At 44.3% G+C, this 72,089-nt stretch overlaps 1 protein-coding gene and 2 pseudogenes across 1 annotated transcript; all 3 read right to left on the bottom strand.

The window, feature by feature from the left end:
- Window positions 1-27,492: 27,492 nt before the first annotated feature.
- Window positions 27,493-27,593, bottom strand: LOC120098007 (small nucleolar RNA SNORA17; annotated as a pseudogene).
- Window positions 27,594-31,051: 3,458 nt separating this feature from the next.
- G3bp1-ps3 (G3BP stress granule assembly factor 1, pseudogene 3) lies at window positions 31,052-58,436 on the bottom strand (annotated as a pseudogene).
- Window positions 58,437-58,583: 147 nt separating this feature from the next.
- On the bottom strand, window positions 58,584-61,434 carry Otud1 (OTU deubiquitinase 1). The gene has a single exon (NM_001400772.1). The coding sequence runs from the start codon at window positions 61,101-61,103 to the stop codon at window positions 59,736-59,738; it is 1,368 nt and encodes a 455-aa protein (NP_001387701.1). The 5' UTR covers window positions 61,104-61,434; the 3' UTR covers window positions 58,584-59,735.
- Window positions 61,435-72,089: the final 10,655 nt, after the last annotated feature.

Here is a 72,089-nt window from a genome sequence, read left to right as displayed (position 1 = left end):
TAGCTCACAATCCAGTGTGTCTGACAGTATATTCACATACATAAAACAAATAAATAAGACATCATTCTTCAGTACACTGTTTGAATTCTTCTGCTTACCAAGACTCCAAAGAAATGGTCAAAGATTGGTATTGATCACTAGGGTGATAGGTACCTTTAGTCACACACTAACTTTAAGTCTTCCCAAGAAGATGTGTCCAAGAAGATGTGCTTGTTGCCTGGTACTGAATAGGAAAATCCAACAGCATCCTTTAATGGCCTCTACTCCTGGCAGGATGTAGGTGACAGAGCAGCCACACTCGGGTGTCAATTGTGATATGTAACATCTAAGTTATTCAGACAATGAAATGCCTTTGCCTGTGAAAATAACAGGTAACAGGGTATTAGATAACTACAGTGCCTTTACCAAGCTAAGTCATGTATAATACAACCAAGTCACTGAGATAAGAGGAGAGAGAGAGAGAGAGAGAGAGAGAGAGAGAGAGAGAGAGAGAGGAGAGAGAGATCAATGCCACGATGCACATCAAGACATAGTCATACTTTCCCTGTTCCTAAGCAAGAGAAACCTAAATTTTCCTCTCAAGATTAAAAAGACTTATTTGCTAAACACATACATGAATCCTTTACTAATTTGATTAAAGTCACCTTTTCCAGAACTCCTTACTGACCCTCTTCTTCGTGCTCTCTAGGTTGAGTTTATACCCCTCATGGCCACCTCTCTATGGCCACACTGTCATTATTTTGCAATGAATAGCATTGGCTCCCTTTGCCTCCTCCAGCAGGTGACTTCCTCCAGAGAAGGACTGGCTTCCTTTCTTCTTCCTGTTCTTTCCTCTTCCCTTCCTTTACCGGGACTTTAACCCAAGGTGTTGTGAATTCTAGGACTCCATCACTGAGCCACATTCCCAAGACTAAGGTTGTCAAAACAGAGTCTGCTGTTGTCCAACCTGACGGTCAACTCTTGATACTGATCCTCCTGTTTCAGCTTCCTGGATTATAAGCCTATGCCACCCTACCTGACAGAAACCAATGAATAAATCAGGTTTTTTTTTTACATTTATTTTTGTGTGTGCACATCCACACTTCCAGTCACATTGTGTGTCTGGAAGTCAGAGAGCAACTTGTAGAAGTTGGTTCTTTCCTTTCAACATGTGGGTCCCAGAGATCAAACTCTCAAATCCGGATCATCGGGCTTGGCAAAATTGCCTTTACTCACTGAGACATTGTGATGGCCCCAGGAACAACATCTTAATTGCCTATCTCTTTAACCCAATCACTTAGTAGACTCTAAATGTTTTTAAGTGAATTATTCATTCATTGGTGGATTCTAGAGTTATGGAAATTAGAAATTCAGTTCTAGGAAACATGGTAATGTCTCAACTCTGCTGGTCAATTGAACCATGGGAAAAGCATGGTGTTTTTAATTGCAATGGCTGTGGGCCCTGTAGACACCCCGGGCCCTGTAAGAAATGTCAGGGATTCTACAGAATGCAGTGATGGATATCTGCCCTTCTGTCTTTGTCTTGGTCTGTTTTTTTATCGCCATAACAGCATAGCCTAATGAGGTGGTTAATCTGGATTTTCTGAGCAAGTCTGTGAGGGAGTTTCTAGATTGGATTTGTTAAGGAAGACCCACCCTAAATGTGGGTGGCACCAACCCATGGGCTGAGGTCCTGGGGTGAATAGAAAAGAGAAAGGGAGCTAACACCAGCTTTCCTCATGCTCTGCTGTGTGACTGAAGACACAGCGTGAACCACTGCCTTAAGTTTAGGCTGCCACATCTTCCCTGACAATAGTGGATTACATCACCCCAAACTATGAACCAAAATAAGTGCATCTTTTCCAGTTGCTTCCTGCTACACAGTTGGTCACAGGAACAAGACAAGTAACTAAGACACCTACTCTCTGGCTAGCTTTTTGTTAACTTGACACAAGCTGGAGTCATTTAGAAAAAGGTGTCTCAATAGAGAAAATGCCTCCATAAGACTAACCTATAGGCAAGTCTGTTGGACACTCTCTTGATTAATGACTAAGGTGGGAAAGTCTGGCTCACTGGGGACAGCACCCCATTCCCTGCCTGGGGCAGACAGTTCTGGAAGGAAGGCTGAGCAAGCCATGAGGAGCAAGCCAATAAGCATCATTCTTCCATGACTCCTGCTCCACATCCTGCTTCCAGGTTCCTGCCTTGACTTCCCTCAGTCATAGAGACGACTTAAGGGTGATGAGGAAATAAACCTTTCCTGTCTACAAGTTGCTTTTGGTCATAGTGCTTTATCACAGCGATAGAAACCCTAAGGCATCTAAACTAGGTAATTTATAAAGAAGAGATTTTTTTTTTCTCTTACAGTTTTAGAATACGGGGCCAGTGATTTGCAGGAGCCTTTCACTGCACTGCAGGATGGCACACACAGGATGGCACCTGGGCTTTGTTATTAGTCAAGCCTTTCATCATCATGACCTGAATAGACAGTGTAAAAGAGGAAGTGTAGCCATATATTGTTCACAGCCTACTTTAATAAGGGCTCAACCTCCCCTCTAGCCCAACACCCACCAGAGATAGTAGAAAAGAAAGCTTATTAGGATATGAGGGAAGTGAGTCTGTTTAGAAATAGTTCTTTGGGACAATTCCAATCTCTGTTGCCTCAGTCCAGTCCACTGGCAAACACCAAACATGGATCAGCAGCTGCAGCCCAGCCCAGTAGGCAGACACCACACGGGAATCATCACCTGCAGTTTGATCCACAAGAAACTGTGAAGCTCGCCAATTGGCCCAAGTCTGGAAAAGCAGCAAGAAGCTACAGGAAGTGCATGAGCAGCTCCTCGGAGAGTTTCTCTCTAATGTCCCCACAAGGGAAGCTCAGCAATGCAATGTAAGGTGAACTAATATATGCACATCATCAGCAAAGAACATGGAGGCAGAGCAAAGAAAACCAAGACAAACTAACACTCCAGCTCCCACTGTCTGCAGGATCATATTTGTATTTTCTAAATACTGCACATGCTTTCATGCATCTGCTTCAGCCAAACATCCTTTCACCTGTGCCTGCTTCCCATGTATGTTTTAGCAAAACACCCTTTCACCTGTGTGTTCCAGCAAAACATCGTTTAACATAACTGAATTGTCAAAGAAACCAGATGTTTCCACTTCAAGGAAGAGTCTGGTTTGGATCATTGTTTCTGAACCTCCAGTCCACCTGTTGATTAGGCTATGGTACAGCAGGGAAGGTCGTGTGGCAGCCAAGCAGTAGAGAAAGAAAATGCTTGTGTTCTCTTCTTTTGCCTTCTCTCTCTTCTTATTTCCTAAGACTATAGGATTCCCCAAGTTCTCTCTCTCTCTCTCTCTCTCTCTCTCTCTCTCTCTCTCTCTCTCTCTCTCTCTCACACACACACACACACACACACACAGTCATTATCCCGCATGTTAAATTCTTTGGAAGCACACTCACAGAGACATCCAAAAGCATAGTCACTAATCTCCCAGGTGTTTATCAGTCTAATCAAGTTGACTATCAAGACTGACATCACAAACAGGGAAAAGTGTAAGGGGCTGGAGTCAGTTTGTAGCTACCTGTTCTTGTGACAGCTGGCTCACATTTGTGAGAACACGGTTTGTTAATCTACTCTTACGACCTAAGTGTCTCTCAGATTTGAATTGTGTTACTGTAACAGAATACCTGGAAGTAGGTAATTTTGGCCTATAGCTATGGAAACAGGAAAGGCATCAACTTCTACTCCATTTCTGGGGAATGCATCCCATAGCCTTAACTCAGCGCAGACAAGAAAAGAGTGAGTGGGTGTGTGCAGAAGACAGACTTCCCTTAGAACACCCACTCCCCTCTCTGATCAACCACCAGAGTGGGAGGCGTCACTCAAGAAAGGCACTATTCCACTCAAGAGAACTCAATCCATGACCTAGATGCCTCTTAGGAAGCCCCACCTCAATAAAGACACAGGTAGGAACCATGCTTCTGTGCTCTCGGGGAGACGGATGATACAGAAGTAACAGCCCCAACTCCTCACCTATGCAAACATTCACATCAAAGGTTACATTTCACCATGAGTGGTGGAGAAGACGTTCATGAATAGCAGTCTTCATTCTCCCAGAGCACGGATTTCCCCGAGGGTCCCAAGACACCTTACAAAAAGTTGGGGCCACAGAAGAGCATTGTAGGAGCTGCTTGTTTTAAGGTTAAGGTGACCTTGAAACAGGTTCCTTGTGACATATGGTGCCTCGAGAATAATTATTGCTGTATCCTCTTTATATCTAGAGTGTCTGTCTGGTGTCATTTCTGCTTCTGCAATAAAGTATCTAGACAAATGTAACTGGGTGCGGAAGGGCTTATTTTGAATCACAGCTCTATGTCAGAGTCCATCACAGCAGGGAAATTATAGTGGCAGGAACTTGAGGGAGCTGGTCACCTTGTTTCCATAAGCAGGAACGGAAGGTAATAATGAACGCACACTAGTGTTCAGCTACTTTCTCCTAAGAACCAATTAATAATGGGAAAACAGGGCCAAGAAGATGCTCCCTGAGCAAAGGCACTCGGCAGAGGCTATTCTTTTGCTTTCCCACATAAATGCTCACATGTGCACCTACACATGTGAACACACACACACACACACACACACACACACACACAAGAGCACACTAAGCCCCAAGGTGATGGTGCACACTTGTAATCTCAGCACTTCTGGGAATTTTCTTTGCATATCTTCTCTCCGCAGTTGCTGGGCAGCCAGCTCTAAACTTTAAGAAATAATGTGGCTGGGTGCCTAGAAAGTGCCACCATGATCCTGTCTACCAAGTGACCCTGCTCGAAATGTTATGCAAAGTTATTATGGGGGAATTCTCCAGGGCAAAAGAGTGCTGGACAGCCTTGCCTTAGACAGTCTCTACCTGTTCAGACTTACCCTCCTGATGCTGGAATCATACTCTTCCCAGCTCTAGGAATCTTGCTGATGAACCAGCTGAATTTTAGAAGACTCCAGAAAGCAAGTTAGAGTACCGACCGCCTCAAGCCCAGAGTAAGGAAAGGGGTCAGACTACAGGAACGGGAACTCCGGGGAGTGTTAACTGTCAGGGCAACCTCAGGGTCGCGGAGCCAATCCATTTGAAAGTGTTTTGGAGCAGAATTGCCTTTCTGAGATAGAGGGGCCTTAAAGCTGTGGGCTCTGTGGACTATTTCCTGATGCTGCAAAGCACAAGGCTCAAATACGACATCGGAACCTGCAATGGTTATACAGGACGACTTGTCGTCCACCCTTTACAAGGCATAGGACGGAATCCCTGGAGGCTCAGGAACCTGCCCGTCAAAGTGAGATCCCCAAACAATGATGGCAGCGCCCGCCAATGCTGAACACACAGCATCTCTGCCGGGCACCTGGTTTGGGTCCCGTGTGACGCTCCAAACCTGGTGCAGTGAGGCCAATGGAATGTTCCCGTCACACGCTGCCAAGCTGGAGTGGCCAAATGACAGGCACCCAAACTGAAAACAGTGACCATGGCAACGCTGCTAAATATATACCTGAAGGAGGCATTGTGACGCCTCGATTAGAGAGATTGGTTTTAAACGGTATCTGTCCCTATATTTAAAGAGGTAAATGAGGCACTTTTGCTATATGTGGATGAGGAGAGAGAGAGAGAGAGAGAGAGAGAGAGAGAGAGAGAGAGAGAGAGAACGCTCTTCCTCTTTAGTGCAGCTAGGGTCTTGACTGGCAGAAGGTGGCCCCCTTCTGAGGCTGTGCAAGTCTGAACTTGTACATTCCAGCCTGCCAAGGAAGGTGTAGCTTCTGGAAGGAAATCTGTAGATTGCTCCTCCCTTATCTGGCCTCACCCCAGGAGCAAATGTCTGGGTCGACCACCTGCCTCTTGTCAACTTTCTCTTCCCTGCACCAAGCAGCCTGACTGGGAGACGCTGAACCCCCAGCAGTCGGCTGCCACTCTTGGCTGATGTCATTGAAAACGACTCATTCTGTTTTCCCTTTTAGGTGATAATATTGCTTCACCTTTGGGCTTAGTCTGTGTCAGGCATTGTTCTAATGACTTTACAATTACATGTAAATAATATTATTCAGAGAAAGAAACAGAGACACAAAAAATTATGTAAGGTATAAAATATATGAAGAGAGAGGTTATAGTTAGGAATATTTGGGTTATGGTGTTATATATAATGGGATATGGCACTATATTTGCTACTTAAATATCAGTACAAGGTACTATATATAATTTGTATAATATACATATATACATATATACACATACACACACACAAATGTATTATTGAGAATTTTCTGACATTGGGGAGCACTTTCAGATAACTTTCAAGAAGAAGGGGATACTATCACTGAGCTATAAATTACCCACAAGTGAAACTCTTTCATGGTTAGCAACTAAACTTCACTTGCCTGTACAGGACTCTGGGAGGAGTTCGAATGTCTGTTTGTCCCCTGCTCTTCCAGTTGGCGAAGGATATCGATTGGTGTTGCAATGGTGGTGCATTTAAACATTTAACCTCAACACTCAGGAGGCAGAGACAGGCAGACATGAGGCCAGCCTGGTCTACAGGACAAGTGCCAGAGCAACCACGGATATGGAGAGAAACACTACTTCAAGAAAACAAAGCAACAACAACAACAACAAGACACGCACCTTCAAGTGCATGCTTCATACTCATCCCCAGGGAGAAGTCTGAACAGGTTGCGAGCTTTGGCTAACGATCCGTAAGTTGTCTCCCAAACCTATGTAAGTTCACAGAGGTCACTCAATGACAATAATGTCCTTTCCTACTGGGCATGGGCAGGCATCTTCCTAATACTCAGTCGCTCTTCTGCATCCGTGTATCCTGTTGTCTCCAGTGACTAAATATCAAAAGAATTGGAAAAATAATTCCTCTGTGCTGAACGTGCATGGATTGTATTTTGTTTTTAGTCTCTGATCGCTTTAACACCGTAAAGTTGCACAGCATTTGTGCCACACGGGGCACCCTATAAATAACCCTGAGATGACTAAGTCTGTGGAATGCACATAGGTTCTGTGTGCATGTGGCGTGACTCTATAAGGGGCTGATGTAGTCATGGATCGTGGTGTCTGTTAGGAGCACAGAACCAATCTCCCACAGCTCTAGAAAGAGTACTGTGTTAATTGATCCTAACCTAAGAAGAATGGAGGCCATGCTAGCGTATGTTTAATATGCTTCTCACTCTTTTCGTGCGACTGTTTCCCTGTTAAGTATTTAGGGCTTCCGTAATAATTTAACTTAAAATAATTTTATTTGCGCTACAGAAAAAAGTAACTATAGTCACTTATAAGGTATCTTCACAGTAACCCCCCCCCAAAAAAATCAAAAGATAAAATGGTGAGTTCGTAGCAGAAAAAAAAAAATTCACACTCTCCTTTCTATGAATGGGTTGACCCATGTGAATCAATGTCTTACGTTTCATTTATTTTGGATAACCTGCTAAACAGTTCCAACCCGTAATATAATAGAGTTGATTCTTAGGATATTAAATGTGCTTAGAATGAACTTTATCTCAAACGATCTTTAAAGCCTGGGTCAAAAAAAAAAAAAAAAAAGGAAAGTTGTTCAGATAATGCTTTTAACAACATCCCACGTGTCACGTGTCATGTGTCACATACACATAAGCAAAAGAGTAGTCACCAACCCAGCTGGAGACACGGCAGCTAAACCTGTTCTTATGTAAGAGACGATGCGCACCTTGCCCAGTTACATAATAAAGCACATTTGGCAGGGAGTCTAACAAGGCTGGATTGCCCTGATTGTGTGTAAGCATCCCAGCTAGTAGAGCAGGGAAACAAGCACGAGGGTCACTTGTTCCCAGATTAAAAAATTAAGGAGCAAACTGTAACAGGCATGCCTGAAATCAACAACCACAGATTACATGAGCTCCTGTTTCAGGGAAGACCTTAATCCTCAATTTTCCTCTTCTTGACTTTTTCCTTTGAATGCCAATCTCATTAAATGTGAGGCCTGGGGTTGTGACTCAATGGTAGAACTCTTGTTTGGTAAGCACAAGGTCCTGGGTTCAATCCCAGCACCATGGGGAAAATAAAAGTGAGTCCTCACGCATTGCCTTGATTTCTTATCCTTCGCAGTCTCTGAGTTTGCACTGGTAACTTGTCTTTCTTCCCATCAGCACATCGAGTTATCACTTCCTGAATCTTTCCCCTATCGTGTCTGTTTGTTTGTTTGTTTTTCAGCATACAACACGGCCGTCTGCCTTCTCTTCTCAAACTCACCCATATCCCTACAGCAGAGTCTACAAGCAAACTGCGTAGATTCTAAGCTGGGGGTCTCAGGCAACTGCAAGTTGTTACTGCCACACTTGTAGCAGATTAATTAGCCTCCTGCGTCTCAGAATCTATAAATGTGAGGTTGTCATTACAGCCTGGAGCCTGTTGGAGATTAATAAAAGACATCAATAAGAATCTTCAGGCACTAGACTTCAATCAGTTGTTCATTTCCACCATCTCTACACCTCATACATGCTTCCAAGTGAGTAGAGGTCTATAATTTGCACTTGCTTTGATCACACCTCCACCTGGGCATTCTGCTCACATTTTCTAGGGCTAAACCCTTCCTCTCATACCTTTCCTTCCCACAGCTGACTCGGGGAACATGGCATCAGCCCTTTTCCATTGTCCAGCTTCTAAAAAGCATGAAACTGAATGAGAATATGAGACCCAGGGATTTGTAATAGGAACATGCATGAAAGATCTTAGTCTATCGGCACAGCAACTTTCCAGCATTTAGGCTCTGTGCAATATGTCTCCCTCTAGACATGGAGACCAATGAACACCCCAGCCTAGAGCTAGTGCATGACCCAAGAGCCCAAGAGCCTGTTTTAAAAGGTTAGTGGAGTGGTGGGCTTTTATCCACACATAGTGAATCATAAATGAGGGGGTGGGATGCTGTCTAGATAGTTCAGGAGCCCCCTGACATTAGAGTCCCATGGGTATAAACAACTAGTATCTGGGACTTTAAGAGAACACGGATATTTAAATAGTTGTGTAAATGAGTGTTTTTAACTTCATTCAATCATCCAAAAAAAAATTCACAACATGGGTGATGGAGAGGTGACCCCATCTCCACCCCTTGCAGCCAATATTAGGCAGGAGAGCTGTCCCTGGGGTCATCAAAGCCAGAGAACTGTCCCTGACCCTCACCTGATGCAGCACTTGGGAGAGTAGGCCTGCACAGCACAGTAGAGCTGGCCCTGGATGTGGGGGCTGCAGATGAGCCAGCCCTGAGGCTCTGAGTGTAGGAGGCCTATCCCTGTCTTTTGATTCCTGCCCAGAAAAATTATATTTTGTATTTCTAAATATAAGATATTTAGAAATTATTGGAAAGAACAATCTTTCATGGTTGTGAAACAGATGCTTTTAATGAAACAGATTTCGACAGGAATCTGAAATATTGTGGGAGGTAGAACACAGGCATACCTACCACCCTCCAAAACAGAATGGGAGGCAACACCAGATAGCTTCAGAGCGATGCAAGAAAGCAGGTAAGCACAGCCTTCTGTAGCTTACAAAGCGTTATTGTCAAGATAAAAGCCAATACTTCAAGAAATTTTACCTTCTAAAAATCATCCAGGTCAACCATTATCATGCACTGAATTTTAAAGTTTGAGTGAATATGCTTGATGCTAAAGAAACGCCAATCATCTGCCATCTTCACCCAGCTACCAACTTTCAGTTACTCAATAAACACTGTTGTCTGCCCTGGCTCCTACTCTACCTCAAAGAAGATGATGAGCATCGAAGAAACACCATATGAAGCTTCTAATGTGGCAAGCTAGCCATTAGGCAAGAAAGTGCAGCTGCCGATAGAATGCTGTCCAACCAGTGGACGAGCAGGACCTGGAAGAAGTCGACTGCTGAGCTTTGCAAGGACAAGGTAGGCAAGTCCCTCATATTTCCTGCTTCATAGAAAAGTCTGTCATATATTGAAGTAGACAGCCAAAAGTGTTGCTCCATTAATGCAAAGAAACCTTGCACGGCTGTCCAGTATCCAGCATCCTCTGCCATTTCTAGCTTTGGAAGTGGTTTGCTCTGTGCTTCCTATTTACTTTGGTTATATTTATCCTCCTCAGGTCTCTGATGGGGTTGAAGACTAGATAGTTACAGTCTTACAATTAAGCTTAAGTAATTTAGGATTCAAAATAAATGTTTTAAAGTCTAAAGGATATTTATAGGTTGATAAATGCACACATGATAAAAAAAATGATTTAAGTACAGAACTTTGATCTCACAAGACGAAGTAGAATACTTTCCCCAACATTGCCAAATACAAATGGCCCAGATATTATGAATGTAATTTTTGCCTGATAGTTTTCATAATTGTTCTTGTTGTTTATAGTTTATTAACATAAGAGAAAGGGCCTTTTTCGGACTAAAAGGGGGAATGTTGGAGGATGGTTTTGTGCACTATGCATTCAGATACCTATTACTGTGCCCAGAGATGTGGTGGCAGTCTGGATGTTGGCATTATCAAGTCTCTCTTGTCTCAATGTTGTGTAAAAATTGTTTTCATCACCTCTGATTGCTTAATAAAGAGTTGATCAGTCAATAGAGAACAAGGCAGGACTTCTGGTCCCAATGAGAGGGTCTCTGGCAGGACCAGAGAGAGAGGCAATTGGCCACAAGGACTTGCCATGAGCAGGTGGCCATGAGAGAGTCGTGAGAGTAATGGGGGGAGCAGGGTGGTCAGATCAAGACTAAAATGGCAGATAATGTCATGTGGCTGAAAAGTGGCTGGGAGGTAGGCTAGGTCAGCAAAGTCATGCTAGAACAGCTCAGAACTCTGCCCAGCTATAATGCAAGAAACTCATTAACAAAGTTATTGGGGCTCCATGTTACTATTTCAGAGCAAGAATAGGAGTAGAAAAGCCTGCACTCTTACATTGAAGGGAGTGACTGGGAGAGAGGAGTATGATAAAAATTATATTATACTATACTATATTATATTATAGTATAGTATATTTATGTATGTATGCATATGTTCAAAATTCTCAAACAATAAACAAAAATATATTTTTTAAAAAGGAAACTAAAGAAATACCCGCATTTTCCCTAGAAGTATAACAGATGGACATAAAACATTCAACCGTTTAGCTCCCAATTAAACAAACACATACCAGTATTTTTTCTGTGCTCCTCAGGGGGGTTGACTCAAGTTGAACCAAAACCAAGCAAAACCAAAACAAAAAATATATATGCATGCACACACACACACACACACACACACACACACACACACACACACTGATTTCACCATGACCCTCAGACAACCAAACGGTTTATCAGGTTTCATGGTAGCTGTTAGACCTTTCCTATAATTGTATGTCAGCCAGACAAGACAGCTCTTGACAGACATAAAATTATCTAAGAGACAAGTCCCTAAAATAAACAGAAGTGTGTTGTGTCTGTGGCCAGGAAAGATGAACAAAATGAGAAGCAGTGAGGCTGCAGAACCAAACCACACGGAAGCATCATGGTGTCTACGTACCACTGCTACTTATTGACTATGATTTGTTCCATATCACAGCTATCAGAAACCAAGAGCCAAAAGATGACTTTCGGATTCCATAAAACATGAGTTTTAATTGTGTGAAGACCAGACTGAATGATCTTGGCTGGCCTTTGAGAGCAAAAGGGCAGGTATGTGCACCAAGAAAATACAGATTCTTGGTTGCTTATATCTTGCCTGTGGGACTGGACTGTGTGGAAGGCCAGTTCTACAGGACAATGAGTGCTGTGCTTCACATGCCTCACAACATTCCTGTGTTCTCTCCTTTGTAGTGTTCTCATTGGCTGGCTCTCCTCACACAACAGCAGGAGGTGTTGTTTCTAAGCAACCTCTCCCCTTATGCAGCAGGAAGTCACCAATGTTCCCACTGTCCTCTGCTTACACACTGAGGAGATGCTGGCTTCCTAGCCAACTTCTGAGCCCTCCCCACAAGTCATCAGGATGGGAGGACTGCTGCTGTTCATTCTACTTCTATTTCAGTATTCCAGTTTTGAGGTTTAAGCAAAATAAAAAAGGAACAACATAGACTACCCTGTGTCTGCCCCACCCTCTCCCACAGTCTAAATTCTTCACCAGAATGGCACCTTTGTTATCTTGTGATATAGCCTGGTCTGGTGGGGCATATCTATAATTCTAACTACTCAGGAGGACGAGACACAAGAATCTTGAGTTTAAGGCCAACTTGGGCTTCAAAGTAGGGTGGTGCTCAACTTGAACAAATATCAAGAGCATGTCTAGAAGGAGAAAAACAGGCTGGTTGGGGAGCAATGGAAGGAAAAGAGAAATAAAAGAGAGAAAAGGGTGAGAGAGAGAGGAGAGAGAGAGAGAGAGAGAGAGAGAGAGAGAGAGAGAGAGAGTCGTTATCACTTCAAGTCCACAGTTCCAATCCCCACCATGCCATGTGTCATAGAGGACATACTCGGTACCCTAATGTATCAATTTTTAATTGGAAAATCTGCTAATCATATTTAATTTTAGAAAATTGCTTTTCATGTGTCTCTAAATTACCATAAGACCAATTGTAAGGATCTTACTATGTATCCCTTGCTGGCCTGAAACTCACTATATAAGCCAAACTGACCGCAAACTCACAGAGATCTATCTGCCTCTGACTCCTGAGTGCTGGGTAGGTATGCACTACCACCATAAAGCTATAATATTTAATTTTTTAAAGACTACCCGGGTTACTACAAAAATATATTTCTTAGTATGTTACCAAATGAAAAAGTATTTTTAAACAATATGAAATGAAAACATCTTTGATGTCTCTCTAGCCCATTATTCTTTATAAGAAAGAGAATGACATATTTGGGTTACACAGCCTGAATTAAAGCTCAGTTGCTAGCAAATGGCTTCTAATAAAAAACTGACCACAGGCTGAAGAGAATGAAAGAAATGAAGTCACAGACATCCCGAGGCCGCAGGACAGACTGCCACCTCTGCACACCTCGGGACACAGGGATATAGGAACAGACAGCTGCCGGTTCCCACAGTTCTGGTCTGTGCCCAGAACGGAACTGATCCCGCCAAACAGCTCCCTGCACCCAAATCCCATCGGGGAGAGAGCTGGACCCTCAGAAGTGTGGATACTCCTGAGAAGTCAGAGGAGACTACACTCTGCCCACAGTCCAGACCCAAGAGGGAATCGCATAGTGCCAACTGTGCCCGCTGGGTGCAAGGGCCTACATGAGCAATCAGGGGCAGGACCTTTTGATTCCTGCCCACACCTAGAACTGGAAGACAATCTTCAGGAGTGCCTACACAGCTCAGAGCAGAGCACCTGTTCTCAAGAAAGGCTGAAAGAAAACAGGAAAACAGTTCTACAGGAGTGCTGACACAGAGGCCTACAGCAGGGTCAAGTCACTCTCAGAAACAGCAAGACAAACAAACACCAGAGACAACCCAATGGCTAGAGGCAAGCGCAGGAACCTAAGCAACAGAAACCAAGACGACTTGGCATCATCAGAGCACAGTATTCCCACCAGAGAAAATACTGAACATCCAAACACACCAGAAAAGCAAGATTTAGATTTGAAATCACATTTTTTGATAATGATGGAGGATTTTAAGAAAGACATAAAGAACTCCCTTAGAGAAATGAAGGAAAGCACAAGTAAACAAGTAGAAGCCCTTAGAGAGGAAACATCAAAATCATTGAAAGAATTAAGGGAAAACACAACCAAAAAGATGAAGAAATTGAAAGGAAATAGAAACAATTAAGAAAGCACAAAGGGAGACAACCCTGGATATAGAAAACCAAAGGAAGAGACAAGGAGCCATAGACTCAAGCATCACCAACAGAATACAAGAGATAGAAGAGAGAATCTCAGGGGCAGAAGATACCATAGAAAACATCGACACAACTGTCAAAGATAATGTAAAATGCAAAAAGCTCCTAGCCGAAAACATACAGGAAATCCAGGACACAATGAGAAGATCAAACCTAAGGATAATAGCTTTAGCAGAAAGTGAAGAATTCCAACTTAAGGGGCCAGTAAATATCTTCAACAAAATTATAGAAGAAAACTTCTCTAACCTAAAGAAAGAGATGCCCATAAACATACAAGAAGCCTACAGAACTCCAAATAGATTGGATCAGAAGACAAATTACTCTTGTCACATAATAATTAAAATACCAAATGCACAAAACAAAGAAAGTATATTAAAAGCAGTAAGGGAAAAAGGTCAAGTGACATATAAAGGCAGATCTCTCAGAATTACACCAGACTTCTCACCAGAGACTATGAAAGTCAGAAGATCCTAGACAGATGTCATACAGACCCTAAGAGAACACAAATGCCAGTCCAAGTTACTGTATCCAGCAAAACTTTCAATTAATGTAGATAGAGAAACCAAGATATTCCATGACAAAACCAAATTTATGCAATATCTTCCTATAAATCCAGCCCTACAAAGGATAATAGATGGAAAACTCCAACACAAGGAGAGAAACTACACTGTACAAAAAGCAAGAATATAATTTCCTTGCAATGAAACCAAAAGAGAGACAAACAAACATAATTCCACCTCTAACAACGAAAATAAAAGGAAGCAACAATAACTATTCCTTAATACCTCTCAACATCAACGGACTCAATTCCCCAATAAAAAGACATAGATTAACAGACTAGATACGTAAAGAGGACCCAGCATTTTGCTGCATGCAGGAAACACACATCAGAGACAAAAACAGACACTACCTCAGAGTAAATGGCTTGAAAACAACTTTCCAAGCAAATGGCCTGTAAAAACAAGCTGGAGTTGCCATTCTAATATCAAATAAAATTGACTTTCAACCAAGAGACATTAAAAAAGATAAGGAAGGACACTTCAAATTCATCAAAGGAAAAAATACACCAAGATGAACTCTCAATCCTAAATATCTATGCTCCAAATGCAAGGGCACCTGCATTCATAAAAGAAACCTTACTAAAGCACACATTGCACCTCACACAATAATAGTAGGAGATTTCAACACCCCACTCTCATCACTGGACAGATCATGGAAACAGAAATTAAGCAGAGATGTAGAGAAACTAACAGAAGTTATGAACCAAATGGATTTAACAGATATTTATAGAACATTTCATCCTAAAACAAAAAGATATACCTTCTTCTTAGTACCTCATGGAACTTTCTCCAAAATTGACCATATAATTGGTCACAACACAGGCCTCAACAGATACAGGAAGATAGAAATAATCCCATGCGTCCTATCAGATCACCACGCACTAAGACTGGTCTTCAATAACAACAGTAATGACAGAAAGCCCACATATACATGGAAGTTGAACAATGCTCTACTTAATGACAACTTGGTCAAGAAAGAAATAAAGAAAGAAATTACAGACTTCTTAGAATTTAATGAAAACGAAGATACGACATTCCCAAACTTATGGGACACAATGAATGCGGTACTAAAAGGAAAACTTATAGCTCTGAGTGCCTGCAAAAAAAAAAAAAAAAAAAGCAAAAAAAAAAAAAAAACAAAAAACAAAAAATAGGAGAGAGCATACACCTAAAAGCTCTAGAACAAAAAGAAATAAATAATCCCAAGAGGAGTGGAAGGCAGGAAATAATCAAACTCAGAGCTGAAATCAACCAAGTAGAAACAAAAAGTACTATAAAAAAAATCAACAAAAGCAGGAGCTGGTTCTTTGAAAAAATCAACAAGATAGATAAACCCTTAGCCAGACTAACCAGAGGTCACAGAGAGTGTGCACAAATTAAGAAAATCAGAAATGAAAAGGGAGACATAACAACAGAATCTGAAGAAATTAAAAAAAAAATCAGATCTTACTACAAAAGCCTATATTCAACAAACCTGGAAAATCTGGAGGAAATGGACAATTTACTTGACAGATACTAGGAACCAAAGATAAATCAGGAACAAATAAATCATCTAGACAACCCCATAACTCCAAAAGAATTAGAAGCAGTTGGGGCTAGAGTGATGGCTCAGTGGTTAGAGCACTGGCTGCTCTTCCAGAGGTCCTGAGTTCAAATCCCAGCAACCACATGGTGGCTCACAACCATCTGTAATGGGATTTGATGCCCTCTTCTGGTGTGTCTGAAGACAGCTACAGTGTACTTATACACAATAAATAAATAAGTCTTTAAAAAAAAAGAAATAGAAGGAGTTATTAAAAGTCTCCCAACCAAAAAGAGCGCAGGTCCAGATGGGTTCAGTGCAGAATTCTATCAGACCTTCATAGAAGACCTCATACCAATACCCAAACTATTCCACAAAATTGAAACAGATGGAGCGCTACCGAATTCCTTCTATGAAGTCACAATTACTCTTATACCTAAACCACACAAAGACCCAACAAAGAAAGAGAACTTCAGACCAATTTCCCTTGTGAATGTTGACACAAAAATATTCAATAAAATTCTTGCAAACCGAATCCAAGAACACATCAAAATGATCATCCATCATGATCAAGTAGGCTTCATCCAGAGATGCAGGGATGGTTTAATATACGAAAATCCATCAATGTAATCCACTACATAAACAAACTCAAAGATAAGAACCACATGATCATTTCATTAGATGCTGAGAAAGCATTTGACAAACTCCAACACCCCTTCATGATAAAAGCCCCGGAAAGATCAGGAATTCAAGGCCCATATCTAAACATAGTAAAAGCAATATACAACAAACCAGTAGCTAACATCAAACTAAATAGAGAGAAACTTGAAGCAATCCCACTAAAATCGAGGACTAGACAAGGCTGTCCACTCTCTTCTTACTTATTCAATATAGTACTCGAAGTCCTAGACAGAGCAATCAGACAGCAAAAGGAGGTTAAAGGGATACAAATTGGAAGGGAAGAAATCAAAATATCACTATTTGCAGATGATGTGATAGTGTACTTAAGTGACCCCAAAAGTTCCACCAGAGAACTGCTTAACCCGATAAACAACTTTAGCAAAGTGTTAGGGTATAAAATTAACTCAAACAAATCAGTAGCCTTCCTCTACTCAAAGGATAAACAAGCTGAGAAAGAAATTAAGGAAATGACACCCTTCACAATAGTCCCAAATAACATAAAATATCTTGGTATGACTTTAACCAAGCAAGTGAAAGATCTGTATGACAAGAACTTCAAATCTCTGAAGAAAGAAATTGAGGAAGATCTCAGAAGATGGAAAGATCTTCCATGCTCATGGATTGGCAGGATTAATATAGTAAAAATGACCATTTTGCCAAAAGCAATCTACAGATTCAATGCAATCCCTAACAAAATTCCTACTCAGTTCTTTATAGAGATAGAAAGAGCAATTTGCAACTTCACTTGGAATAATAGAAAGCCCAGGATAGAATAAACTATTCTCAACAATAAAAGAACTTCGGGGGGGGAATCACTATCCCTGACTTCAAGCAGTACTACAGAGCAATAGTCATAAAAACTGTATGGTATTGGTACAGAGACAGGCAGATAGATCAGTGGAACAGAATTGAAGACCCAGAAATGCACCCACACACCTATAGACACTTGATATTTGACAAAGGAGCTAAAACCATCCAATGGAAGAAAGATAGCATTTTCAACAAATGGTGCTGGTTCAACTGGAGGTCAGCATGTAGGAGAATGCAGATCGATCCATTCTTATCACCATGTACAAAGCTTAAGTCCAAGTGGATCAAGGACCTCCACATCAAACCAGATACACTCAAACTAATAGAGGAAAAATGGGGAAGAGTCTCAAACACACGGGAACTAGGGAAAATTTCCTGAATAAAACACCAATGGTTTATGCTCTAGGATCAAGAATCGACAAATGGGACCTCATAAAACTGCAAAGGTTTTATAAAGCAAAAGACACTGTCATTAAGACAAAACGGCAACCAAATCTTTACCAATCCTACATCTGATAGAGGGCTAATATCCAAAATATGCAAAGAACTCAAGAAGTTAGACTCCAGAGAGCCAAATCACCCTATTAAAAAATGGGGTTCAGAGCTAAACAAAACATTCTCAGCTGAAGATTATCAAATGGCCAAAAAGCACCTAAAGAAATGTTCAACATCTTTAGTCATCAGGGAAAGGTAAATTAAAACAACCCTGTGATTCCACCTCACACCAGTCAGAATGGCTAAGATCAAAAACTCAGGTGACAGCAGATACTGGCGAGGATGTGGTGAAAGAGGAACACTCCTCCATTGTTGATGGAATTGCAAACTGGTACAACCATTCTGGAAATCAGTCTGGAGGTTCCTCAGAAAATTGGACATTCCACTACCTGAGGACCCAGTTATACCTTTCTTGGGCATATACCCAAAAGATGCCCCAATATATAACAAAGACACATGCTCCACTATGTTCATAGCAGCCTTATTTATAATAGCCAAAGCTGGAAAGAACCCAGATGCCCTTCAACAGAGGAATGGATTTAAAAAATGTGGTACATCTACACAATGGAGTACTACTCAGCTATCAAAAACAGTGACTTCATGAAATTCATAGGCAAATGGATGGAACTAGAAAATATCATCCTGAGTGAGGTTACTCAATCACAGAAAAACACACTTGGTATGTACACATTGGTATGTAGATATTAACCAAAAAGCTCAAATTACCCAAGATGCAATCCACAGACCACAGGAAGCTCAAGAAGAAGGATGACCAAATGCAGATGCTCCCACTCCTTCTTAAAAGGGGGGAAAATATCCATAGGAGGGGATATGGAAGCAAAGTTTAGAGCAGTGACTCAAGGAATGGAAATTCAGAGCTTGATATACATGTGGTCCATATATATATATCCACCAAAACTAAATAATATTGATGAAGCTTGAAAATGCATGCTGAAAGGGACCAGATGTAGATCTCTCCTGAGAGATACATCCAGAGCATGTCCAATACAGAGATCAATGCTAGCAGCAAACCACCAAACTGAGAATAGGGCCCCCTTGGGGGGAGTTAGAGGAAGTATTGAAAGAGTTGAAGGAGCTGCAACTCCATAAAAACAACAATGCCAACCAACAAGAGCTTCCAGGGACTAAACCACTACGGAAAGACTATACATGGACTGACCCAGGGCTCCAACTGAATATGTAGCAGAGAATAGCCTTGTTGGGGCACCAGTGGAAGGGGAAGCCCTTGGTCTGGCCAAGGTTGGACCCCAGTGCAGGGGAATATGGGGGAGGGCAATAAGGGTGATATATAGGGGGAATACCCATATGGGGGAGGGGAAGGAATGGGGCCTTATGGACAGGAAACTGTGAAAGGGAATAACCTTTGTAAAGAAATATATAATAAAAAATTTAAAAAAAAACTGAGCAAACAGAGTCTAAAAAAAAAAAAAGAAATGAAGTCACATCACAAGAAAAGATTCAATAAGTGGAGACATGGCTCAGTGGTTAAGGACACTGACTACTCTTCCAGGGAACCCAGGTTGAATTCCTAGCATCCACGTGACAACTCACAACCGCCTGTAAGTACAGTTCTGGGGGATCTGACACCTTCTGGCTCATTCGGTCGTTAGGTACCCATGTGATTCACAGACATTCATGCAGGCAGAAAACTCCTACACACAACCTTTCAAAGTCACAAATCAAAGGAAGATGGCTCGTTCTTGCTAAGCAAGCATGGGGACCTGAGTTCACTTCTGTCACCCACATAAGAATCAGGACTTATCGCTGCATATGTGTAATCCCACTGAAGGACAGACAGCACCAAGCTGGGCCCCATTGGCTGTTCCAGTCAAATCAGTGAGCTCCAGTTCCAGGGAGAGCTCCTGTCTTGGAGATTAAGGTGGAGAGTAAGTAACCAAGGAAGACACCTGACACTGACCTCTGCCCTCATTATAAATGGGTATACTTGTGTATGCAGACGTGCACACACCTATACACACACACATACACACACACACACACACACACACACACACACACACGGCATAAATCAGACTTTGCGCTCTGAGGTCATGACCTCTCCAGAACACATCGGTGAGTACACAGTGCCAAGCAGACACTGGACAGACGCCACACTACAGCTTCTAGATCACCTTTTCACATACACAAGTGACAGTGTCTGGTCACATCATTGCAAATTAAGGAACTTGCTAGACTTGCCCTTTCACTGACTCTCCCCTCCCCTCAGTGTAAGGCCATTCCTCTCTTCCTGGCTTTCCTGGCTTTTTTGCTAGTCTACAGTCTTCCCCTTCACCTAGGAAGCTCAACTCACCACATACACAGATCCCGCCCTTTCTTTAGTTGCCACTGGGCTCTTCATGAACTAGAGCTGGACGTATTAATATTTGCCCTTCCAAAGATGTGCATTAAAATAAGCATACTCGGGGGCTCCAGTGGTTGCCTAACACAACAGTCATTCCTAACATCCATAAAGGGTGGATGTGAGTATTGGCTTCTGAACGTCTAGACTCATCTCTACATGACTTCATACGGACCCCACGATTCACAAAGGGGGCATTATAAATGTGTTTCATCCCTATCTTACAGTACGAGCTTCTTGGGGTCTAGCTCTGCTTGATAAATGTTGGCTAGATTTTTGCTTTGTTTTGTTTTGTTTTTGTCAACTTAACACAAGCTGAGGTCATCTGGAAAGGGGGAACCTCCGTTGAGAAAGCACCTCGATCAGATTGGCCTATAGGGAAGTCTGTGGGGCATTGTTTCGGTTTAAGGATTGATGTGGGAGGGCCCAGCCCATGTGGACAATGCTGAGTAGGTGATGCTGTGAGCAGAAAAGCTAGGGGGAGGCGGTCTCTGCCTCAGGTTCCTGCCTTGAGTTTCTTCTTGTGCTCTCTTCCTCAGGTTGGTTTTAGTCATGGTATTGGTCACCGTGGCCGAAAGCACACTGAGACAATCAATCTTAATGCTCTCTTGCAACACTGCAACATTAAGAACAGAAGTAAGTGCACAAACGCCAGGGATGGGCAAGCACTAAGGTTTTTGCACTATTGTTCTAGAACCAAATGCAAATAATCCAGTATATGTAACTGTAGGGATGGTTTCCATCGAGCCCTCGGAGCAGCTAAGTGCCCTTAGGTAAAAGTGAGGTCATGGTGAATTAATACCTGAATAAGCATACTGGAGAGGTGTGTGCAAATGTCAACGTCACAAGAGATTAGCTAGAATGTTGTCATTAAACAGCATGCTTAAGTGCTAATTTCCTCAAATGTTACAAGACTGTAATTCAAAACAACGTCTGCTGTTACCTAGTATTTCAGAATCTACTGTTTGTGGTCAGACTGTACCTATAAAGTATAAATTCTTAGCAGTGTCTAAAACTGGGTTTCCCTTGCATGGGCAGTGTGGTCCTTAGTATTCTGAGCACTGTAGAGTACTGTCTTAGTTAGGGTTCTACTGCTGTGAACAGACACCATGACCAAGGCAAGTCTTATAAAGACATTTCATTGGGGCTGGCTTGCAGTTCAAAGGTTCAGTCCATTATCATCAAGGCAGGGACATGGCAGCATCCAGGCAGATGTGGTACAAGAGGAGTTGAGAGTTCTACATCTTGATCTGAAGGCTGCTAGCAGAATACTCATTTCCAGGCAGCTAGGAGGAGGGTCTTAAAGCCCACACTCACAGTGACACACCTACTTCAACAAGGCCACACCTCTTCATAGTGCCACTTCCTGGGCTGAACATATACAAATCGTCACAAATATCTCAATCCAAGAAAAGAAAAAGTGGCTCTAACTCCATTACCCGGGAATAAGCCCTCTTCCATTTTAAAATCAATCCCCTTCACGTATTTCTTTTGCATCATAAAATACTCTAAGAACTTTTTGTATTTGGCAAACCAAAAGCCTTAGCCAGCACAGTACCCTATATTTACTTAAGCAAAGCCAATATCTGTTTTCAGCCAGAGGCATTCCAGTGTGGTTGGCTACAAAGCCCCCAGAATCAATAGTTTCACCAACCTAAAAACAAGAGGAAACAGAGCAAGCCCCTCTTGTCTATGGCACAGCTCTTTACTTGATACTTGCTTATGTTCTTGGATGCTGTGGAAAATGAATTTGACAATGGCATATGAGGCTCATATCGGAGTTAATCTTAATATAATTTGAGAGCAAGCCTCGACTTTTGGAATGCTCCCAAAGACAGTTTTAGTAACTCACAGATAATTTTGGAAAAGCTAATAAGATGCATATAGGAAAGCAGTTATGAAGCCATCTCTAGAGATATCTGTAGTATTCTGCAGTCCAGTCCAATCCAGTTTATTTCAGTCCAGTCCAGTCCAATCCAGTCCAGGATTTTTGCAAAATCACGGGGTCCAACCTAATTTATCACTCTTCCAATCAAGGTTTAATGCCCAGAAAATGGTAGGCATTCAAAACACATGAGAAAAAAGGAAACCCAATTTAAACTGGGCTTCTGACCTGAACAGGTACACCTCAAGTAAAGAGATAACAAGTGACTAACAAACACACAGGAAATGCTCAATGTTGTCAGCCGTCAGGGAAATGTCAGTCAAAACTACAAGGTTTGACTTTAACTTTTCAAAATCTAATTTTAATGTTGATTCTTAAATGCTCTAACCTCCCTTCTAGCCCACCACCCGCAGAGGTAGTGGGAAAGAAAGGATATAGAGGAAGTGGACCTGTTTAGAAAGGTTTGGTTCACAGGTCAGGAGGAGCATCTCAATCCTCTCGAAAACACTTCACAAATATACCAGCACTCCAGCTCAGTAGTGTGAGCTCTGAGCGGCTCTGGCACAGCCTAGCAGCAGCAGCCAGGCCTCAGCAGAATCAGCAGGAATCAGCAGGAGGGACCAGAGCTGACATGAACAGGAGCAGGTCCCCACTGTGCCTCTTGGAGAAGTGAACATCAGTGAAGATTCGAGACCAACAAGTGTTGCACAGCTAGCTCTACCAACAAGCAAACCAAACCTCTCACGTTTGTTGAGTCCTGTTCATACTCCCTCCAAACATCCCGTGTCCTCCACCAGTCTTACCTCAGCACATGAATCTGATTTAGCAAAACTCCATGTGAGTCTGTCTCAGCTGACATCATTCTGCCAATCGGCCTGAGTCCAAGGAAGCAGCCAGAAACCGCAGCACACCTCCAGAAACTTTGGTGCCTTTCTCTCTATGGAGTCCTAACAAATGGAGTTCAATTGCACAATGTACCAATACATACATGCGCATCGTTAGCAAAGAATCCTTCATCATGTGTTCTTTCACCTGCTTGCTTCAGCAGAACACCCTTTCTCCTGTCTGTGTCTGCTTCAGTGAAAAGTTCCTTCACGTGTCTGCTGTAGCGAAACATCCTTTCACTTGTGTCTGATGCAGGAAAACACTCCTTCACATGTTTGCCCCATCGAAACACCATCTGACACAACTCATTTTCCAAAGAACTCAGAAGTTCCCACTTCAAGAATGGCTTCAATTAAATTAATAATAATAATAATAATAATAATAATAATAATAATAATAATAAATACCCCTGGGGATGGTGGGGAAAGGAGAACTGTAAACTCTGGGAAGAAGTAGAAAACAATGCAGCCACCACGGGCAGTAACATGGAGTTTCCTCACAAAACTCAAGATAGGAAAGTGTTAAGATCCTACCATGCCACTCCTGGGTACGGAGTCAAAGGAAAGAAAGTCAGAGGTCAAGGAGCCACTGGCAGGCCTGTATGTGTTACGGTGTTAACCACAGTGGCTGAGATGAAGAACCAATGCCCATGGAAGAGTAGATACATACGACAACAATAACAACAGAAATGCGTTCATAATGGAAATTTAATAATAAAGAGTGAAATCCTCTTGAGGTTCTGTCTCCCCTTTGTTATGTATTTCGACTAAAGTCATCTCCACTGGGTCCTGGGAGCCTCTCACTTCCCTGGCATCTGGGACTTTCTAGTGTCTACCCTCACTCCCCCACCCCCCACTGCTACATATTGCTATGCGATTCCTGGCCCTCCGTACTTCTGTCCCTTCCAATACCTGATCCTGCCTTCCCCTTCTTCCCTCCTCCTCCCCCCCCCCTCAGGTCCCTCCCTTCCTCTACCCCCTGTGATTATTTCATTCCTCCTTCTATGTAGGACTGAAGCATCCACATTTTGGTCTTCCTTCTTCTTAAGCTGCACGTGGTTTGTGGGTTGTATCACAGATACTCACTTTAGCAGAAATGCAAAGCAAAGGGAAGAGAGGACCTGCAGAGACCACCTCCAGGTAGGTAGGCATGGCTCCCGGTTCAGGGATGGAGCCACCCACCCATCTCAAAATTGTTAACCCAGAAATGTTCCTGTCCAAAGGGAAGACAGGGACAAAAAAAAAAGAAACACAGATTGAAGAAAAGGCCACCCAGAGACCGCCCCACCTAGGAATCTATCCCATCCGCAGACACCATCTTGCTGATGCCAAGAAGTGCTTGCTGACAGGAGCCTGGTATGGCTGTTCCCTGAGAGGCTCTACCAGCACCTGACCAATACAGATGCAGATAGTCACAGCCAACCATCAGGCTGAGCCCAGGGACCCTAAAGGAAGAGCTAGGGGAAGGACTGAAGGAGCTGACAGGGATTGTGACCCCATAGGAAGAACAATATCAACTAACCAGGCCACCCAGAGCTCCCAGAGACTAAACCCCCAACCAGAGTATGTACATGGAGGCATTAATAGCTTTAGACATATATGTAGCAGAGACTGCCCTTATCTGACATCAATGGGAGGGGAGGCCCTTGGTCCTGTGGAGGCTTGATGCTCCAGCATAATGGGACTCTAGAGCAGTGGGGTGGGAGTGGGTGAGTGGGTGGAGGAGGACCTTCACAGAGGCAAAGAGGAGAGTGGGAAGGAGAGATGGGACAGGGAAATTTGTGGAGAGGTAACAGGGAAAAGGGATATCATTTGAAACGGAAATGAATAAAATTATTAATAAAATAATATCTGTAAATAAAAATAATAAAAAAATATGCATTTAAAAAAAAGAGTAAAATCCTATCGTCTGCAGCAAGATGGACAGAGTGTGATGTCAAGTGAAATGTGAATACCTGGAAAGACAATCATTCTGTTCTCTCACATGAAGAGAAAGGGAAGTTGACTGGAACACAGAGCAGAAATCACAGAGGCCGGAGTGGGGGTAGCTAAGGGGAGGGTGTGTGTGTGTGTGTGTGTTGAAACATCACAGTGAACACTGTTAATATGTACAATGACACAGAGAAATGAAAATTCGATGTTTTTTAAACATTTTTATTGGTTCATTGTAAATTTTATATAATACACCCCAGTCCCACTCATCTTCCCCTCCCCTCATACCGTCCCTCTACCCTTGCAACTTCCTCCCTAACAGAGAAAGAACCATCTCATTGTGAAAGCTGCAGTGTGTCACAGTGTGTCCCACAGTATACCCTTTTCTCCACTTGCAAATGTTCACTGCGATGACTCATTGGTCTGGTAGGAGACCTCTGGCTTCTGCTACTCTATCAATTCGAACCTCCCTGGGACTCCCCTTGAGTCTGTTGTTGGCCTGTGTCATGGAGATCCTGTACTTTCGGATTCATAGGACTGGCCCCTTAGTGTTCTCTAGCCATCAATGGAGTATATATTGGGGTAGGCTGACTTAAAGCCTGGATCTGGGCCTGAGAGCTACCTGAGCTGGTCTGCCTTCTGCCTAGACCATCTCATGCCCTTGGGACTGGCTCACCAGCAAACCCCTACTGCCCCCTCCAGTTCTACCCTGTTGCCCAGGCAAGATGCAGGACCTACTCTCCTGAGTGTTGCAGCTACTGAGGAACATGGCCAGTTCTCCCACTCTTGTAACCCTGGGGCCATCTCCCATGCCTGCCATAGGTAGCAAGGGATGAGGGAAGGGAGGAGGGCATCACTCCCTCCTCTGAACCACTGCACAGCAGACAAGAGGCTCACAGGCTCAGAGCCAGCTCATGTGCAACCCCATGTCCAGGGGCAGCTCTACTGTGCTGCCCAGGTGAGGGGCAGGACCAGCTCTCCTACCTGGGCCGGCAAGGGGCAAGAGTTGGGGAAGGCATCACTCCCTTGACCATGCTGCCTGCCGCCTAACAGGCAGGTTGCAGCACCAGCTCCCACATTCACCCTTGAGCCTGCTCACCCACAACCCCCTCCATCGGGGTCAGCTCTACTGTGGTGTGCAGATGGGGTGCAGGGTCTGCTCTCCAGAGTACTGCAGTTGAAATTTTGTCTAACTCTGCTCTCCCACCCACCGCTGGTGGTGAGGGCAAAAGGGAGGGAAGGGAATCTCTCCCTCACCAATGCCACTGGAGAGCAGAGAAGAGGCAGAGCTGGCTCTCTTGTGCTCATGCCCTCAGGTTGGCTCACCCAAACCTCCCACATCCGGGGGCAGTTCTACTATTCTGCCCAGGTTGGGGACAGGGCCACATCTACTGCTCTGATGACCTCAGGACCAGCATTCCTGCATGTTGTGGGTAGCAAGGGGTGAGGGGGTGGCATCTCTCACATACCCATGCTGACCCATAGCAGACAAGTGACAGAACTAGCTCTCTCATTCCCATGCCCTCGGGCTAGTTCACCCAGGCCCCACCACCACCATCGCTGCCACCGCTGCCGCCACCACGGTCAGCTCTACAGTGTTGTCCCAGCAAGGTGGAGGATCCACACCTGATCTGCAGCGGGAGAGGACCAGAGACAGCTTTCCTGCATTCATGACCTCAGGGAGCTAAGGGGGGATTCCCACCTGCTGCAGACAGCAAGGGGTAGAAGGAAAGGAGGGTATCTCTCCTTCATCCATGGCACCACCCAGGAAACAAATTGCAGGGCCAGCTTTCCCATGCTCCTATCCTCAGGGCCAGATCACCTACATTTCCTGAAATGTGTGGGGTTAGATCTTCCAAAGACTGCAGCTAGCTGGAGTGGGGTCAGCTCTCCCAAGATGCCCAGCCAAGGGGTGGGACCAGTTCTGCACAGCCCTCAGACATCAGCCCAGATCAGAGATGTCCACGTGGCCATGGATGGTAACAGACCCCTGCTGCTCCAGGACCATGGGTCCAGAGATGGCCCTAGTGGCAGCACAGGCCAGGACCCCACCATGGTCCCAGGTGGCATCACCGGCTACTCACATCAGGCTGTTCCTCATGATCATTGAGTCTCCAATTCTGCCTCTCTTCGTTGTGCCCACATCCTTCTGTTTTTGTTTCCCTTCCATCTCTCCACCACTTACTTTCTCTTCTTAGTGGTTCTCAGGGTATCTGGGTGTCTGGGTCATCTCAGGAGTGGTCTCAAGGGTGCTATGCCCTCTCATGCATTACGGCACCAGGCAGAGGTGATCTTGGGAATAGTCTCCCTGAAACCCCATCTGCATGGTGCTGGACCAGTGGCATCTCAGGCTTGCCCTGTCTAGGACCCCTGACCCCTGAGTGGTGGCATCTCAGGCTTGCCCTGTCTAGGACCCCTGACCCCTGAGTGGTGGCACCTCAGGCTTGCCCTGTCTAGGACCCCTGACCCCTGAGTGGTGGCATCTCAGGCTTGCTTTTGTCAGGGAGTATTGGGCTGCTAGTCAGATGCTCATAGGTCAGAGGCTCTCTCCTCTGTGCCTCCTGCTGACGTACACTCGACACATCTGCAAAGACTGTAGGGGCAGAGAAAATTAGATACACACGAGTTAAACGTATTAAACACATAAAGACATTCCTCCACAAGCCACTTCTTAACTTTAGAATAAACCCTGCTGTCTTGACACTTGCCCACTTTTACCATATAAATCCATGACCTGAATTTTATGGTAAAATTACAAATTTATTTTTCCCCTTGCTCTGGGGTGGGAAATGTCACTCTTACGTTGTATTTATTTGCTAATATTTACTTATTCACTAATATTTGCTGATCTGTGTGCACACCCATGTGTGCCACAGTTTGTGCGTAACTGAGGACAGCCATCAGGAGTCCGTTTCTTTCTAGCACTACAGGGATCCCAGGGAAGGAGCCTTAGCTGACTTACTCGCTGAGGGTGGTAATCGCTACCGAACAATTCACCACAGGGCTTTCCAAGCCCTTACGAAGAAGACAGACATCGCGACAACAATCACAAACAAATACGTTATCTGCAAAAATGCTATTAGAATTTTCTCTCCCATCCAAATGCCACATTGCCAGCGAGGGCATTTCTTAGAGAAAAATCTGCACAGTGAACATGCCTGCAGTGGAGAGCGAGCGACAACTGGATGACCCCTCTGTATTTTCTGACTCAGGTAACGTGGTGAGGGACAAAGTCTCTCAAGGTCCGAGGTCCCGCCTATGATATGGGGACCCTCCCCACTGCTGAGTAAAAGTCTGTCATAGTTTAGAGATTTTTTTTTTATAAAGAGCTCTCCTTTTTAAATAAAAATCAATGAGAGAGGCCTAGTCATGTTCCGCATGGCTTGGTGTGGAAAACAAGGGCCGGTAGCAAAGTCCTTTCGCCGATGCTTAGCATGCGGACGCTGAACTCGCTGTTAACCACGAAGAATCAATTCAACTCGGCTAAGGCCATAGAGCAATGACCTCCATGTCAGCTTACTTGGCAAACATATGAACACAGCCATGCCTCAACAGTGTGACACGGCTTTGTCTTCCCGTTTGGATGGCTCTAGCCGGCTCTAGTGTAAGCGGAAGGAAGATAAAGTGAAACCGCTGGGACTTCCTGGAGACCATAGCGCGGCACCACCTACAGATGTGTTTTGAGGACCTAATGCTGGGGGCTTTAACTGTGAGCCTTTGGCATGAGGTAAAGGATAAGGATGGAAAGGCAGAAGGGTGGGAGAGGGAAGGAGGAACAGGAACCCGGGAGCGGGAAGAGGAGCCATTTAAGCCATTTAAGCCATTTAAGCAGTGTGGTGACCTCTCCCAAGGAGCTGCGCTGCCTACGGAGTGAGAACCTAAGGGGCTAAACCAAAACCCGTCATCTGCCCCCACCCCAAAGACCCAGTAGTTCCCAAATAATTTAATCCAAGTAACGTTAATCACCTGCTCCTTTGTGTAAGTGTTGCTGTTAGAACACCTCCTCAAAACACACACACACACACACACACACACACACACACACACACACAGGCTGCCATTTAAATTCAACTTGGCAACCGAGGTTCCTGTTTCCTAAACAGTACCATTCAAGGAAAGGAATTCTTCCATAGTTTAAAATTATTAGAAATCTTCTTGTCACAAACATAAAATACTCATCACTGTGATCAAGGAAGGTATGCAGTGTCAGCCATGGGCCTTCACACACATAAGTATACATTCACAACACACATACATGTAAACGCAAAAACAATTCACCACGTATTTATTGTATTTGAGAAGCAATTTCTTCAAAAATTACCATTGAACAGACATGAACAAATTGGAAAATACCAGTCAAGATACACACTTTTCGGGGCTGGGGTTTTAGCTCAGTGGTAGAGCGCTTACCTAGGAAGCGCAAGGCCCCGGGTTCGGTCCCCAGCTCCGAAAAAAAGAACCAAAAAAAAAAAAAAAATACACATTTTTCTAGTAAAAAAAAAAAAGTACGATTTATTATTTTATTATTTTATTTTAAAATAATATACTATTTTATTAAAATATGCTAGACCAAAATAAAAGTCTAGTCTTTAACAGTGGAGCCGTCTCTCCAGCCCATACTCAGAGAGCTTACTTGACCTTTTTTCCCTAAAATATTTTGGAGAGGAAAAACGGTTAGCTATTGAGCCCACACTGTTTCCAATACTCTAACAAATTCCCGAGATAATGAACTTCTCGGGAGGAAAGGTTTATTTTGAGTCGCGGTTTCAATGGTTTTGTTTCTTGGCGGCTTGGCCCTGTTGCTTTTGGCCTGTTCTGGTATCGGGCATCAAGGCAGTAACATGTGGCAGTGGAGAACTGTTTCCTCGTGGTCCCCACAAAGCACAGGAGAGAGTCACAGCAAGGTACCAGCTCTTGGTATTCCCTTCAGGAGCCTGTTTCCAGCGGCCTAACTTCCTTCCATTAGTCCCACTTCCTAAAGGCTGTACCACCTGCCTAAGAGCAGCAACCCCTGAGGTAAGGAGATCTCCCCGCATCAGTCATCCATCAAGGAAATGCCTCGTCTCAGACACGCCCACAGGCCAATCAGATGGAGGCAGTCCCTGCAGTGGAGGCGCTCTCTTGCCACGTGACTCCAGTTTGTATCACGTTGATGAAGATGACCCAGTACAACTGTTCCCTTGCAACTTAACACACAAGCACGTTACTAGTAAAACACAACCTCTACCTTCCTTGTTTGTGCCCAAGAGCTTACGTTAACACTGACATCACAACGTGAAACATGGTCCAACTTTTAAAAGTCACACAGTCTCTTAAAATGTCAGCACTTTATCAAAAACAATGACTTTATGAAATTCGTAGGCAAATGGTCGGAACTGGAAAATATCATCCTGAGTGCGGTAACCCAATCACAGAAAAACACACATGGTATGCACTCATTGATAAGTGGCTATTAGCCCAAATGCTTCAATTACCCTAGATGCCTAGAACAAATGAAACTCAAGACGGATGATCAAAATGTGAATGCTTCACTCCTTCTTTAAAAGGGGAACAAGAATACCCTTGGCAGGGAATAGAGAGGCAAAGATTAAAACAGAGACAGAAGGAACACCCATTCAGAGCCTGCCCCACATGTGGCCCATACATATACAGCCACCCAATTAGACAAGATGGATGAAGCAAAGAAGTGCAGACCGACAGGAGCCGGATGTAGATCTCTCCTGAGAGACACAGCCAGAATACAGCAAATACAGAGGCAAATGCCAGCAGCAAACCACTGAACTGAGAATAGATCCCCCGTTGAAGGAATCAGAGAAAGAACTGGAAGAGCTTGAAGGGGCTCGAGACCCCATATGTACAACAATGCCAAGCAACCAGAGCTTCCAGGGACTAAGCCACTACCTAAAGACTATACATGGACTGACCCTGGACTCTGACCTCATAGGTAGCAATGAATATCCTAGTAAGAGCACCAGTGGAAGGGGAAGCCCTGGGTCCTGCTAAGACTAAACCCCCAGTGAACTAGACTATGGGGGGAGGGCGGCAATGGGGGGAGGGTTGGGAGGGGAACACCCATAAGGAAGGGGAGGGGGGAGGGGGATGTTTGCCCGGAAACCGGGAAAGGGAATAACACTCGAATGTATATAAGAAATACTCAAGTTAGTTAAAAAAAAATGTCAGCACTTTAAAAAAGTTTAATATCTCTTTAAAATATCCAAAATCTCTTTAACTGTGGGCTTCAGTAAAATTCAAAATAAATAACACGTTTTCTTATTCCAGTAGGGAAGAACCAGGGCACAGTTACAAGTTCAAAGCAAAATCCCAAATCCAATAGTCAGGGATAAAAGAGGAAATATTTATTTTGCATTGTGGTTTCAGAGGTTTTTGTCCATGGTCACTCGGCCCAGCTGTTCCAGCTCTAAGGCCAAACATCACCTCAGGGGCTGGCACAGAAACAATGAGGCTCTGATCATAGCAAGAAGAGAGGGGCTAGGGTTAAACACCCCCCCCTAAGGGCATTTTCTGAGTGACCCTCCTTCCTTCCACCAGGCCTCACCTCAAGTGCTACTCCATCCCAATATTACCATTACTTAGGGATCAAGCCTGCAGTGTTTCCCTTAGGGAAAGTTAGCAGGTAGAGACTAGGAGGAATGTAATTTCCCCACACCTATGGTGGGCTTGAGATCTTGAAAAGACTTGAGAACAGTCACAGAGGATGGTCTCCTGCTTCTCGTTCTCATGTTAATAGATTTATATTTTCCCTCTGAGTGTTTGCCTTCATATTTGTCTGAACGCCATGTGTAGGTCTGGTACCCAGAGACGTAAGAAGAGGGCATTAAGACCTGGAGTGACATGTGCTGTGAGCCACCACGTGTGAGCGGGAAACCGAACCCAGGTCCTTTGAAAGAACAGTAAGTTCCTTTAACCACTGAGCTATCTCTGCAGCCCCATAGTGGGGGGGAGGGGTCTACATTTTTATTTGCTTATTTTGGGTGTGTGTATATCTCGGTGAATGCATATCTACTGTGGTGGGCATACTTGTAGAGGTCAGAGGACAACTTGGAATTTATTTTTCTCCTTGTACCATGTGGGTCCCAGGGAATCAAACTCAGATCCTCAAGCAAGTACTTTTACCTCCTGAGCCAACTCAGCCACAGCCAGCCGCTAACATTACCTTGCGTCTCCTGGGGGATGGGGGGGTGGGGAGAATGGAAGAAATAGTCCCTTGAAATTGCCTCAGGTGAGTCAAGAAAAGAAGGCAGTGTAGGGTAGTCTGAAGCTGAGAGGGATACATTGATCACAGGAGTGTGAGGGACCCAGGAAAGGCCAGAGGCACAGGGGAAAGAGTTTGGAGCAGAGGGAGATGTGAAAAGTCAAGCTGACAGAAACACTGCTTACTGCTGCTAAGGCAGAGGCCTCTGTGGTCAGAGTGTGAAGCCTCCTGGACACCCGCTGTGGAGAGAGGAAGCCTAAAAAAATAAATAAATAGATGGATAAATAAATAAGGCGGGGCTGTGATTCCTGATGTGGACAGGTTCCTTTTCTAGGCTGGTTTGTTCTGGCGGCTTAGATCCAGGTCCTCAAACTGGGATGTAGAGTAGACAGGAACCCTGGGCCTTTCTCTAGCTTTGGGTCTCCCTTCATTTTTCCCTCCTGTGTTTCTTCAGAGACCAATCTTTTTTTTTTTTTTTTTTTTCTTTTCTGGAGTAACACATTCTTTCCCGATGTGGCTTATATGAACCAAGATTCAAATAATAAAAAAAATCTGTCCTCGATAGGCTGTTTTAAGAGTTTTGCTTCCCCTGTAGGCTGAAGATAAGGTGATATTGCTCTGGGCAGCTGTTAGAAAATGAAGACTTCCACATGAAGCCTAATGCTGCCCAAACCTGGATAACAGCGTTTCCAGGAGACAGTGCACAGGTCGGGCCTGAAATCTACCGAGTAAAAAGTCTTCACAGAACAAGACTGGGAATCTGAATTTTACTAGATTCAACGGCTTCCCTTTCCTCCCTTTCTGACAGTCGAACAAAGAACAAAAGTTGGGGTATATTTACAAGATGTCAGCAAATCTTGGTCAGGGGCCTCGTTTTGAAAAATAGGCTAAGACCTCCAAATCCCGTCACCTGAGTTCAGGCTCCCACACAGAATCGCCGCTACTGCTCCCGAACCTAAGAGTGGGGCACCCACGTGACTCAGAAGCGCCCCAGAGTCCAGAGCAGCATCTCCGGTGGTGGTTTCTAAACTCAGAATGCTGGGGCACTCCTTAAACTCCGATTAAGCCAATCAAAGCCCACTCTTCATGAGGGGCCTGGGAATCTAAATTTAACAAGTGCTCCCAGGTGACTTTTATCACTAGGCAAATTAGGTACCATGGCTTGAAGTCAGTAATGGACCATGTTTATTGGGCACACACCTGTCCTGAGTACTGTTAAAGCACTTTCATGTGGATGTGGTTATTTTCTCCTAACAACCCTCATCTTCAGTTCACAGGGGAGCCACGCCTCTTTAGCCAATTAAGGGTGGATTTTACTGTTTGAGTCTCAGGGTAACCTCATTTCCATATCTCTAGTCTCTCGATTTAGATTTTAAGTTCTCTCCACCTTGAGGTTAAGCACTTGTTTGTGACTGACTTTTACAAAGGGTTCCACAGACTTCGATGCCTAAAACAGAGGACCCGCGCCCTCAGGCACCGGCGCCCTGGGTAACTCAAAAGGAATCAATCAACGGCTCCTCCTGCTCTTTGTCCTTACAGTTGGCCTGAAAGATGCTACCTTGATTTTGGAGATTTGAGACAGAAGTTGGCTGCAGAAGGTGTTATTGAGAGCAAAGATCTTTTGAATTACACTGAGAATCAGAGTCCTGCAGAAACTGAACCAGGAAAAGGAAAACAGAACGATCGTCTGTTTGTGCTGGCTCTGCAAGCCAGGGTGCTGGCAAGGCCGGAGAATTTCAGCTGCTAAGAAAAAGGTAATGGATATTTCCAGTTTCCTGTCACGCCCTCCTCCCACATTCTTATCCTCTCGCTCATCGGTCTGTGGAGATTCAGAGTTTCCAGTTTACTAAAAGCCCACACTCATTCATCCCGTTCTGATTCCTCTTACAGTTGCCCGGACTTCACAATTTGTACATCCTAATACTTTCCACATCTGTGTTTATTCAATAACACAAAGCAGACACTTCCGAGCTGTGTCCCGTTCATCTCTACCCCAGGGACAATCAGAACAAATGGTGTTTGAGTCCTCTGTCTTCTGCCAGCAGTATCCTGACTCCTTCCACATAGGGAAGTCTTGCTTTGCTCTGGAATTCAGAATCCCGCTCTAGAAACTTAACATTCTCATTAAGTACATCCTGTCAGTTGTTCTTCTACTTGATCCTAACAGGCTTAGGCTAGTAATACTTTTCTTTCCTGACAGATAAAACTAGAAGAGTGATATTTTTAAAGTTCAACTTTTTTTCTAAGCCTGTGTCTGTGAGACAGCTCAGCAGGTAAATGTGATGTTGTGGGAATTTGGGGAAGTCCACCAGTTACCACATGTTATTGGGGACTTTGGGGTCCTCCTTGGAGGGTATCAGTCCCATTTGTAAAAGGAATTTAAAGACATTTTGTTAGACTTTAAAAGATAAACTCTGAGGAGGGAAGCTCTAAGTTTCAGCAGCTTCCTGGAGAAAGATGAAGAATTTCTTAGAAAAGGAGGTTTGATCTAAGGCATAGAAGTCAGACCATTCCTGGCAGTTACCTGGTAGGGAGGGGAGCTGGAGAAGAGGAGGAGAGTCCAGAGTGCTAGGAAAGGGGTGCTCAGAAGAAAGGTTACAGTGTTCTGTGTGATTCAGAAAAGTGGGCAGAGCCACAGGTTCAGGGCTTCAGTTCCGTGACTGCTCCTGAGTCCAGATATTCCAGGGAAGAAGTGCGTGATCTAGTTAAAGGAATAAATATTCCTCCTATCTCTTTAGCATGGGCTGAGGTGAACCCTCTTTCCTGAGGGGTGGTCTCTTGGCCAGGTAATTGGCCCTTTAGGATGAACTCAGTGTTTTGAGTAGGTGTTAGGTCTCCATCGAGGCCAGAGAACCTGCTCTCCCTAATGGACCTCCACACAGCCCCAATCCAGGCTGTGGTAATGGTGCTTTCTACCAAGCTTAACCCCTGGAATTCACATGGTGATAGGAGAGAACCAACACACTCTCTCTCTCTCTCTCTCTCTCTCTCTCTCTCTCTCTCTCTCTCACACACACACACACACACACACACACACACACACACACACACACACAGAGAGAGTAAACAGTTTTTTAAAAGCAATTTGTTTGTTGGTAGGTATGACTTCTAAGTCTACGTTCTTCCTTGTAATACTCAGTGTTCCAGCATTTTCTTCATTCATTGACTCAAGTACATGTGATTTCCACAGGGACATGGAAAACAGACATGTGGAGCTTCTTCACCCTTGAGGCACAGCGATCACGGGGTGGAAATGTTACTAGAACAGTTGTTGATTTCTCTACCAAGTCAGCCTCACCAAACCACCTATAAATGCAACGGATGAGAGGCACACCAACCAAATGGACTGCCCTACCTCCACCATGCACCAACATCCCTTGTTATCACTTGATACAGAGCTATTGCCTAGACAGCCACATGCTTGACTCGCTCACGCCCTGGGTGACCTCGGGCACGGTGTACCTCCACTGGGCAGATGACGCCCACTCAAGGACGAGGGAAGCCGTAATGCTTCTGTGCAGGGAAGACTTTCCCTCCGTTATCTGTTGAAAGTTGCCTACTCGGCAGCTAGAGAGATTAAGTCAGAACACCGTTGCTTAATTGTTGGTGGGCCCATATGTTCTGTGTCTGTCTCGAGGATCCAGTAGCGATCTTCCATTTGGTGACTTAACTGTGGCGCCATGGAGTAGCATTAAGCTGTAGATTCTTCCCAGGACTATGGGACATACACAGAGAGAGGGTGCATCGGTGCGTGTCCTCTAATTTGATAACTGTTCCAGGACCGCCTTTTGCATGAGAACAGAATGTGCTGGCTAGATGAAGCGCGGGCTCACAAACAAAGTCAACCCACCTCTACCCTCTTTACCATTACCTCAGCCTCTACTCCATTTCAAACCCTTTTTCTTAACGCTCACCTTTTCTCTTTTTTTTTTTTTTTTTCCGCAGCATCTTCTCTATGCAGCACAGCATTCTTTCTTTTCGCTTTTCGGTTAGGCGTGGAACCCAGGGTACGGAATATGCTGGTCAAGTGCTATTGGACCACATCTCTAGCCCGCAGGTGATTTTAACAGTAAGCCAGACCCTCTACTTCTTTACTCTCTTCTTTAAAATATTTAAACTGCTTTCTAATTTTACTTAAAACAGTTCCAGATGTCATACGAAGTCTGCTTCGGTCCCCGACAACATCTCTATTCTCCATCCATCTAATTTCTCGTTGCATAAATGTTTTTGGAAGGAATCACTAACACTTTTCTGGGACTGGAGAGATGGCTCAGTGGTTAAGAACACAGACTAATTTTAAAGAGGATGTGAAGTCAGTTCCCGGCACTTACGCAGGGCAACTTCAGACGGCGTCTAACTACAGACCCAGGTGAGTGCAATGCCCCCTGCTGGTCGCTATGAGCGCTGCACTTACATGCAGAACCCCTCCCATTCAGGCACACCCCATACACCTCAACTAAAATAAAATGAAATAAACATTTTTCTTCAATTTTATAACTTATGGAAACTTGGCAAAACTATTGAGCTAAAATATATAACATGGATTCCAGGTAGTACCATTGGTAAACACATCTATTATCAACCATCTGCTTTGTCAATCAAGGGGCAAAAATCAAGCAGAATTCTCTGTACCAGCCAAACAGTGTTGTACTAAGGATGAGCTGTGGCTGTTTTAGTGATGGTGATTTGATTGGCAACTGATTGCTCTATCAAGCAAGGATTCTGTAAATTTCATACATAAGGAATTTCTCAAAAATTTTCATCAATTATTATTTTTTTTACTAAGTTTACTGTAGCTTAGATTTACTAACAACACCCAACCATCTAACAGCAACTCAAGGAAGAGTCGACAGTGCCATGATCTAGAAATAGCTGACAAACAGTAAGCCGTTAGGGGGCTTTGGGTCAGTGATGGATGGGTTCAGTAGCATGCTGGCTTCGTCCCAAGAATCTCATGCTGTCACACTTGGATAAATGATCCTGAGGCAAACAGTAGACCACAGATAAAACCCACAATTCTACCTGAGCAGAGCCAATGAAAGGCAGCCCAGATTGTTACTTAAACACATAGTTAGAAAAGTAAACGAGTCCAGGTAAAGATATATAATTACTTTGAAAAAGACTGTTTTTCAAGATCACAATTCCCTTAACGACCCCCTTCTTAACCAACACTTATTTATAGCAGCTAGACCCTTAAGTGTTCTTGGTGCAGGAAAGTCATGCTTCAAGGTTCAGTCTGGGCTCTAACCAGATTGGGCCATGGTCATGTTTCATGACCCAGTACAAGGGATGGGCCACAATACCCTTTCATTTTCATTGTGATTTTGAAGCTAACCCATTTTATCCTGAAAATTCATTTTCAATTGACTCTCAATAGCAAAAAAAAAAAAATAGTCATTTTTCTAGACATTTTTAATTTAGCCTGAAAGAAAACCCAGGGGTTTAAAATGCTTAACCATTTTAATATAATTAGAAAATGTCATTTAATGCCTTATCTTCAAAATACAATCTCTTGAAATAAACCTGAATGAATCAAGTGTGTGGAATCAGCAAACACAGGCAGACTAAGAGGGCAGATTGACATTAATGGATTTTGATACACCCATTGAGACTCTCATGGGCGTCACAGGCTCTAATCAGCCCAGGAAATACAGAAGAGCCAATGATACAAAGAATAGGTCAAAAGGAAATTCAGTAATCAAAATGATTGCAGATCATTGGCACACTTAGAAACGGCCTGCTTTCTACTTGAAAATCTTCTGACTTGGGACCCAGATGGATGGCTCAGTAGTTAAGAGTGCATCTTGCTTTGTAGAGGATCTGAGTTTAATGACCAGCCCCCAAATCAAGTGGCTCACAACCATTGGCTACTCCAGCTAAGCCAACACCCTCTTATGGCCTCTAAAACACCTGACACCTGATCTCACCCGCCCCCACTCTCTGTCTCTGTCTCTGTCTCTCTGTCTCTCTCTGTCTCTCTCTCTCTTTCACACACACACACACACACACACACACACACACACACACACACACGCAAATACATCTTTTTCAAAAGTTGCCTAACATGAAAACAAGCATAATATCTACAATCCAATGCTAATAAGCTCCTTTTAAAGGGAGAGAAAGGATTGCAAAGAGGAATGCATCCCACAGTTCACAAGAAACCTGAGTACAAATTAAAAGCTTTGTTTGCTAGCTCGGGCTGTTGCAGGTGGGTCTGGGCCTCACAGGTCCAAGCCTGAATGCGCCCCCGCCCCAAATAGTTCCTGAAAAGGGAAGGAATTTTTATGCTGCAATGGCTTTTCCAACATCTACTCTATGTGATATCTAATGTTATTTATGCAAATGTTAATAGGGTAAGAAATTCAGAAGATTGAATTAGGTACCCAAAAAAGATTAACAGGTTTGTTTTTTTTTTCTCCCTTTCATCTAATTTAGTGAATTAAAGAAACCAGGAATAAACATTGGGTCCCCAATTATGTTCTGGTTCCAATTGTTTTTAACCCAACCACTATTTTAACATTAATTATTCATTTTAATTAGCATCAGTTCATTTTTCAAACAAAGCTTACACTTTAAACTGTCTTTAGCCCTAACTACAGAAAAGAACTTGTTAATAAGAGGTACAGTCGTCCCTTAATTTCCATGGGAGATTGGTGTCAGGACTCCAGGGACTGACAAAATTCACTAATGGGGCAGGGAAGATGACTCAGTAGGTAAAGTGCTTGCTGTTCCAGCAAGAAGAACTGATTTCAAATCCCAGAACTTATCAAAGCAAGGTGTAACATTGACCTTCACACACACACACACACACACACACACACACATGCTTACCCCCATGAGCCTGTACAAAGATATATAAATATATATATATATGCATTTCCAGATTACTTACAACAACTAGTGTAATATAAATTTTATGTAACCAGTTGCTAGCCTGACTCATTTAGAGAATTATGACAAGAAAATGGATCTTCAGAGTCTGATACTGTTTTACCTCTGCGATTTATTTTATGTGGATGAATATTTTGCATGTATATATTTATGTTCAGCGATGCATGCATGGTACCAACAGAGTGCAGATGGGGGAGTCAGGTCCCCCGGAACTGGGAGTTGGGATGTTTGTAAGCTACTAGGTGGGTGCTAAGAACTCATGTCTGAGCCCTCCGAGAGAGCAATGAGTACTCTTAACAAGTGAGCTAACTTCCCATCCCTCACAGATTTTTTGGTTTGCTTGGCTGGTTTTAGCATTTTTGATTGGTAGTTAGTTGAATAGATAGATGTGAAAACTGCCAACATGGAGGGAGAACTGTATTTCAAACCAAAAGAAAGCAACCCCAGCCCGAAAGGAGGAAACATGTACTTCTGCAAGTTGTGTTCATGAGGAGAATGTGTAAATGTGTCTCACTTGACAAACACCCACTTCCGTGTAGCAATCCGTTTTAGCTTGCTTCTAGATTCTGGGTAGATGAATCCAGGGTGCTGTAGTGACGATTTTGGAATTTTGATCTCTTTAAAAAACACAGAAATATTATAAGAATGTTTCCGTTTTAATCCGAGGTGTGGAATACGGGGCTGCTTCAGACACTCCGCAGCAGCTGATTTTGCAAAACGCAGGTATTTTCTGCAATTGTGTGACACTTGGAATTCTGGGGACTTTCCAGAAGGTATATAAATGCTAGGGCCCCCAAGAGGTGGGTGGGGTGTTGGTTGCTGCTGGTCTAGGTTTGTTAAGTAGTTGTGGACAAAGAAGAAACAAGAAGAAATTAGCTATGGGGACAGAGAAGCTCAAACTTCCCCCAAGGAACTCGAAGCCCCTAATCAGCGGGAATTAATCTGAAAATAATATCACCCTCTTTCCCTTCTCTTTTTGCTCTCCTATCTAGAGTTAGGGGCATGAAGGGAGGGAAAAGAAAAAAAGAACCCACAAAGTAGCAAAAGACCAGCTCCAGGGAGCTAGGAAAAAATCGTCTATCCAGAACTTGCTAGTTACCAAGGGGTGGGTGGGTGACATGCTGCAATCTCTCCACAGAGGAAGCTATGACTGACTTCAGTGGAATCAGATGAGGCTATGTATGGCCAAGATCAACACCAAGCAAGGACCGAAGTCCAATCCTCAGACATACGTAACCTGCCCAAGTATATACTGCACACAGCTGGGCCCTAGAAAGGGTCCCCTGCCAAGAAGCAAAACTCTCCCAGGACTTCCTCTGCCTGCATTCTCTCAGTCCCTTGGTGCATTTGCTTTACCACTCTGAGAACCAGCTACATTCTCTGCTCCTGTGGGACTTTGTGGAATGTATTACACATATGATCTTTTAAATTTAGATGCTAACACCCGTGACTCCCAATGTGCCATTTATTGCAAACGAGTCACGCTGATCTTGCATGGGGCGAATGCGTACCCAGGTGCACAGAGCCAGCTGCATCAGGATTACGGCTTCCCCTTGATGGATCCCGGTGGGTGAAAGCGGTGAGAGAGTGACAGAAAGCAGAAAAAGAGTGGCAGAATTGAGAGACCATTTAGACCAGGGGTCCTCAGCCTTCCTATTGCAGCCACCCTTTGATGCAGTTCCTTGTGTTGTGGTGACCCCCAACCATCAAATTATTTTTGTTGCTATACCATAACTGTAATTTTGCTACTTTTTTTTCCTAGAAATACATTTTATCCAATTAGCCACACTAGCTGGGACCCAGCAGCAGTTGCCAAAAGGCAATTTTTCTACACTGGAAAGGAGTCCTGACTTGAGTTTTCCTGCTTCCAAAATGTTTATCAAATCCTGTGTCTCGAAACAAATGGAACATCCGTTGTCAGTGAAACTGAGACACGTTCCTCAGGGGAATGGCTGTGAAACTCCAGTCTGTGTCCGAAGGTCAGCCTTTCCTACTCCTCTTTACAAATTTATTCCTGAAGTATCGTTCCGGAAAACTGGGAATGAAGGTCTAAAAGGTTAAGGGAGGAGAGCAGATTGGGGAGCGCACACCAGGAACACAAAATTTAAATTGTACAGACTCCAGCAGTTTATAATAGACTACTCCGAGACACCAAAGGCTGGGGGAAGGAACTCAACATTCTGCAGAAGCCAGGGCTGTGTGCTGTGTGGAGATCTGAGCCTAAAAAGTCACTGCTTGGAGTTGTAATCCCCCAGCCCACGCCAAAGCCTGATTTCTGCACCATGCCTCTACCCCACCACTCAGCCCACCACCGGGGTCTCCAGATCCCCGAAGGCGGTTATCCCTGCAGTCACCTGAGTCTTCTTCTTGTCCACATTCAGGCGGGCTGCACCTCGGAACAGGATAGGCCTATTTTTAAGAACCTTCGGAACAGGTTCAGAATCATCAAACAACAAAACCGAAACTGGGTAACTTCCCACCACTGTTGATGAACAGCTCTACCATATTCCCATAATTTTGGGGGAAAAAAATAATGCTTTGGTTCCGACTTGTCAACCTCATGTGGCAGGTTCCCAGTGAAGAGCTGGTGACCGTCAAGGTGCCTCACCATCCTTCAAGGTTCCACATCTCCTGGTTCACCAGCCTCACGGACTGGTCAGGGTCCTCGCTGAGGAGGGATATTGATCTGCTGCTCTTGAACTCTCTGATCTCTCTGAGGCCTTTGTGGTGGGATCTGAGAGTCAGGCATTCTGCCGTGGCTGTGGTGCCGGCACTTTGACCACATGAGGTGGTGTCGCGTCACTGGAACAGCCCCACTGGGAGGAAACTTCTTAGTAGTCACAGGTGCCCAAGAAAATGTCCTCATGTCCTCCTATGTTGGGGCCACGTCTTCCGGGGCTGCCTCTTCCGGAACCAGGGAAGCGCTCTTCTGCACATCCTCAGGAGCGGCTTCTTCCAATGCAGGCTCGGGCTTGATCTCTTGAACAGCAGGTTCTGGCTCCGCGTCTGGTTCCAGTTCCAGTTCCGGTTCCACAACCGGTTCCTCTAAATGATCCTCCAAGTCATTGCTGACAGTCTGATCATAGAAAGTTCCAGAATCATCAGGCACCACCTCAGGTGTTTGCTGTCTTTCTTCGGGTCCCTCTACTTCCTTGGATTCCTCTTGAGGCTCTGTGACAAAGCCACGGAAGATCTCATCTTGGTATCTGATGATATCGTTGTGAACCTAGACTTTGTTGGCAACAGAGCCCTTAGGAACAAGGGCCAAGGTCTGCATGAACCTCCTCAGAGCTTGGCTGTTGTTGGACAGTAGCCCCATCACCTGGACCACCACCCCCTCATTCAGAATTGCGTGAGCCTCCACATGGCGGATGTTGGAGTGGCACTTGGTGAGGTTTTGTGATATCACTTTCCTGTGGATTTCCTTCTACAGGAAGATTGCATCTGCTGGCTTCCCATTGGAATCCAAGCCCCCGTGGGCATAGGAAAAGCTCTTTCCTTAAAATCTGTGCAGCATGTCCGTGGCCTGGATCAGCAGGGTGTAGTACTGTCGCACAAATTCCCGCCCAACTGGCAGGGGACTAGGCTTCTCCATAACCATCGCATTGGTCGGGCGGCTGGGCAGGAGGACAGTACTACTGCGTGGGAGGAGGTGGTGGTGTCCCTCATGCGAGATCAATTTTGCTACTGTTGTGAATCGTAAATATTTTTTGGAATTGGACGTTTACCAAAGAGGTCATGACACACACTGATTGAGAATCGCTGTTTAGACCAATTTAAATGACAAGAAACCAATGTCCAGGAGATGCTGGTTAATGCCTAGTAGAAAGAACATAGTTGCCCAGCGCTGAGTCCCAATCTCTTCAGCTCTCAGCACAAAAGTCACACCCAACCATGCATACTGTTACACAGTGGATGCGCAGGCCCCTGGGAATTCTTGGCCCCCAGCTGGAGGCACTCTTTTCGAAGTGGGGTCTAGAGGAAGGAAGTGGCTTAGCTGACTGTTTGGCCTTATAGGTTACAGCCTGGCCTTGGTTCCCTCCCCAGCTGTTAGCCTCACCATCCCCCATCCTCCACTGCACCTTTCCCACCCCAAGCATCTTCTCTCTAAAGCTGCCCGGCAAAATAAACTCTTCCTTCTTTAAGTTGTTTCTTTCAAGAACTCTGTCAGAACTTTGAGAAAAGAAAGTAATTCACTTGAGTGACAAAAGGGAGATACTTGTGTTTATCATTATTTTTAATTCTACTACTGAAAAAAAAAAGCTCAAAGTCATATTTTAAGCCAAGTGTCATCCCCTTATTCTAAAGTCGAGTTCTATAGGTCATCTTTATCATCCCTAATTCACATCCCTGTTCCTGTTAAGCCCTTACTGTAACGGAGCCTCATTCTAAAGGGAAAAGCTTCCTGGGGGTCAGTTTCCCAACCACCAGCTCTCAGGTAATTAGTGAGTTGCCATCCCTAGATAAAAACATAACTTTGCAGGAATGAGCAAGCTATTCTAGTTCTTCCTCTCCATCTCCACTTAGGCTTTAAATACCTCCATGTCTGAGCCTACTTTGTGATCTGCACAGCAGAAGCCTGAATCTCACTGTGCTTAAGTACAGACAGATCAAGACCACACACAATGTCTCAGTTATGTCATTTAAAGTAGTTCACACTGTTACAAGAATTCAAGTCTTTATTACTGTGCCCTAGCATTAAGAACAGCACCGAATTAAAATTCGGGATGCAGGGCTCTCAAGGACCTCCAATGCTATTTTTATGTTGTAGCTGTTACATCGGAAAGTTGTGCATGTTCACACGTGTGTGTGTGTGTGTGTGTGTGTGTGTGTGTGTGTGTGTGTGTGAAACAACTCAACACAGCTTAAAACGAAAACCAGCAATTCCCACTGCAGCCCTCCCATTCCCCAGACATAAGCCCGCCCCTGTACCCTTTACTCTGGTATTTATTTGATTACACACTTTAACTAATGTGCATACCTTTTGTTACGTTATAGTTCTGTGAGTCGATGTTTAATGCTATTATCAATATAAATGCAGTTTGTTGATAACATGTAAATGTTATTTTATAGAAATATTAAAATATTTGATTTTTACTTTGAAACATTACGAGTCGTTTAAGTATCGTTGGTGTGTGTCCACGTGTAGATGGATGGACGTGTGTGGGTGCCATGGGTGCATGTGGAAGTCAGAGGACAACTTGCAGGCATTGGGTGCTGGGATTGAACTCAGGTCTTCAGGCTTGATGGACTGCAAGTACTTTTGCCTCCTGAGCCATCTTACCTGGACCACACACACACACACACACACACACACACACACACACATCTGATCATGTATCACTTCCCCATATATCCTTGGGGAATTTCATCCTCACATGAACTCATAGCATGGACATATGCAGCCTGGAAGGTTATATATAGTTCTATTCCTTCAAATAGTGACTACTACTACCTAGGTGCAGTTAATAATCTGACCGCTGTCGTAAAGATCTTTAAATCAATGTCCCACAGGTTGGATGTCATTCTTCCAAGGCAGAACTGAGAACATAGTATTCTGGGGCTGGGGACATGGTGAAAACTGTTACCTAAGTTCTTCCAATGACACATACCTCTGCAAAACATCCGAAGTACACATGAGAGAAGGGGGTTATTTGCTGAATGTCTCTCTGGTGATGGAAGGCAGCTGACTATGTACGAGGCTTTGTCACAGCTGTCGGGGACACAGGATCCCTGTATCAGGTTGAGGGAGCAAAGATATTTGTACCAGTGCATCCCTGAAAGGGTCTCTGGAGAGGGACCCTGGCAATGTGCTGTTAACACTCAAGTCCTTTCTCACCACAACAGCACTCTCAAGTCACTGACTTTGTTGTCTGCATCTGCTTTAACTAGAATCTGCTGTTTCCGATTAAGAATACTGAATGGGAAAAAAAGAAAAGAAAAGAAAAAGAACAGTCTAAAATAAAAATAAAAAGTCTGCTCCTAGGTATGATGGAGAAAGTTTATTGTAGATAAAAGGGAGAGCACAGCCAGAGGCAGAGTCACCTGGGAGAGCCCAGAGTGGACATGACCCTGGACCATGTGAAGGGAGGGAAGAGGGCACAGGAGAGAGTTTAGAGGGGAACCAGGTGCAGCAACCAAGATGGCAAAAGGTTTTGGGTGTGAGGGCAGATAACTAAAATGACTGGATTATATAGGGAAGATCCTCTGTGAGAAAAACAACCCGGGGAATGAGTTGGAAAGTTGGTGGGGGTAGAGGGCAGGGTATGTCAGCCATACTCTGTAATAGGTAGGGACTGAGGGTTCATGGGAGAACCTGGCACCCCAGCCAGACCCACTCTGCTATGTTAAACAGGCACCCGGCCATTTGTTCCAGGCTTTGAGACTTAGAGCTTTCTCACTGAGATCACTGAACACATAATTAACAGTTGGAACCATTGTTTTTCCTCAACATTTGCAAGACAGTATTCTGCCACCTTTCCATTGTTTGAATCTTATGTTAGTCAGCTCCCTGTTACTGAGGCAAAGCACCTGAGATGATCAGGGGACAAAGAGGAAAGCTTTACTTCGGGTGACAGTCTTGGACATTTCGGTTTGCAGTCAACTGGCCTTGCTGCTTTTGAACTTGTTTGGGGTATGGGAATGAGAGAGAATAAGGAAATGAACAGGACCCACAATTCCAAGGGCACCTCTCACACATAAGACGAGAAAAACTCCCACTAAGTCCTATCTCTTAAGGTTTCCACCATCTCTCTACTAGTAGTATGCAGCCAGCGATGTTCAACATGCAGACAATAGCGAGTATGATGTCATGCCTTGTCTTAAGACTGCGAGTGTGAGTTATTTCCCTCTTTGTAGGCTTTGATAACCTTCCTTTCGAAATTCCTAATAAAGGGGCTGGAGAAATGGCACTGTAAGTAAAGCGATCGTTTACACGTCCTTGCGCATCCATGGGAAGGTTGGTTATGGTCACTCCTAGAAGTTTTGCACCAGGGAAGAGGAAGTGTAAAGACAGGAGGATGACGTTGGTCTAGCCGGCCAGCATAACTAAACAATCTGAAGACTCAGTGGCAGACCCTGTTTGAAGAAAGTAGAGTGGGAGTCAACACCTCAGCATTCCCTGTTAGCCTCCACAGGCATGCGCACTTGTGTTCACATGCAGAGAAAAGGCTCTAATTCCCACAATGCATCGCTTCAGGGGTCCATTCCCATGTGAGTCCACAGATCCAACTTCTACCGCTGTCCAGGATGGCCCTGTGGATGCCGAGGGACTTTGCAGTCTGGAAATTCATAGAGTTCTAGGAAATCTTTTTTCCTAATCTTCCCTGTCAAGCGGTGTCGAGTTCTATTTCAGGAGCACGACAGTCAGATATTAGACTTCCTAGATTAATCTTTTTGGTTTCCTTTTTCATCTCATTTTCTATGCCCTGCTTCCTTGTTCTACTTTGAGTGATTTCTTCCATTTTATCATCCAAATTTCTACTGAATATTTGACTTCAGCTGTGCTATTTTTAACTTCAAGAATGGGGTTTTAAAAATAGCATTCTACTCCCCAGGGTCCAAGACCTCCCTGCAGATGTCATGTGTGGGTTGATTTGTGTCTTATCTCCTCTTTGGGGTTTTGTTCTTGGTCACTATGTTCTTTTCCCTCTGCTTGCCCTGTCCTTTTTTTGTGATTTTGCAGTTTTGTTTCCGAAACACTGTGAGTGCCCTATGACACAGTGCTGGTCCTCGGAGCAGGATGCAGAACCTGGGTGTTGTGGTGGAGTGTCTCAAGACATGTAGCTTTTACTAGGGATCCCTACTGTCTCTTCTTTTAACCCAGACCAATGACGAGAGCCTGCCTCAGGTCAGTGTGTAAGCCTGACAGTCAGAATACTCAAAGCCAAGTCGAGGCAAAGCTGCGGCCTCACCTTTTAACATCCAAATTCCCTGCTAGATGCCTGATTGCAATATGGCAGCCTTTCTTGATTCTCTATCCAGAACCCATGATGTCAGAGCTCTTGGGTTTCCCCAGAGTGGGAAAGCCTTTGTCAACTAGATATTAGCATCCACAGAAAGGACTCAGGGGCCCAACACCGGCTCCAAATGCATAGCCTTAACTCCATTTGTGCTGCCACCGTCAGAGGCCACCAAGGGCCTCCAGTTCTCTCTTCTGCCTCCAGTTCTCTCTTCTGTTCAGGATTCTGCCAAATGAAGCTGAGCCCAAATGCCAACTCCCCAACTGGACAAAGTCTTCTGCCATCCAGCCAGATCAGTTTACTATGCACTTACTGATTTCTACAATCCATTGCCCTCTTCTGCACGATCTTTGTTCTCACAGGATTACCTCTTTTGTCATTTTAATAGAAAATACTCTGGGGGAAAAGAGGTAGAAACTTGCTGAAAATGGCAGTTTCTGAGACCTTTTTAATATCTCAGGGGCACAGCCTGCATCTGTTTTATCTGTAGCAGAGTTGTGACCGACAGAACGGATGAAGCAAGACCTTATCACTGAGCTGTATCCTAACTCTATACAAATTTGAAGTTAAAAGACCAAGCCTGTGGCAAATGTCTTTAATCTCAGCACTTCAGAGACAATAGCAAGCACTCATGAGTTAGATGACAGTTTGTTCTACATAGTAAGTTCCAGGCCAGCCAGAGGGACATAGTAAGACTCTGCCTCAAAATTAATTGGTAAGTTAGTTAATTTTAAAAGTCAAGCTAAATATTGATTAAAAAAATCATTTCAAAATGAAAACTAGTCAATATCATTGTTCCCAAAGGGATGTATAACTTTTAAGTTCTGAGATAATTAATAAGCAGTGATATATACAATCAATGTAATCTTAAGGAAGATGGCTCATAGGTAAAGATGCTTGTTACCTAAGTCTGGCAACCAGAGTTCTAGCCCCAGGAGCTACATAAAGGTAGAAATATAACCAGTTGTACAAAGGTGTCCTTTGACTTGTCCACGTGTGCTAGGTGTGTGCACTCATACACGCACATCACACATAATAAAAGGTTTCGAGATGAAGAGATGGCCCAGTGGTTACGTACTTGTTGCAGATCAGAGAGCCCCTCCCCACCCCGACCTCACATCATCGCCCACCGGAGATTCCAGCCTGAAAGACAGAGACGGACAATCCCCCAAAGTAAACTGACTACTGAGCTTAGCTGTACTGGTGAGCTCCGGAAACCCTGAGAAACCCTATCCTACTGAATGAGGAGGAAAAAAAACACCTGAAGCCAATCCCTTAGGCCTCTGCCACATGCATGCTCCACCATGTACATGTGCACACGTACACAAGACGTGTGTACACATGCAGGTAAACACGTATACATACATGAAAATGGAGAAAGGCCAAACAAGCTTCAATTGAAAAGTACCTTACATCATTATGCTTTGAGCAGAGAGCACTTGGGAAAGAGGACGCTCTGCCTGTATCTCTGAACTCATGTGTCTCCTCTGGAAGAGGCTCAGCCTCAGGAATCCCATCCCTAAAGAACTTTATCAACCACAGAGGACAACTCGGATCCTAGGAAAGGACCCTGGAGGTTGGCGCCATGCCCAATGATGTGGTCACTTAGCGTTCTCCGACAGCCTTGATTCACTATTCACCATGCATGCCCTCCTCCTCCCTTCCCTAGGCTGAGTGTCTACCACTCCTACGGGAGCCCTAAGTCTTTTCTCCTTTCCCTACAGTGCACAGCAGAATCCGAGCTTTAGTCAGTTGTCCCTTCTTCCGGTTCATGTGTTGTGGGACTTCCAAAAATAAATGTACGATTGCTTTTTCTATTAATTATGTCAATTTTTGCATAGCTCAAATCAATCTAGAATGATGCAGCAGATAATTTTTTACTACGTAAGAGTTACATATTAGTTCACTGTTGTAGTTCTCCAGTATTACAGAAGTAGATATAAAATGCACTGAATTCTAATTCTAGACCTTGTGCACACGGTGTTACCTACAATTAATGGCACCATGGCTTCTGAAATAGATTCAGTGATTGGTTCCATCACACCAAAAGAGGTCAACAATTTACTTAAGGTCTTCAGCCACAGTCCAAACCCCCCACTCACCAGCAGAGCTCCAAAGAAGCTCTAATAAGCAAACTTGTGAGCAAAGTGGGATTATAGACTCTTAATTATTAATTAGATAACTACTGATGTACAGTCCAAGAGCTTACACCACACTGTACACGATGCTTCTCTTAGGCAAGCGGTATTCGCTGATTCTTTGCTTCCTACATTTAAAGAGTATTTTGTCTGTTTCTGAAGTTACTCATCACATCAGTGTGGTTGGCCTTGACGCCTTCTGACCAGTCATCAGAGTCAGTTTTCAGTCATTGTAATAAAAGAGCTGAGAAGGTCAACTTAAAAGGGAGGATTATTTGTTTTGGCTCAGTTTCTGAGGCTTCTGTCTCGGGCTGGTTTACTCCATTGTTTGGGGCCTTAAGGAGAGGCAGGACAGTATATGTGTGTGGTGGTTTGAATACACTTGGCCCATGGAAAGTGGCACTATTGGGAGGTATGGTGTGGGAGAAAGTACGTTACTGTGGGGGGTCACCCTTGAGGTCTCCCGTGCTCAGGCTCCACCCAAGGCAGATGACAGTCCCCTTCTGCTGCCTTCAGATCATGGATAAAGATGTAGAACTCTTGGTTCTTCCAACACTATGTCTGCCCACACCATGATGATAATGGACTGAACCTTTGAAACTGTTAAGCCAGCCCCAGTTTAAGTCCTTTATAAGAATAGCCTTGGTCATGATGTCTGTTCACAGCAATAAAACTCAAACTAAGACACTGTGGGAGAAGTGTAGGGGAGCAGAAGAGCTTGCATCAGGCAGCTGCGAAGTAAAGTAGGAAGGGGGCAGGGTTCCAATGTCCCCTTCAAGAGTATGCTCCGAAGACCTAATATCCCTATACTAGACCCCACGACCCAAGCACTTCCCAATACTCCATAAGCTAGTGACCAACACCTTTAGCATGTGAGCCTTGGGAAACATTTAAGATCCAAACAAAATAAATAGATAAAACAAAACACAAAGGAACTCCTGACAGAGATGAGGCAGATGATCTCCAGGTACCCTCATTTACTGAGGAGCTATTGGTAATGCCCCAGTGGTTGGCTCCACACCCATGCACATATGGGCAGCACTAATCAGAATTAATGGGTTATAAAATAAAAAAGACAAGAAGTTGGAAGTTGGGAGGGGGAACACTGGGAAGAAAATAGGGATTGGAGAAAAGAAATGGGGGTAGGGTATATACGAACATGTTTCATTGTAACTTTAATTTTTTTCAAAACCTATTTTTTAAATGATGGTTCTTAAATGCTTTAACCTCTCTTTTAGCCCACCACCCACCAGAAATAGTGAGAAAGAAAAGATACTGGGGAGGAGGGTATTTAGAAAGGTTCTTTGGAGGAACTCCCCATCTGTGTTGTCAGGAATTTGGTAGTTCAATTCACAGGTCAGCAGTGGAAGCTCAATCCACTAGCAAACCCTTCACAGAAATATCAGCAGTCCAGTTCGGCAGAGTCGGGATAGCAGCCGCAGTGGCACAGCCTAGCAGAGACAGACAGACCTCAGCCTTGGCACTAGTCAGCAGGAGGGACCAACAGGAGTGTCAGCAAAAGTCCCGTCTGTGCCTCTCTCTCTGGGAAGCAATGATCAGTGAAGACATGAGACCAACAGGCATTTAGCTACGTAAGCAAGCTAAGCTCAGCCTCTGTCACTGCCTACCGAGTCTTTTTATGTCCCTCCAAATAGCATGCGTCCTCCATGGGTCTTGCATCAGCACGTATGTCTCCCTGACCTCACTCTGCCAATCAGCCTGCATCCAAGAAAATGGCAAGAAACTGCAGCACACCACCAGAAGCTGCCTCTCTCTCTGTGGAGTCCCAACGAATGCAGCTCAGTTATGCAATGTAAGGCAGACCAAATACATGGGCGTCGTTAGCAAGGAATCCTTCATCACGTGTCCTTTCATGTGCTCGCTTTAACAGAACGTCCTTTCAGCTGGGTCTGCTTCAGCTAAACCTTCCTTCTCAAGTCCGCCTCAGCCTTCACCTGTGTCCACTTCAGGGAAACACTCCTTCATGTGTTTGCCCAGGCAAAACCCCATCCAACGCAACTGACTCTCCAAAGAACCCTTAAGTTTCCACTTCAATTGAATAGATATTTGAAATTCTCAAGAATATGTTTTTAAAGCAAGGCACGCTAAATGGTTTTATCTAGGCCGCCACCTTTCTCTGTGATGCTGAAGAGCTGTTAGACTCAGGACAGTTATCACTTTCTCCGTATCGACTACTTTTGACTGATTTCTGCTAAGAATATGTGACCCAGTCTCCATGGGGAGGCCCCCTCCTCCTCCCTAGAACTTGGCTGGCGGGGTGTGTTATTATTCCCTTTGTGTCTGCTAACCCATTCATGATTCTTTAGTGAATTTCATTTTGGAGGATGATCCTCATGGTTAAATCCTAAGTATGACCCGTTTATACAGCCTCTCGCCCACTCCACGGTGCAAGCTCCCTCTGTCTTCCTTTCTGGGGAAGTGGACTTCAGCAAGGTCTAATCTTATTTTACATATTCAATGTTGGTAAGTTAGCAAAATTAGTTTGTTCACAGATGTTAGCAAATATAAACAAAGACTGATTTTAAGCAAATCAGACCACTTACAACTATTCTAAAGGGAAAAAAAACACACAGAAAGTTGGCAAATAGAATCAGAGAAAAAAAAAATAACACCAAGAATATGCTAATCGAAGACAGTAAAGAGCCCAGAGAGGAAGAAAAACAAGGTTTCTATATTGTTCTAAAGAAAGGCAGGGCTTACACTGGACAATTTTTTTTCCCTAGATATTTCTGATATACCACCAAAGAACAATTAAGAATAGAAGGAAATAGAAAACTAATTTAAAAATGCGGAATGCCTTGAGTGGGTACACTTGATATGTGGCAATTACATTGTTGAGGGGCTCATAATATCTTAAATCGAGCCACCGTAAGTCTACTCTCATATAAAATGACATAGTTCTATTTACTTCAAAAATACCTCAGTACTATGTATCTTTCTCCATATGTAAACTCTAAGTCCTTTCTGAAGTACAGATGCGGAAAGACTGCTACCCTCTACCCTCTACTGTAATTCGTTTGCCTTTTTGTACAGTGTTCTGACCCACCACACTTCCTGACACAACGTCGTACTCTACGGTGGCTCCCCAGCGAGGAAGGGGACAGAGGCCACCGGTGCCATCCTGACTCATGAAGTTTTCTCTCCCTCGGCAGCTAGACAGAGATGTGACAGTGGTGACACACCCTACATCATGCCCCTGGTGACATGTCTGGGGAGCAGTATGCCATGCCAGTATCTCTTCGAGCTGCCTTATAAATCAATGAAGTCAGCTCTCAGCAAAGTGCTGTCCCTAGGAGAACGCCAGCTTCTGCCAGGTAAAATGGACAGATTTAAAAACAAAACAAAAAACAAAAAAAAAAAACCAAAAACTGAGAATTAGTTTCTCTTTTAGAAAGTTCGACCTGTCGCTGAAATCCCTTTGGCTTGGAAGTTCAGGTGAACTACTGCAAGACTTCTACTTCAAGTTTACTGTATTTTATTGAGGTAATGAACATGACTTACAGTAAAAATGTCACTAAAAGATCACTCCCCCTTTAGATCTAGTGAGCTCTTGCAGCAGGCTGGCTACCGTAGTGAAGTGACTGCAGCATGAGGGCATTCTGGGTGCTCGTACCCTCAGCTGTGGCATTTCCTCCTGCTTCCAGCCCTCTGAGCAGCATGAGGGCATTCTGGGTATTGGTCCCTCAGCTGTGGCATTTCCTCCCGCTTCCAACCCTCTGACATCATCAGACTTGCTCACATTTCACTGCAGGCAACAACAGTGTGAATGCTTCCTGTTAGTCTTTAGAACCGAAAGCCTCCCTGGAGTTTATTTTACAGACTGGCTGCACGTGTGTTACCCGACACACTGGCGGAAACTACCTTCGTAACTAGCCACTCTGCAGCTGCCCTTAAATGAGCAAAGAAAGGCAGCTGTCTTCTCTCCTTCAAACTCTTAAGATTAGGAATTCAAAATCAGAATATCCATTTGGACTTAAATCAGTGCTTCAAGTACACATGAGGAACTGTCTCTGTATATATACATTGCCAACCTACAGGCATCTTCAGTTCAAAATTACAGTTATGAAATTCTGGCTCAAAGAGTAAAAAGCTTCATCAAGAGCTGTGTGTGTGTGTGTGTGTGTGTGTGTATGTGTGCTGTGTGTGTCTGTGTCTGACTGTGTGTGTGTGTCTATGTGTGCTGTGTGTGTCTGTGTTTGTGTGTGTCTGTGTCTGTGTCTGAGTGTGGATGTGTGTCTATGTGTGCTGTGTGTGTCTGTGTTTGTGTGTGTCTGTGTCTGTGTCTAAGTCTGTATGTGTGTCTATGTGTGCTGTGTGTGTCTGTGACTGTGTCTGTGTCTGACTCTGTGTGTGTGTATCTTTGTGTGTGTGTGTCTCTGTGTATGTGTGTCTATGTGTGCTGTGTCTGACTGCGTCTGTGTCTGACTGTGTCTCTGTGTGTGTGTCTATGTGTGCTCTGTGTGTCTGTGTCTGACTCTGTGTGTGTGTGTGTGTGTGTGTATGTGTCTGTGACTGACTGTATCTATCTGATTGTACCTATGTGTGTGTATGCATGTCCACATAGAAGAGTGTATTTTCTACTTCAATTGCATTAAAATATTAAATGCACATACTGCCTTGGCACCAAGTCATCCCTTCTTCAAATCACCCTTGTTTGTATTTTAATTGTCAGTATGTGAACGTGGGTGCCTAAGGAACTACTCAACATCTCACTATGAGAAGAAAGTAGTTTCTGCTCACAGGCTTGAGGGCTAGGGACATGAAGAACTAGCTCGTTTCCAGGACAGATGTAATCACACTCACTCCAAAGCTATTAACAACGACAATCGAAGGAAGCTGTCAGGTCTGTACCTGGTGTTTGTGCACAGTATGATGTGGAAGTCAGCTGAAGTTTGCACTGCTTCCAAGTGTAGGGAACTCGTGAACTAAACACAGCAATGTCTAAGCAGCAAGGAGGCAATGGCAGATGTGTTTGTGAACACTTACCTCTGCAAGGAAGGAAGCAAAACATAGGCAGTTTGTGACAAATTGGGCTAATTTTGTGGATTAGTACAGCCAGCATTTGACATTTAAATTAGGTACTACATGCACAAATTCAGAGACCTCTTCAATGGCCAAACCCACAATACCGTCAACAGTTACCAAAGATCAGGTAAAGGGAGTGGGGGGCAAAACCATTGTCTCCAGTGGACCAAATCTAAAGCTTAAGCATTCGATTTGCAGGACAGCCCCCTGACCCACATTAGGAAAAGTAAAACCCAGTTATCCATTAAGAGTTCATTCTAATGAAGTCTCTAACTGATACAGGACATCACAATGGGGACTTAGGACCAGAGAGTGACAATTGTGAGAAACCAGAAAGTTTGGCAGGGACAAGTAAGAGGGAAGTTGGTAGAAGGCCTCAGGAAGCAGAGACGCTGTGTAGCATAGACACTTTTCAGCCACCCACTGAGTTTCACAGCAAAAGGCCCAGTCCAGCAGCGCCTCACCCCCCTGGGGGATTCGAAACGCAGGAAGATTAAACCAATTTAAGTTATTTTCTAAAGGCACACAAATTCTTAAGGGAGTCCATCTAAAGCAATTACTTTGTTTGCCTTACATTTTTTATACACAAACTGGCCATTTATTTAGAAATTTCAATTGTGAGAAGCAAAACTTGGATTACGGTTTACAAAGAGTGATCTGATAACAGTGAATTCCCTCTCTGATCTTTTCCTTGGAGAACAATTGCCAGTGACCCAATTTACAGCAGAGGAAATACACTGACAGTTTTGATCTGATTCATGCTAACTTACCCTGGCCCCATTGATCAACTGGCACAAGCACGCTGTCAGTGCTACTGAATACGCCATCCTGAAAGAATGTTTGAAATGTGCCCAGTGTTTCAGGCCAGCGACAGAGGGGAAAGGGTGGGCTAGAAACTGCTATATTCTGGACTTGGTTTGGTATCCTCATCCAAAGCAAGCCAGACTGAGACTCTTAAACCAGAGGGCACAAATTGACCCAAGTTGGGTATGGCTCTATTGGTTCAATTTCTTAAGATGCTTGAAAGGTGACACAAAGATAAATTTAATTATTGCTAAGTCTATTGATTACAGAATCCTAGTATTTTGGAGCTAGAAACGAAGCTCAGTGTTGGGTGTGTGCTTAGCATACAAGACACCCTGGCTAGAACCCCAAATATAGTCTTTTTTTGTAATTGACCATTTTAGTTTAAGTGCCCAGATAATTTTATCAATGATTATCCCCCGAATTTATGTCTTTTCTCCATATCATATCCAGACACTAGATGTTTTTCAAAGCCCCGATTTCCAACTCATCCTCACTCAGATGCTAAGCACCTTCTCTGTAGAACCTGGGAGTCCACAGTGGACATAAATAGCTTACACCCACTGTACTTATACACATGGGAATACACACATGGGATACATACATTCTGGCATTTCAGTGACTGACATCGTCTAGATTACTCCTCCATGTGACGACTGTTAAATCAATGCATGCCACACACCCACTCCTGAACTTATCAGGTATGCTTGTCTTCGCCAGCATTCTGTCGCCATAACTGAGCACAACAGGCAGGACTTATCTCACCGTCCTGAAGTCTGGAGAGGCCAGCACGGTGACTGTTTGCAAAGAGGCCCCTTCGTGCCATATCAAACCATGGCTGACGGCATTAACTGAGGAGCAAGATGGCAGACAGCTGCTTTTATACCAACGCCAGTCCCTCAGGGTCCCAGTAATTCACTGACACAGTTCGCTCTCAAAGAGCCAGCCTCTCAGAGCTGCACACACGGCTGGGGATTGCGTTTGTGTTCCCAACACTGTCTGGGGGAGGTTCCCAACCATAGCAGCTCCATAGAAAATCGAACATAGGAACACGTTCCTTCGCAGATGCCTTGCCAGCTCTCCCTTCGTATTGTGTGAATTAAGAGAAAAAAATATATACATTCACTGAAGCAGTAACATTATCTCATTGTTTTTAATTTGTGGACAAAAATCACAAAGAAAAACTTTCATCATAGGGCTGGTTACATGTCCCAGAGCAAACCAATCTTGATGGTCATGGATCCTCAGGCATTTCATCCTATAAAATGCAGTTTCAGAGGAAGGCTTTGTATAGATATAAATGTAATGAAAGCTCCCCAAGCACATATTACCTGCAGTGACTTAACCCCCATTACATTAAATACATTAAAACAGGTGAGTTTTAGCTCTGAGGAAACGTCTGAGCAGAAAATGAACAAAAGATTCAGATACTACGCTTCTGCCAAAATGCTAAATTTCCCCGTTGTCTTGGATTTTAGGCAGTGATCAAATGCACATTAATAATTATTTTATCATAGGGCTTTTGGTTACTTTTGTTCTTCTGAGGTAGGGTCTTGCTATAGATCCCAGACTGATCCAGAACTTCCTATTTAGCTCAGGCCGGCCTTCAGCTGTTTGAGCTTCCCAAGAGGGATTTACAGATGTTTATTATCACAGCTTTTAGTCTTTATGCCACTTCAGTAAAATATTCAAGTTAACAGTATGATTTCTCACTAACTTACCTAAAACAATTATTGAGTTTATTTTAGATCTTATCCTTACCATGTTTTAGAGGGAAATAAAGAGGGAAACTTGGTATATAGTTCACAGCATCAGCCGTCTCCTTCATAGGAGATTCTGTGTCTCAGCTGCTCTGCAAAGAGTAGCTGAAGGAATAAATGCTTAATAATCTGCTAAAATTATAAAGACTTATAAACCATATTACCGCCTACCTTTCCAGATGTGCATGTCCTGTGCTTAGTGATCAAGTTTGCCACTCCTGACACATAAAACTGTCACCGCAGTGGTAGAGAATATGAAACAGAAAGAAGTGAATACTGTATTTTCTTCTTCAAAGACAGTTAAGGCAAGCAGAAAGTCACATAGAACAAATGGGTACTTAAGCAAACTACTCAGACCAGACAACTAAAAACCATCTCATACACCCTCACAAAAAAATGCTGTGTGCATGTGAGAAAGGCTCCTGGCACCGCACATGAAGAGCATCACTCTACCCACGAAGATGTAGATATAGCATTGCATTGGCCGAAGCTGATGATTGCCCTCACGTATAAATACTGCACTCTACCTCACTACCATGCCATCTGATCTTAGAAACTGTCAAAATCCTCACACTTTCCCGTAGACACCTATGGCCAGGGATCCTGATTTGAAAACACAGGTAACCTATTCAGGTCAGTAAAAGGCTTAAGGATTCTTTGAGTAGCATCATCCAGGCTGCTTTCTGGGGTAGGTTCTCAACATGTCCGAAGTTGATTAAGTGAATAAGGCAGTGGCTAGCCACATAACTCAGACACCATTTGTTCCTGACCACATTATGTAACCAGTGAAGACAGAGAACAAAATTTTACCTAAACCTCTAGAGATCCACAATTAACATTTAAATTTTTGATATTTTGTCTTTCCTTGATAACCACCATAATCCTTCCAAGCATGTAGTTAACAGACTCCAGTGTCTGCAACTGTGGTATGTTAGCAATCTACTGAAAAGTAATTAATCCAAATTAGTTACTGTTATTCTGCAAGACACCTCACAGCCAGCATTGTATACACAGAAAGGCGTGGTCTTCTATTTGTGTTGCTAGAACAAAACACTTGAAACTGGGTTAAGTATAAAAGAAATTTATTTCCCTTTTAGAGGCTGTGAAGTCCAAGAAACTGCCCCCTTTCTTATCTGGTAAAGATCGGTTACTCAGATAGCAGTCTCCAGGCATCCATGAACTAGAGAGGTCCAAAAAAATGCCTAAAGCTAAATCTTCCAGACTTTCTCCTGAGGCTTACGTCATTTAAGAGGCCAGAGCCCTCGGACTTAATCTTTCCAAATGCCCCACCTAGTGGGAATTGTGATTTCTGAAAGGGGCACATTTTTATCATAAAATGCATTTTAGAATTAAATCTGGTTAACACATTTCAAAGTAGATTCTCATTGCCATGACAACCAGATTAGGTAAATTCTGGACACCACCTTGGCAATTCTTTAATACAGAAAAGTCTATGCCAAAAGAACAGGCCACAAAGTATGACATTTAATTAGACTTGGGCTGGTGAATTACACTTCCTTGTTCATTAGCCAAAGGGAACAGATATAATTTGATAGGAATTATAATTAGAAATAATGAGAATTTCTTGAATCACTCCACCTTTAAATTATATTTCATTTAGACTTACCCTTTGATAAGACTAGACTTCCCCATTCATGTAAGGATTTGGAAAACCTTTCAGGATTCTGAGACATTTTTACACTTGAAAAAAAAATGTGTACATTTAAAAAAAGTTCTTAGAAACTTAGCTACTTAAAAAACGACTTCACCCAGAAAGATGTAAAAGTATACATTTTATTCATTCATTCCATCAGCTGAGAACTGCTATATTGTACAAATACATTATTGTACAAAAAAATCACAAAATGTTACAAAATAAAAAAGTACAAACTGCATTACTTAATAAATACACTAAAAGTAGTTAAAGTGGCAACATATAGGAGTTTTTTTGGTTGGAAACACTGTTTGACCCAGCAAACCATACAACTGTTTACATTTTTACATAATACAAAGTCAATTCTATTTTGCCTTTTGGAAGAACTTTAAAATGACAGAATATTAAGACAATAGCCTCCTGCTAAAAATAGTGGTTGAAACCAAGAAGCTGTATAATGCAGGAGGCTGAACTTCTCACAAAATTTCATAAACGCCTTTCCAAAGTTGATGAATAAAAAGAACACAGTCAAGACCACCAGACAATCTACTCCATAAACAGCAGAAGACAGAATCATCATTCTGCCATCCGCGGATAGCAGACTTCTATTCAAGTAAGGCCTGGTACTGTCTTTTTTAAAAAAAAAAAAAAAATCGTCCCAAAGCTATCCCTTCCTTAACTGTCTTCAAAGCGGACCTTTTCTAAAAAAATAACTCTCCCAAACAAATCGGTCTGTTTCATCAAAATGGAATGGGCTAATCATCTGGTAACATAATGTGTCAAATATCCAGTTGAAATAATTAAGAATTGTGAAACATTTCAACAATAAACTAACTACTAAATCACAAACTCAAATAAACTTCATAGAAAGCACTTCTCTGGATTATGCTTAAAAGCCGTTTCTCGCAATTGGAACACGTCATAGATGAAAGTACACCCATTTTTAAAAATGTGCAAAAATACAATTTTATAGAAAATAGACTACCAGGAATGAACAAATTCATACCGTGAGACATAAGCTTGCAAATTAAGTAGCGCTCACTTTATACAGCAAATTATAAATAGCAGTAGGCTCACCCAAAGCTATCAGGAAACATCATTCAGGTGCCCAGCAACCTGCGGCTCTCAGAGGACATTCAAAAACTGATTAAGGCATTACCCCTAAAGCCAGTCTACTAGGAAATTGAAAAGTGCCATTACCCTAGTTAGAGTTCGTGTGGTTCTCCCAACACAACTGATGCACGCCATTTCCCCCGGCTTGTCAGATCCTCGGACTTTTCAAGAGCATGCATTCTGTTCGATATACATTTTGGACAGGGATATGGCCATGGACTTGGCAAGTTCTTCGTCGCGTTTTCTCTGCATTTGGGTTTGCTTGCACCAATTGTCATACTCTGGGTTAGGGTAGGAGTGGTCAAACACTGCATCATAGTGTCCATTGCTGAGCCAACTAAGCCAAATACTAGGCCTTAGAGAATCCTCTGGACCCAGATAGTGAACCATGGTAGACACGGTGGGGCTCTCCAGCCTCCCTCCAGTAGTTAAGTGTATATTCACATTCAGCATCTGCCCCATGGCCAGCAATTCGGGGTATCCGGCCCACGCCCCATCCTGGGCAGCAGCGATAATAAACTCCCCCACGTCGCCCTCAATGAGGGGGCTGAAGTGGTCGAGGTGGTCCGCGATGTAGTGCACGGTCTGCTCCCTCAGCTCCCGGTGCAGGCTCTGGTCCCCGTACACAGTCTTGCTGACAGCTCGGTAAAGGCAGTTACCGTCAGGGATGATGTGGAATCGGTACTTGTTCCTCTGTCTCAGGTACTTGTCCTGCCTCTCCACCTCGGCCAGGTACAGGGCTAGCTTCTCATCCCTGGGATCCGCCCGGGGCGCGCCTACAGCTTCGCCTTCACCGTTCTGGGTCGGATCGCCGCTGCTCCGTGCGGGTGCGGGTGCGGGTGCGGGTACGGGGTGAACCTCAATTTCGGGATCCGGCCGTCGGTGCGCGTCAGCCCCGGAGGCGTCGCTGCGACCGCTCGCCCGGTCCCAACCTCGGGGACTGCGCTCCGTCCGGCGCTCCTCACTCCACGGGCCGGCCCCGGGCTCCGGGCCGACGGGGGCCGGTGCAGGGGCTCGGTGCTGGGCGGCCGCCAGGGCCTGGCGATGCTCGCTCAGTCGGAAGTTCCTGTCGGGCGCGTCGCGGGCGGCGTTCGGGGCCGCGGGCTCGTCGGGCCGGAGCAGCTCTTCCAGCAGCCAGGCGGACGAGCCGCGACGCGGAGGCGCGGGAGCCGAGGGTGGCGGCAACAGGAGGCGCTCGGCGCCCAGGGCCCGCACGGCGATGTGCGCCGTAGACGTGAAGTGCGGCGGCAGCGGCGGCTTGCAGCACGCGCCGGGTGGGGCGGCGGCGGTGGCTGACCCGGACCGCTCGAAGCAGGCAGAGAAGGCGGGCATGGCGGCGGCGGCGGCGGCTTCGCGTGGTTCGGTAGCCGCGGCGGGTGGGCGCTCTCCGGTATCCGGCTCCGGAGCGGCGGCGGCGGGGCCCGCTGACTGCAAGGAGACCTTGAAGGCGGCGGTGGTGGCAGGCGGGGCGGCGGCCGTGGGGCCCGGCGTGCCCGCAGGGTAGTGGGTGCACACGCTGCTGTAGAGCTGCATGGCCGTGGCCGCCCGCGGCCCCTTATAGCTGCGAGCCCGGCTTGGAGACACACCCTCGGGCGCAGTGCCCCGGAGCCCGAGAATAGCGCTGAGCTCAGCGCCGCGGGCCGCCGCGTCAGGAGCCGCGAATAGCGCCCGGGCCGCGACCCAATTCGTACTGCGCCACAGCGCGCGGGCGGTCCGAGGGCACCGGAGGGCGCGCGCTCGGCCCGGGACAGGGGCGCAGGACGCTGCGGCAGCTGTGCCCCGCGCCGGCCGCTGGGGACGGTTGGAGAAGCTGCCCGCTCAGCCGAGCGCCGCCCGCCCGCAAGCAGGAGTGCAGCGCGCGGATGAGAGGAGGCGGGGCCGCGCTTGTTTACCTCAGGCCGCGCGGCCGCGTCACATGGTCCCCCAGGAATGCGCGCCCCATTCAAGCGGGGCCGCCCCGCCCCTCGGCGGCGGCCTCATGGGCGTGGCCGGAGAGGGCGAGGCGGGGGCTGGGCTACAGACATGCGCATTGAGTGCGCTGTCAACCTGACTACCGTTGCTGGCTGCGGGGTACCTAGGAAGCAGGTCTGTGGGCTGTGCCGCTGTCCTGCTGTGTGACGCAGCGGCGGGACCGGCTTAGCCGGGGCAAAAGACTAGGTTGGAATAACGCGTTTCTAAAACAAAGTGCGTACTAGGGACGGAGCTCTGCCTTGAATCTTGCAGGGCCAGTGGCATTCAGCAACTTCTTGAATCGGTTCTTCAGATGAAGGAGTTTGGGTCTGGTCTTCACGATCTTGCTGCCCGGCTAAGCAAAAATGCATGGGCGAAAGGAAGGCTCTCAGGCAGCCTTCCTCGGAACACCAAATGACATGCAGCTTAAAGCCTTTTGAAAGTAGATCGCGAGTGCTAAACTTTGAGGCAAGAGGAGGCACACCACCTATATTCTGGAACAACTCAACGAAATGAGACAACAGACTGACCTGTGCTTCCTTTGCAAAGGAAAGCCAGAGTGTTACCAAACTGGTACCTACTTGCAGTAACAGTAGCGTTTACATTATTCTGAGATTCAATCCAATATTAAATTTAATTTCCAGATATATAGATTGGATTGGAGGTGACTTCTTGGTATGGAAAAACAGCCTGCAGGTTGTGCTACATGCATTACACCATTCCACTGGAATGTAATTTCTACTTGTTACTAGGGTCTCTCTCATTGGGGATTCTTAGACTCCTTAATCAAAACATTTTGAACGGCTCAAAAGGAACCTTGGGGACAATTTTACTAATGTTTGAGAGGGTAGGTAATCTGCTAATCTTGGCAGTTGGCCAGAGAAGGGAGGAGAAATTTTAAAAAGCCATGCCCTTTTAAGTTAGGACTGGAAAAGGCAGGTCAGCAAGTCCAGCAACGGAGTTTGGCCAGCTGTTGCACTGGTAAGGGATGGTGTAAACCACCAGGCTAGAATAGGTGTATTCTAAACAAGACATTTGTGCTTTCCTCTTATTTAGCCCATTGGAAAAAAAGTGAACACACACACACACACACACACACACACACACACACACACACACTCACACACGCCCGCACAGGAATTTCCCCCCAGAGAAGGTACTTATCTTCTGGAGCTGACCTTTCAGGAGAGATTTGGAGCTGAGACAGAAATGGACTGGGGACCACATTTGCCAGTGTTTAGTTAGGCATAGCTCCTGCTTTGCATTTAAACCTCACCCTCAGGAAACACAACTCCAAGACAGAATTTGTGGATTAGTAAGATCTCTTTTTTTAAAAATTTGCTTTTCATCATTAATTTGGCACTTTTAGTTGCCTTATTGAGGAGGGATGGCCGAACTTGAGTTGGAACACAGCGTGTAAGCCAATAATTCCGGTAATAGTAGCTTCAGAGAAAAGTAAAAATGCAGTGTTCCTAGATGCATGCCTGGTATCTTCAAGAAAACAACGCAAAAGAGAAAATTACCCTTTTCTGAATGAGAGCTCAGAAGAGAAGGAAGACCAGAGCACAGAGTTCTTTACAAAAGAATGCCAGCGGCCACAACGTCTTCTGGGAAGGGAAAGTATATTATCTTATTAAAGGAATTGCTATTCCTCCCCCTTCTCCATTGCATAGCATAATCTGTAGTGCCTCCATCCTGGACTGGACTCAGAATGCTCAGACTCTATTCTTTTGACCAGGAGAAAGTAGATTTGTCCCATCTTTTACATGGTAATGTAAGTCGGAAAGAGGCACTTCCTTTTGTAGGTGATGGGGAGGAGAGTTCTAAAGTTCTGGACTCCTAACACTTGAGTAAAATGGTCATCTTGCTCTGCCTTCCTTCCATGCTCTAGCACATGACTAGCCACACCGTGGAACTGGTGACATTTACTGAATGAAGGATTAGCTGGAAAATGAATTCTCAAACTTTCTCAGACGGCAATGAAGTCAGAATTGCTATCTGGGTGTCTTGGCTTTACCCAGGGCTTATTCACTGGATCCTAGGGACTGTCAAATGTTCAAATGTTCCAGCCTGCTAGGTGGGTTCATTGAGGAGAAAGTAAATGACTGTCGCCATAGGGAAGACTAGATCCTGCCCCTGACTTATTGGGGATCCATTATTCTGCCTCTAAGCATGTTACTCTAAACTCAGACCTCAGCCTTTCAGGAACTGAAGTTGCGAAGCAAGAGAATAATACTGACAATAAGATACTCTTAAAATAAAATTAATGGTACAAACGTATGGCTAGCAGGGCTGGCTAGCACAACAAGAGCCTGGAGGGAGATAAGGAAAATATTGAAATCCAGATCTTCAAGTAATCCACTGCAACAGGTTGAGATAAACACAAGATGACAAAACAAAGTGTGCTAAGTACACAGAGGCAGGTGATATATCCACTGGACCAGGTCACAAACAGACAAAAGATCGGGAGATACATAAGCTTTGACATAGGCCATTGCTTTCTCTTTTAGCTTGCATGAGCATAGTAGATTATATTCATTGTGGGGATCAATATTATACATACAGTATTAGGCAGGCCTCCATAGGGACAGAAGGACTAATGACTCCATTCTGGAAATGTGTCTGTCTAGAATACCATGGCGCAGAAAGGTGGCAGAAGTTCCAAAAATCAAAATTTCAGACGAGTGCCTATTGTATAACATACTAGAAAACAAGAAATATTAGTAATTATCAACCAAACGGTAGCAAGCAGAAACCCGGTTGTGTCCATATACAAATTGGATGAGGTATTGGGAAGCATTGATCAAGTCCCAACTATGCTGCCAGCCACAGAGGACTCAGTCTTTCATGTTTTCCAGGCAGCAGAAAGGTAGCCACCAAAAGTATGTACATGTACTATAACTTCTAAAACTTCTAAATTGCCAAAACTCACCACGAGCTACAGTTATGCAAGGTTTTCATTGTAAAAGTGACTTCTATTTGCCTGATGTAATTGTGGTCTCAGAGGTTTAGTGTCTCTATCTGCTAACCTGGGCCTAGTCCTGGAAACTTCTAGCTTCTCCACAATCTTATCTGGCCTAGAATGTTTTCAGCCTCTGAGACTTACTACTGAATAAACTCACCCCTAGCTCTTTCTGAACTCTGGCTGGCTGGTTCAACTCAGCTGTTCTGGTTCAACTCTTCTCTAAGCTGACTGTTTCAATTTAGCTTCTTTCATGGGCTTCAACTGAATCGCTCTGCTTGGCCTCATTGGCAATACATTCTAATTTTCTAGCTCTTTCTTAGTCTCTGGTTCACTCTGTCTTTACCTGTGTCTAACTTGTTCTCTATCTGCAATCTGTCTCTCCACAACTGCCTCCTCCCTCTCTCTACACTGCTCCCTCAGATAGCTTCCTTTCCCTCTTTCTTCTTTTGAGAGTTGGGCTGTCTTATTCTGTCAAATCTTTCTCTGATTCATCCCTTTCTCTGCCACTCAATAAGAGATCACTTTCAAACATGGGTGCTTTCTTCTCCAAACTAACGTTACCTTCGTCGTTTGGGATTAAAGGTGTGTGCTAAAGGTGTGTCTGTATTCCAGCCAGAGTGCTAAGGGTGGAACCACATCGAAATTAGAAACAGCTTTTTTTCAGTAAATAACACAATCGCCTGGGTTTCACAATGTGATCAAATATCCCACAACAATACTTCACGCTACTTCCTTGAAGACCAACGGATCAATGGAATAGAATTCGCAGTGAAAATAGCTTTTAAAGTTCACACATTTAGGGTCAGTTGAATTCTGTTGTAAACATTTAGAGTTTCTGTGAATGTGTATGCCACATGTACATAGGTGCTCATGAAGATTAGAAGAGGATCAGACCCACCAAATCTTGGCACTGGGAACCAAACTGGAGTCCTAACCTTTTAGCTATCACTTCAGCCCCTCAACTGACTTTTAACAATATGTCAAGACAATTCAGTAGAGAAAGAACTGGATATCTACATGCAACAAAATAAGTTAGACTCCCTATCTCATAGCATACACAAAACTAAAATCTCAAAGATAAGAGCCAAGACTATAAAAACTCTTAAATGTTTTGCATACTTCCTTATGGCTATGAGTTAAGTAATAGTTTCTTAGGTATAACACTAAAGGCATTAAGTACAAGAGCAAAGTGTAGATATATTGGGCGTCATGGATATTTGAAGCACTGCGGTTCAGGGGAGGTCATAAAGAAAGTGAAAGGACAGCCTAAAGAGTAGAGACTGCACTTATAAGTCATCTATCTGATGAGGGAATTGTAATGACTTTTACCTGACAGATGGCATCACAATGGCAGGTGTGCATGCTCAAGGAAGACGTCCCATGGGAAGAGAAGAAGGTAGATTAAGCTGAGGGCGGCAGTAAAGACTTCTCAAACGGCCCCACCCCCTTCGGACCTCATCACTCTGAGATCCATTCTCCCAGCACATGAATCCTAGGGGGACATCCTCAAACCACAGCCATTACTCAGTTGCCCATAAAATCCAGACATTCTGCTCCCAGAGAAATGAAAACATATGTATCCATATTAGAACTTGTCTCTCCATGTTCACGGCAACATTATTCATAATAACCATAAAATAGAAACAATGGAACCGTCCATCAAGCGAAGAGCAAGTAAACAAGTGTGACGCGTGCATAATGGGATCCTAAATCAGTCACGACTGGAGCAAGGTACTGACTGACGTGCTCCGTGAACGAGACTCGGAAACACGCCCCGTTCGTTACTTTTCTCGTTTCTTAATCAGGAAAGAAGAGTTGGTTTTGCTTTGGACCTGAAAGCCTACAGTCAGGTCCATCATGGTAGAGAAGGCAGGGAAATACAAGAAGGCCGAAAACATTGCATCTGCAAGGCGGGGTCAGGAAGGATTAATATCTGATGCTCATATCTCTTGCTCCATTTTTATTCCTTATTCAAAGACCCCAGCTCATGAGATAGTCCCAGCCATACTCAGGGTAGGCCAAGAGAGAAAGATAGGACAACTTTATAGGGACAGGACAAGGCAAAGGAGTCCCCTGCCCCACAAATCCAGTTAAAGTCTCTCACCAGCAAAGCAGCAAGAATTCCAGCCTTAACAAGAGCTTATGGCCCTTTCCCCTCTTAAGCTGTAACCTGAAGTTTTCCAGAAACCTCAATTACAGGTGAAAGCTATGTACTAAGCCCCAACCCCCATCCATGGAACCACAGTGGCTTCTGATTTTAATCACACCATCTTTCCATCCAAGGTATCCCCAGAGCCACCTCACTTGTCAAAAGAGAGAAAAGAAGAAGGAAGTTTCTTAGCTGATCTTTGAGGTGTAACTTGATAACATTCGAAATGGTTGATTATATATGGCTACCACTGAAACAATCCATACTCTCCCTTCATAAGGCACTGGTTCCCAAACCTGGGTATGTCTTACTTTCTGCTCCTTTCCTTTGAGAACTCTGCACCCATGCTCTTGGGTATGTCTGACCTGAGCACCTGTCTGGTCTCTCAAAACCCTGTCTCAACAGTTTATTCAGGTCAGAGTCCAGCCCTGCCTCATAGACTGTCTAATCCTAAACTCTGGTCTACATCAAACGTATGAGTCCTGGTTTGCCCTGAGTCACAGTCCCAACAAACTAGCAGAACACCGTGGCGGCAGTGACAGTGTATCTCTGTCCCCTTACCCCTTTCGTCTTCAGTTAAACCTCTCTGGAAATGTCTTCAGAGACGTAGCTGGAGGTGTGTCTGCCTGTGACTTTGAAAGTGGTCAAGCTGGCAGTGAGATTAGCCCACATCGTGTGAAATAAATTACATGCAAACTGCTACTTATTGCATAGCATCACTTATATAAAATCACTCGCCGGAAAATCCATAAATCATCACCTTAGCTCTGGAATCAAAGAAATGGGGGAGAGGGAGAGAGGGAGAGAGGGAGGGGGGAGGGAGGGAAGGAGGGAGGAAGGGAGGAAGGAAGGAAGGAAGGAAGGAAGGAAGGAAGGAAGGAAGGAAGGAAATAGTAGTGGTCAAGGGCTAGGTAAGACAGTAATGCAGGCTAATTACTAATGTGTTTCTTTGGGGGTGATGGAAATGCTTTAATACTAGATTATGGTGCTGGCTCACTCTGTTAGAGGCCAGAGAGAGGGCTCAGTGGTCAAAAGCACTTGTTGCTCTAACTGAATACTTGGGTTCAGTTCCCAATACTCACCTGGCGATTCAAAACCATCTTTAATTCCAGTTCCCATGGGATCTAATGTAGTAGCAATCCTAGCCCAGGGCTTCTTCCCTGCCTAGGACCATTTATGTTCCTCAACGAAAGACACATAGAGAATTTATGTTTTTTTTTTTTTTTTTTTTGTTCTTTTTTCGGAGCTGGGGACCGAACCCAGGGCCTTGCGCTTCCTAGGTAAGCGCTCTACCGCTGAGCTAAATCCCCAGCCCCGAGAATTTATGTTTTAACACGTCTGGGCAGCACAGTAGCTGGTCAGCTGCCTACCCTCCATGCTGTTAGAATCTACTTTTGATAACCACAAGTTATCACTCACTGTTTTCTGTGTCCCATCTGCGGTTAAGCCAATTGGGCAGCCCTCTGGGACACATTCTCTTGGCCCTTAGCACAGGGTGGCTTTCCTTCTCCCTCCTGCACACCCTTCTTCTTATCACATGACAGCTTCTCTCCTCTCCCTCCTCGCAGTCCTCTCTGACCCAAGCCCTGGAAACCTCAACCCCACCTATGTGTCTCCTGCCTGGCTATTGGCTGTCAGCATCTTTATAAACCAATCACAATCAACTTGGGGCAGAATCCCCAGTTGCTACCTGCAGACTCCAGGTCGTGGGCTCCACTCTTTTAACATTACAGTAGACAGTTAAAGACAAAATCTTAGCATCTACTGCTCTCTTTCGACCTTCATAGGCAGGCAAAACACTCATACACATTCAGTAAATCTAAAACTAATTTAAACGTGTATTTAAAAACCCATCGCATTACACATTTTAAAGGGGTAAATTTTATGGTGTGTGAAGTATGTGTTATGAGCCAGGTACTGTGCCCGGTGCTTTGAGAAGAAGAGATAAGCTCATGTTGTCTATAAATAGCTCAGCGTAACAGCAGGCAGACATTACTGTATAAATTGTACACTGACTTTTATGAACTTCTCCGGTGTCTTCGTGGTACTCTGTGTGTCTGCTTAAATGCAATGGATAAAACAATAAAGCAGTAGAATGTACTGACATGTACCTGTGATTCCAGCATCTGGAAGGCAGAGCAGTAGGAGGGCTACTATGAGTTCGAGGCCAACCTGGGCTATGACGCAAGACCCTTACTCAAGCCCACCTCCACCTTCACAAAATAATACTATATGGAGTTGAAGCTCCCAGAAACCAGATTATGTCGGCTCAGGTGGGATGAATATTCAAGGAACAGCAATATTGAAATAGCACTTGAATTTATAATTTTGCTTTTCCTTATGCATATTTTTTAGTATTCTTTTGATATTCTACGTCAAAACCCAAACCCTTCACTTCAGAAGGGGAGGAGCACCTCAGGAAACATCTGAAAGTTGTTCACAAAACACCTTTAACTAGATACAGAATGAGTCGATCTAATATGGTATAAGTTCTGGGGGCTAAGACTTGTGCCCCCTTACTATCATAAAAGTTTCTTTATGAAAAATATTAAAGCTGAAAATATCCATGGCCCCCTTTGTATCATAGTCGATGGGTCCTCTGGGGAGACCAGGATTTCTGGCGATGGGGCACTGTTTGTACAGAAGCTGCCAATGTGCTGTACTGACTCCCGCCATGACCACCAGAGCAGTGTTTCAGTGCTCCTATCTCCGCACATTCATCTGCCACGTGATCTTTATAAAAGGACCCAATTCTGTCACTACAGCTTGGACAAGACAGCTGGCATGTGATATTAATGGTGACACCTGGCCCAAACTTTCCTTCAACTCAGCAGAGTGAGCCTAGCTCATGTCTTCTCTTCAGTGGCTCAGAGCTGCCTTGAACAGAGTTCATGGTCTCCTTAGGGTCCACAGAGGTCGCCACTGAAAACGAAAAGTACTAAGCAGTCAGGATGAAGTGTTGAATGTTGTCAAATCAAAATGGAATGTAAGCCACCAAGGCAAGCCCCCTGGTAAGCAAATTGTGGTAAGTATATGTTCATCCTTAGAATGCATTCTGTTGAACTTACAGTCTAATCCAATAAATAAGAGACCTCCTATTATTCAGACATCTCAATCATTTTTCTCTACTTCATCTACCATGGCTGACCCGTCACTGGCACTGACATTTCCAGAAGAAAGTGAATGATACTCAACTATTTTAACTTTTGGATTCCTTTGAAACTGAATTTTTTCAATTACTCAAATAATTTTAATCCTGTGCTAAAGATAAAAATCCTACTATTTAAATATCCCATGACTTTAGGAAACTTAAGTCAACTAACTCTAACAAGTCAAATAATTGATAAGTTTTTGTTTCATTCTGAATTTCTTCTTTTTCCTTTAGATAGGCTCTTGCCCCATAGCCCACGCTTGACTTGAACTCCTGATCCTCCACCCGAGTGGCCAAAGTGGCAGAATGGCCACAATTGGGATGTTACAATATCTGTGCACAGAATGTTGTGATTGTAGCAGGGTATCTGTCATATACACTACCTAAAGCATCTGTTGTTATTTCCCACCATTGGGAGAATCCAAAGCCCTACTGAAATACACAACTTTGAAGTCTTCAGTGTTGAAAAAATACACAATGAACCGCAGACAGCCATACCATGTTGACTTTTTCAGTACTGTGACCAAAGGTGACAAAGCAATGCAAAGGAGGATAATTTGGTTTGAATTCACCATTTCAGAGGCTTTGGTCTGTCCTGGCACAGATGTGGCTGTGGTGCAAAAGAGCAGCTGGCATCATGGTGTCTAGGAAGCTGGGAAAGATAACGTATTAAAGGGCCTTAAACAAATTCCATCAAAGAACTCCCAAACAGTGGGATGGTGCCCCTCACATACAAAGCAGTGTCCTCCCCCTTAGTTAATCCACTGGAGAAGCAGTGCACTCAGACACACCCAGAGGTGAGTTTTACTAATCTCCTAGAAGATGCTCAATCCAATCAAGCTGTCAATCAATTTAGCATCACACACTGTTACCATGGTGCTACGATTTACTCCTTCTAATCTATCTGTAATTAGTTTGGGGTTTTACAAGAGACAAAAATAGAGAATAGAGAAAAATATACAGAAAGGATTGACACTGTGTGCTTGGGCTTGGGAAAATGGCCGGCGTCTGTTGGAGTTGCTATCTACTGACCAGCAGGTTTGAAATCCTGCTCATAGGTGGCATTTGTCATCTGGCGAGTTCCACTGGGAACCGAGAGAAGTCAGGACTGTTAGTCACAGGGAGGTTTAAATGACATGACTTGCATTTTTGTCCCCATGCCCAGCTTTGAGTCACTCCGGCCTGAAGAGGAGGAGCCCCAACACTCAAGTTCCCTGCATTCTGCTGCTTTGTATTAGAAAAGGAAGCTTTCTTGATCAGTGTCCTCCTGCCTGCCTGCCTCTGACTAATTCACCAACATGGCGATCAGGTCTCTTGCAATAAGTAGGCCTGAGAGTTTTAGAAGGAAAAACACCACAGCGTTGGTTAGAAAGAGCTTAACAGAAAATACAGAAAACATGTGAGTGAGAAAGAGGGTGTGCAGGCTTGCAGGCACACATGACTGCACAGGCATGCACACACACACACACACACACACACACAGAGAAACATGATCAATGGTTGCCAGGGGTGATTTTTAGCACAATTCAGCTGTCTGTGCGATGACATTAACAAAAATCCTTCGTTCTTTATAATACTTACCTGGTCTTAAAATATTCATAAATAAGTGACCTTGAGAATATTTTTTCACTCCACACCCCTGCTCCACATTCCTTCGGTAGGGGTAGAAAGACAGACTGAGAAACACACTCCTAATGGCTCAGAGGCCAGTGCTGCAAATGCCTACCTCTTATAATTGCTGTTCTCCTAAGCCTCAGTGAAAGTGGAGGGAGAGGACTGGCATTCAGTTATCTCAAAATTGCTCTTAATTCTTTAAAATAGCAATGCAAATGCGAAAGGTAGAGTGTAGCTCCATGGTTGAGTTCATGCTGGGAATGCACGAGGTCTCTGGCTTATAGACTTGCTCCCTAGAAAAGGACTTTCCCTTACAGAACTCTGTCCCTAGCACCCACCTCCTCCATCTCCACAGTCACTAGTAGGACTCTCACCTGCATGTAAATATCATATACCCTTAGTGCTGTAGAATATTTCTGGTTTTCATAATAGGTTTACACTACACGTTTTCTCTACAATGGGCTTTTACTCGCTGTGCCGGATATGTTTCACATCATAAAACGCAACTCTTATCCTTTTAGCAACTGCAAAAACTGTCCAAAGTAATGGTGTGGTGATATGCTCTCTCTGTGCAGGCAACTTGACATCTTGTTCTTTTAAAATTCTTCAAAAGTTTCATACATGCATACAGGGTATTTTAGTCATATCCATCCCCTAATCTCCCTTAACCTGTAAAGAATGCATCTTGAT

This window comes from Rattus norvegicus, chromosome 17 (genome assembly GCF_036323735.1).
Source record: "Rattus norvegicus strain BN/NHsdMcwi chromosome 17, GRCr8, whole genome shotgun sequence".
NCBI lineage: Eukaryota > Metazoa > Chordata > Mammalia > Rodentia > Muridae > Rattus > Rattus norvegicus.
This window is presented reverse-complemented; position numbering and strand designations above follow the sequence as displayed.

Excerpts from the sequence above, each read along its gene's own strand:
- Otud1 (NM_001400772.1), bottom strand. The coding sequence starts at position 61,103 with ATGCAGCTCTACAGCAGCGTGTGCACCCACTACCCTGCGGGCACGCCG.